Source organism: Equus asinus, unplaced genomic scaffold, assembly GCF_041296235.1.
Source record: "Equus asinus isolate D_3611 breed Donkey unplaced genomic scaffold, EquAss-T2T_v2 contig_804, whole genome shotgun sequence".
NCBI classification, from domain to species: Eukaryota; Metazoa; Chordata; class Mammalia; order Perissodactyla; family Equidae; genus Equus; species Equus asinus.
In genome coordinates, this window is record NW_027225521.1 from 37674 (window position 1) to 105437 (window position 67764).

Below are 67764 nucleotides of genomic sequence, written 5' to 3' on the forward strand. Positions count from 1 at the left end.
GTGCCGGCATGTCCGGCACGTGCTTCCAGTATGTTTGAGAGGTGGTTCCTACCTTCCCGGCGGGAGATTCCGGAGCGTCCGCCATGTGATTCTGGCCTACCTGGCAGGGGATTTTGGCGTCTCTGGCTGGTGGTTCCGGCGAGTCGAAGAGGAGGTTCCGGCGTGCTCGGCAGGTGCATCCGGTGTCTCTGGCACGTCATTCTGGCACGTTCGAGAGGTGGTTCCGGCATGCCTGACAGGTGATTCCGGAGTGTCCGACAAGGGGTTCTGGCACGTCTGAGAGGTGGTTCCGGCATACCCTGCAGGTGATTCTGGCTTGTCTGCCGAGTGGTGCTGGCGTAGCCATCAGGTGATTTTGGCGTGTCCAGCAGGTGGCTCCAGCGAGTAGAGCAGGTTGTTCCAGCGTACTCAGCAGGTGGTTCAGGCGGGTCTGGCAGGTGGTTCCGGTCTCTCTAGTAGGTGGTTCCGGCGTGTCCGGCACGTGCTTCTGGCACGTCTGAGAGCTGGTTCCGGCATGCCCGGCGGGTGATTCCATAGAGTCCGCCACGTGGTTCTGGCCTAGCTGACAGGTGACTTTGGCGTCCCCGGCAGGTGGTTACAGCGAGTTGAGCAGGAGGTTCCGGCATGCTCGGCAGTTGCATCCGGTGTCTCTGGCACGTGGTTCTGGCACGTCTGACATTTGGTTGCATCATGTCTGGCAGGTGATTCCGGAGTGTCCGGCAAGAGGTTCTGGTGTAGCCGGCAGGTGATTTTGGCATGTCCGGCAGGTGTTTCTGGCGAGCTGTTCAGGTGGTTCCGGTGTTCTTGGCAGGTGATTCTGGCGTGTCCAGCAGGTGGTTCCGGTCTGTCCGGTAATGGGTTCCGTCATGTGCCGCACGTGGTTCTGGCACGTCTGAGAGGTGGTTCCCGCATGCCCGGCAGGTGCTCCAGGAGAGTCCTACAAGTGGTTCTGGCCTAGCCCGCAGGTGATTTTGGCGTGTCCGGCAGGTGGTTCCGGCATGCTCGGCAGGTGGTTCAGGCATGTCTGGTAGGTGGTTCCGGTCTGTCCGCGAGGTGGTTCCGGCGTGTCAGGCACGTGGTTCCGGCATGTGTGACAGGTGGTTCTGGCATGTCCGGCAGGTGATTCTGGATTGTCCACCAAGTGGCTCTGGTGTAACCAGCAGGTGATTCCGGAGTGTACGGCAAGTGGTTCTGGCCTAGCTGGCTGGTGATTTTGGGGTGTCCAGCAGGTGGCTCCAGCGAGTCGAGCAAGTTGTTCCGGTGTGCTCAGCAGGTGGTTCAGGCAGGTCCGGCAGGTGTTTCTGGTCTGTCCAGTACGTGGTGCCGGCATGTCCGGCACGTGCTTCCAGTATGTTTGAGAGGTGGTTCCTACCTTCCCGGCGGGAGATTCCGGAGCGTCCGCCATGTGATTCTGGCCTACCTGGCAGGGGATTTTGGCGTCTCTGGCTGGTGGTTCCGGCGAGTCGAAGAGGAGGTTCCGGCGTGCTCGGCAGGTGCATCCGGTGTCTCTGGCACGTCATTCTGGCACGCTCGAGAGGTGGTTCCGGCATGCCTGACAGGTGATTCCGGAGTGTCCGACAAGGGGTTCTGGCACGTCTGAGAGGTGGTTCCGGCATACCCTGCAGGTGATTCTGGCTTGTCTGCCGAGTGGTGCTGGCGTAGCCATCAGGTGATTTTGGCGTGTCCAGCAGGTGGCTCCAGCGAGTAGAGCAGGTTGTTCCAGCGTACTCAGCAGGTGGTTCAGGCGGGTCTGGCAGGTGGTTCCGGTCTCTCTAGTAGGTGGTTCCGGCGTGTCCGGCACGTGCTTCTGGCACGTCTGAGAGCTGGTTCCGGCATGCCCGGCGGGTGATTCCATAGAGTCCGCCACGTGGTTCTGGCCTAGCTGACAGGTGACTTTGGCGTCCCCGGCAGGTGGTTACAGCGAGTTGAGCAGGAGGTTCCGGCATGCTCGGCAGTTGCATCCGGTGTCTCTGGCACGTGGTTCTGGCACGTCTGACATTTGGTTGCATCATGTCTGGCAGGTGATTCCGGAGTGTCCGGCAAGAGGTTCTGGTGTAGCCGGCAGGTGATTTTGGCATGTCCGGCAGGTGTTTCTGGCGAGCTGTTCAGGTGGTTCCGGTGTTCTTGGCAGGTGATTCTGGCGTGTCCAGCAGGTGGTTCCGGTCTGTCCGGTAATGGGTTCCGTCATGTGCCGCACGTGGTTCTGGCACGTCTGAGAGGTGGTTCCCGCATGCCCGGCAGGTGCTCCAGGAGAGTCCTACAAGTGGTTCTGGCCTAGCCCGCAGGTGATTTTGGCGTGTCCGGCAGGTGGTTCTGGCATGCTCGGCAGGTGGTTCAGGCATGTCTGGTAGGTGGTTCCGGTCTGTCCGCGAGGTGGTTCCGGCGTGTCAGGCACGTGGTTCCGGCATGTGTGACAGGTGGTTCTGGCATGTCCGGCAGGTGATTCTGGATTGTCCACCAAGTGGCTCTGGTGTAACCAGCAGGTGATTCCGGAGTGTACGGCAAGTGGTTCTGGCCTAGCTGGCTGGTGATTTTGGGGTGTCCAGCAGGTGGCTCCAGCGAGTCGAGCAAGTTGTTCCGGTGTGCTCAGCAGGTGGTTCAGGCAGGTCGGGCAGGTGTTTCTGGTCTGTCCAGTACGTGGTGCCGGCATGTCCGGCACGTGCTTCCAGTATGTTTGAGAGGTGGTTCCTACCTTCCCGGCGGGAGATTCCGGAGCGTCCGCCATGTGATTCTGGCCTACCTGGCAGGGGATTTTGGCGTCTCTGGCTGGTGGTTCCGGCGAGTCGAAGAGGAGGTTCCGGCGTGCTCGGCAGGTGCATCCGGTGTCTCTGGCACGTCATTCTGGCACGTTCGAGAGGTGGTTCCGGCATGCCTGACAGGTGATTCCGGAGTGTCCGACAAGGGGTTCTGGCACGTCTGAGAGGTGGTTCCGGCATACCCTGCAGGTGATTCTGGCTTGTCTGCCGAGTGGTGCTGGCGTAGCCATCAGGTGATTTTGGCGTGTCCAGCAGGTGGCTCCAGCGAGTAGAGCAGGTTGTTCCAGCGTACTCAGCAGGTGGTTCAGGCGGGTCTGGCAGGTGGTTCCGGTCTCTCTAGTAGGTGGTTCCGGCGTGTCCGGCACGTGCTTCTGGCACGTCTGAGAGCTGGTTCCGGCATGCCCGGCGGGTGATTCCATAGAGTCCGCCACGTGGTTCTGGCCTAGCTGACAGGTGACTTTGGCGTCCCCGGCAGGTGGTTACAGCGAGTTGAGCAGGAGGTTCCGGCATGCTCGGCAGTTGCATCCGGTGTCTCTGGCACGTGGTTCTGGCACGTCTGACATTTGGTTGCATCATGTCTGGCAGGTGATTCCGGAGTGTCCGGCAAGAGGTTCTGGTGTAGCCGGCAGGTGATTTTGGCATGTCCGGCAGGTGTTTCTGGCGAGCTGTTCAGGTGGTTCCGGTGTTCTTGGCAGGTGATTCTGGCGTGTCCAGCAGGTGGTTCCGGTCTGTCCGGTAATGGGTTCCGTCATGTGCCGCACGTGGTTCTGGCACGTCTGAGAGGTGGTTCCCGCATGCCCGGCAGGTGCTCCAGGAGAGTCCTACAAGTGGTTCTGGCCTAGCCCGCAGGTGATTTTGGCGTGTCCGGCAGGTGGTTCCGGCATGCTCGGCAGGTGGTTCAGGCATGTCTGGTAGGTGGTTCCGGTCTGTCCGCGAGGTGGTTCCGGCGTGTCAGGCACGTGGTTCCGGCATGTGTGACAGGTGGTTCTGGCATGTCCGGCAGGTGATTCTGGATTGTCCACCAAGTGGCTCTGGTGTAACCAGCAGGTGATTCCGGAGTGTACGGCAAGTGGTTCTGGCCTAGCTGGCTGGTGATTTTGGGGTGTCCAGCAGGTGGCTCCAGCGAGTCGAGCAAGTTGTTCCGGTGTGCTCAGCAGGTGGTTCAGGCAGGTCCGGCAGGTGTTTCTGGTCTGTCCAGTACGTGGTGCCGGCATGTCCGGCACGTGCTTCCAGTATGTTTGAGAGGTGGTTCCTACCTTCCCGGCGGGAGATTCCGGAGCGTCCGCCATGTGATTCTGGCCTACCTGGCAGGGGATTTTGGCGTCTCTGGCTGGTGGTTCCGGCGAGTCGAACAGGAGGTTCCGGCGTGCTCGGCAGGTGCATCCGGTGTCTCTGGCACGTCATTCTGGCACGTTCGAGAGGTGGTTCCGGCATGCCTGACAGGTGATTCCGGAGTGTCCGACAAGGGGTTCTGGCACGTCTGAGAGGTGGTTCCGGCATACCCTGCAGGTGATTCTGGCTTGTCTGCCGAGTGGTGCTGGCGTAGCCATCAGGTGATTTTGGCGTGTCCAGCAGGTGGCTCCAGCGAGTAGAGCAGGTTGTTCCAGCGTACTCAGCAGGTGGTTCAGGCGGGTCTGGCAGGTGGTTCCGGTCTCTCTAGTAGGTGGTTCCGGCGTGTCCGGCACGTGCTTCTGGCACGTCTGAGAGCTGGTTCCGGCATGCCCGGCGGGTGATTCCATAGAGTCCGCCACGTGGTTCTGGCCTAGCTGACAGGTGACTTTGGCGTCCCCGGCAGGTGGTTACAGCGAGTTGAGCAGGAGGTTCCGGCATGCTCGGCAGTTGCATCCGGTGTCTCTGGCACGTGGTTCTGGCACGTCTGACATTTGGTTGCATCATGTCTGGCAGGTGATTCCGGAGTGTCCGGCAAGAGGTTCTGGTGTAGCCGGCAGGTGATTTTGGCATGTCCGGCAGGTGTTTCTGGCGAGCTGTTCAGGTGGTTCCGGTGTTCTTGGCAGGTGATTCTGGCGTGTCCAGCAGGTGGTTCCGGTCTGTCCGGTAATGGGTTCCGTCATGTGCCGCACGTGGTTCTGGCACGTCTGAGAGGTGGTTCCCGCATGCCCGGCAGGTGCTCCAGGAGAGTCCTACAAGTGGTTCTGGCCTAGCCCGCAGGTGATTTTGGCGTGTCCGGCAGGTGGTTCCGGCATGCTCGGCAGGTGGTTCAGGCATGTCTGGTAGGTGGTTCCGGTCTGTCCGCGAGGTGGTTCCGGCGTGTCAGGCACGTGGTTCCGGCATGTGTGACAGGTGGTTCTGGCATGTCCGGCAGGTGATTCTGGATTGTCCACCAAGTGGCTCTGGTGTAACCAGCAGGTGATTCCGGAGTGTACGGCAAGTGGTTCTGGCCTAGCTGGCTGGTGATTTTGGGGTGTCCAGCAGGTGGCTCCAGCGAGTCGAGCAAGTTGTTCCGGTGTGCTCAGCAGGTGGTTCAGGCAGGTCCGGCAGGTGTTTCTGGTCTGTCCAGTACGTGGTGCCGGCATGTCCGGCACGTGCTTCCAGTATGTTTGAGAGGTGGTTCCTACCTTCCCGGCGGGAGATTCCGGAGCGTCCGCCATGTGATTCTGGCCTACCTGGCAGGGGATTTTGGCGTCTCTGGCTGGTGGTTCCGGCGAGTCGAAGAGGAGGTTCCGGCGTGCTCGGCAGGTGCATCCGGTGTCTCTGGCACGTCATTCTGGCACGTTCGAGAGGTGGTTCCGGCATGCCTGACAGGTGATTCCGGAGTGTCCGACAAGGGGTTCTGGCACGTCTGAGAGGTGGTTCCGGCATACCCTGCAGGTGATTCTGGCTTGTCTGCCGAGTGGTGCTGGCGTAGCCATCAGGTGATTTTGGCGTGTCCAGCAGGTGGCTCCAGCGAGTAGAGCAGGTTGTTCCAGCGTACTCAGCAGGTGGTTCAGGCGGGTCTGGCAGGTGGTTCCGGTCTCTCTAGTAGGTGGTTCCGGCGTGTCCGGCACGTGCTTCTGGCACGTCTGAGAGCTGGTTCCGGCATGCCCGGCGGGTGATTCCATAGAGTCCGCCACGTGGTTCTGGCCTAGCTGACAGGTGACTTTGGCGTCCCCGGCAGGTGGTTACAGCGAGTTGAGCAGGAGGTTCCGGCATGCTCGGCAGTTGCATCCGGTGTCTCTGGCACGTGGTTCTGGCACGTCTGACATTTGGTTGCATCATGTCTGGCAGGTGATTCCGGAGTGTCCGGCAAGAGGTTCTGGTGTAGCCGGCAGGTGATTTTGGCATGTCCGGCAGGTGTTTCTGGCGAGCTGTTCAGGTGGTTCCGGTGTTCTTGGCAGGTGATTCTGGCGTGTCCAGCAGGTGGTTCCGGTCTGTCCGGTAATGGGTTCCGTCATGTGCCGCACGTGGTTCTGGCACGTCTGAGAGGTGGTTCCCGCATGCCCGGCAGGTGCTCCAGGAGAGTCCTACAAGTGGTTCTGGCCTAGCCCGCAGGTGATTTTGGCGTGTCCGGCAGGTGGTTCCGGCATGCTCGGCAGGTGGTTCAGGCATGTCTGGTAGGTGGTTCCGGTCTTTCCGCGAGGTGGTTCCGGCGTGTCAGGCACGTGGTTCCGGCATGTGTGACAGGTGGTTCTGGCATGTCCGGCAGGTGATTCTGGATTGTCCACCAAGTGGCTCTGGTGTAACCAGCAGGTGATTCCGGAGTGTACGGCAAGTGGTTCTGGCCTAGCTGGCTGGTGATTTTGGGGTGTCCAGCAGGTGGCTCCAGCGAGTCGAGCAAGTTGTTCCGGTGTGCTCAGCAGGTGGTTCAGGCAGGTCCGGCAGGTGTTTCTGGTCTGTCCAGTACGTGGTGCCGGCATGTCCGGCACGTGCTTCCAGTATGTTTGAGAGGTGGTTCCTACCTTCCCGGCGGGAGATTCCGGAGCGTCCGCCATGTGATTCTGGCCTACCTGGCAGGGGATTTTGGCGTCTCTGGCTGGTGGTTCCGGCGAGTCGAAGAGGAGGTTCCGGCGTGCTCGGCAGGTGCATCCGGTGTCTCTGGCACGTCATTCTGGCACGTTCGAGAGGTGGTTCCGGCATGCCTGACAGGTGATTCCGGAGTGTCCGACAAGGGGTTCTGGCACGTCTGAGAGGTGGTTCCGGCATACCCTGCAGGTGATTCTGGCTTGTCTGCCGAGTGGTGCTGGCGTAGCCATCAGGTGATTTTGGCGTGTCCAGCAGGTGGCTCCAGCGAGTAGAGCAGGTTGTTCCAGCGTACTCAGCAGGTGGTTCAGGCGGGTCTGGCAGGTGGTTCCGGTCTCTCTAGTAGGTGGTTCCGGCGTGTCCGGCACGTGCTTCTGGCACGTCTGAGAGCTGGTTCCGGCATGCCCGACGGGTGATTCCATAGAGTCCGCCACGTGGTTTCTGGCCTAGCTGACAGGTGACTTTGGCGTCCCCGGCAGGTGGTTACAGCGAGTTGAGCAGGAGGTTCCGGCATGCTCGGCAGTTGCATCCGGTGTCTCTGGCACGTGGTTCTGGCACGTCTGACATTTGGTTGCATCATGTCTGGCAGGTGATTCCGGAGTGTCCGGCAAGAGGTTCTGGTGTAGCCGGCAGGTGATTTTGGCATGTCCGGCAGGTGTTTCTGGCGAGCTGTTCAGGTGGTTCCGTGTTCTTGGCAGGTGATTCTGGCGTGTCCAGCAGGTGGTTCCGGTCTGTCCGGTAATGGGTTCCGTCATGTGCCGCACGTGGTTCTGGCACGTCTGTGAGGTGGTTCCCGCATGCCCGGCAGGTGCTCCAGGAGAGTCCTACAAGTGGTTCTGGCCTAGCCCGCAGGTGATTTTGGCGTGTCCGGCAGGTGGTTCCGGCATGCTCGGCAGGTGGTTCAGGCATGTCTGGTAGGTGGTTCCGGTCTGTCCGCGAGGTGGTTCCGGCGTGTCAGGCACGTGGTTCCGGCATGTGTGACAGGCTTTCCACTCAAGTTCTGGGATCGTGGCAGTCGGCCCTTTGGTCTAGGCCATCAGGGGGGCCGGGCAGGGTGCTGGGTACAGCAGTCGTCCCTGTTCAAGCCGTGGTGTATTGTCGCATAAGCCCAAGTTATTCTCCATTCCCGGTGTCAGTGTTTCCTCGTGCCCCCCTGGCGGCTTGATGAGGCGGTGCAGCCCAGTCAAGGGCGGTCTCTCCTAGGCATCATGTGGCCAGTTGCTAGTGGCCCTTGCCGTCTCGCATATCGGTGGTGAGGTGGTTAGCTAGGGGGTGCGTGGTCTGTAAGTGAGTGTGTGCCGGGATGTGCCTTGCAGTGTGTGGTTGGCTTGTGCTGTGTGCAGCTACCCAAGCTTGCAATGTGCTAACGCATCACATGTCTTCGGAGGGTTCAGTGTGCAGTCGTGGGACCTGCAGCCCGTGCGGCAGTGCGAGGGTGTAGGGGAGGCTTCGCATGTTCGTGTGCAGGTGTGGGTGTTGAGGCTGTGTCCGTGGAGGCATGATAGGGTGTGTAGGGGCGCATCAAGGCAGCCGACCTCAGGTGATTGTGTCCATTGAGGTTGCGAGGCATGTGTGGGCCGCAGCAGGCTTGTTCGTTGTACCAAGGCCTTTTGGCGAGCCATGATCCCGTGTAGTCCAGGTCGTCTGGGAGAGGGTGGAGCACCAGCCGTCTCGTGTGGGCTAATGCTCCCGAGGGTTCAGTGTTGGAGCATCATTGATTGGTCCCCTGTTCAGTTCCACCTAGCAGATGTTTTTATCCCCGGCCAGTCTCGTTCGCACGTGTCGCGTTCGATGCCACCCGGCTGGGGTGCCATGGTGGGGCCAGGAAGGGTCCGTGCAGGCAGCGAACGCACGTGTGTTGTCCGTTCATCTGGAGGTTGCTCCAGTGCTGCAGTGTGGGTTTGTGGCTCTCGCAGTGGATGTCATTGCGAGTGGTTGCGCTGTCCATCATTCGGGCAACTCCGGGCGGTGCTGTTTGTCGATTTAGGCCAATTCCAGTTTCAGTTACCAGCATTCCCACCGTCCATCTCTTAGTGTGGGGGTTGTGTGGAGTCGTTGAGCCAGGGTCCCGAGATTTCCAGCGTCCCGGCTGGATCTCGAGTCTCTGAGTTACACTAGCTGTGTAGAGGTGTGTGCCGCGTTTTTGTGCGTGCATGGTGCTGTTGCCGCTAGCCAGGTTTAGTGCGTGCCAGTGCTCACAGGCAGGGTCCCACGAGTGCGGCCCAGTGTTGAGTGCCGCATCTCAGCCAGCGGTTGCTGAGTAGATGCCCGTGTCCTCAGACGGTCGGGGTTCGTTCTGGGTGTCAGGGGCTGGCAGGATGCGTGTGGTGCAGGCACGGTACAGGTGCTCATTGTCTCGATTCTCTTGGTATCGGCAGGTCACTGTCGTTTCGGTGGGGTGCCAGCCATGTGCGCCCCAGAGGATCGATCGCTGTTAGAGTCAGCGGGCGGATGTGGCAAGTGCTGCATGTGGTCGTGTTTCGCCGCGTGTGTCGCGGAGTTCGTGCCGGCAGGGGCGCGCTGCACAGTCGGATGCAGTTTTGTAGTGCGTCTGTTTCGGTGCCTCCCAGTCGGTTGTTGCTGAGTGGTGGTGTGGCGTTTTCACTATGGTTTCATCACTTTCAGGGACTACATCTGGATGTTGGTTGGAGTAGTGAGCTGGAGCCGGTGGCGGTTTGCAGTGTGGAGTGCTGTTGGTGTGGAGGCTCCTGGTGTGGTGGGCTGTGCAGGTCAGTCAGTTCGCCGTACTTTCTCCCGTGGGGTATCTGGCCCAGACTGGTGGGTGTCTGAGGATGCCGTGCCCAGTCCTGTCCACGCGGGCACCCGTCGGTCCTGTTTTAGCTGATGACATGGTGTCCCGATCCACGCAGGCAGTGCGTACTCATCCTTTCCCAGGGCACGCTGCTGTTCGGGTCGGGGCTTCACATCGTCGGTGTCGGCAGTTGAGCCACGACAGTCCCGTGGTTTTAGGGATCAGCCAGGGGCTCCAGGTCAGGTGATGAGTAGGGCTCTGTGTGACAGCATGAGCTGCAGTTCAGTCCCGAATAGCCGGCTCTAGGAGGGTTCCCAGCGGCTTCGTCTAGCGACTGCGTCCAACGTGTCTGGCGGGCAACAGTACAGTCAGTGTGGGGGGTGGTGGGGGCCCACGTTGGTGTGCTCAGCGGCTGAGCCTGGTGCGCATTCGTGAGTGTCAGGGGGCGAGTTTGAGTTGCACCAGGGTGGGCATGCTGCTTCTCATTGCTGTCGCAGATGCCCGAGTTAGGTTGTTGTAGCACATGGCATGGGGGGTCGGGTGTAGAGGCCTCAGCCCGCTAGCACGTTGTCGTATCAGGCCCCAGTACTTGTTGCAGCTGGTCGCTAGGGGGGCGGGCACAGGAGGGTGTTTCCAAGAGTCAGGGTGGTGGTCCTCGTTCTGGTGTGTCCTTCACTGTGAGCCGCTCAACGACTGGAGTCCTCAGCTGCTTGCGTTTGCTGTGAGTGGGGTGTGGTCCTGGGTTGGTCGCGCATCAGCTTCGGTGGCAAGCGCTATCCTGTGGAGGGTGGTAGTTCTGTGTGCATTGCTGAGTGCTGGTCAGCGTCTGTTGAGGTGGTGTCCAGGCACACCCCGAATCGGTGCCCAGTTGTGAGGGTGCAGAGGCTCCCGACTCCGAGTTGTGGTGTGGAGGCACACCCGCTTGGGTTGCTTTGGCCTGCAGTCAGTGGTTTCCGTGGGTTTCGGAGTGTGTTTGGGACGTTAGCCCATGCGATTTATTCTGCGGCGGGCAGAGAGGGAGCGGGTTTCTGGCGTCGGCATTATGGGGCGGTTGCAAGTGCGCTGCGTGGGTGGCGTCAGCCGTCGGCATTCCAGGTGGGGCTGTCTGCACTCGGTGGGAGGTTTTCGCGCGGATCCCCGGTGCCTCATGACCAGTGGGTCCAACAGCAGTGTCGGTCTTGTTGCCTCACGTTGCAGCAGTGGAGTGGCAGCAGCCAGACAGTCGGGGTTGGCAGGTGTCTGGGCCTTCGGCACCCGCGCGTGCTTCGCCAGTTGGGGGGTTTGCCCTGTTGCCGGTCGAGCGACCCTTCCCTCTTGCATGGGTTTGTCGACTGTCCGGTGGTGATTTCCCTAGCGCGTCCAGTCTTTCTCTTCACCTTGGTCGCCCAGGTCCCAGCCAGGTATCTCTCGGGGAGCGCTCACGCTCGCATCCAGTGCAGAGTGCTGTGAGAGGCAGTGTAGTACTTGGGAGTTTTACCGGGTTTGCAGCGGCAGCGATGTGGTGTGTTGTGGGGTCATGGGGCTGTGCCGTCGGTCCAGGCCCGTGGCATCTCTGGGGAGTCTTGCGCTGTGGGTAGTGTGGCGCATGCCTTCATTGTTGCTTCATTGTGCAACTGGGGCGGGGGGGTAGAAGTTGACAGTTCAGCCGTGTGCTAGCAGTCATTGCGCATTGTTCGTCAGGCGGCGTGGTTGCTATGCTGCGCTTGTGGCTCGTAGTCTTGCTGGGCTGCGCGGTGCGCCGGGCCTCCTTCCTCCCGGGGAGCCTGCATGGGTGTCCCGGCAGGGGCGTCCTGCCCGGTCTTGCCCTGGGCTGGGATCTAGTGTAGTCCGGCCATGGGTTGCGTTGTTCCACCGTTCTGCCCGAAGGGGGCGGCAGGTCGACAGCGGGGTGAGATAGCCGAGACTGTGGCTCTCAGCATGCAGTGTGCAGGGAGCGTCGGCCATTCTCAGTCAGTTCGGTCTTCATAGGTGTGAGGGGGATCAAGCATTGAGAGAGCTTCGGGGAATCTGTGGTCAGTGGGTTACTTTTCAGTAGTGGCGGCCAGTGTCGCGCTGTGGTTCGCAATGCGTGTTTGTGGGTGGGCATAGCAGCGCTGGGGAGCCCATCAACCAGCGGTGGGCCAGCTCGCGACTTGTCCGTAAGTGTTTACCTCACCTCAGCAATGTGAGCCAATTGAGCCACCCGTTGGAGATGCCCGGCAGGTGCTCCAGGAGAGTCCTACAAGTGGTTCTGGCCTAGCCCGCAGGTGATTTGGCGTGTCCGGCAGGTGGTTCCGGCATGCTCGGCAGGTGGTTCAGGCATGTCTGGTAGGTGGTTCCGGTCTGTCCGCGAGGTGGTTCCGGCGTGTCAGGCACGTGGTTCCGGCATGTGTGACAGGTGTTCTGCATGTCCGGCAGGTGATTCTGGATTGTCCACCAAGTGGCTCTGGTGTAACCAGCAGGTGATTCCGGAGTGTACGGCAAGTGGTTTCTGGCCTAGCTGGCTGGTGATTTTGGGGTGTCCAGCAGGTGGCTCCAGCGAGTCGAGCAAGTTGTTCCGGTGTGCTCAGCAGGTGGTTCAGGCAGGTCCGGCAGGTGTTTCTGGTCTGTCCAGTACGTGTGCCGGCATGTCCGGCACGTGCTTCCAGTATGTTTGAGAGGTGGTTCCTACCTTCCCGGCGGGAGATTCCGGAGCGTCCGCCATGTGATTCTGGCCTACCTGGCAGGGGATTTTGGCGTCTCTGGCTGGTGGTTCCGGCGAGTCGAAGAGGAGGTTCCGGCGTGCTCGGCAGGTGCATCCGGTGTCTCTGGCACGTCATTCTGGCACGTTCGAGAGGTGGTTCCGGCATGCCTGACAGGTGATTCCGGAGTGTCCGACAAGGGGTTCTGGCACGTCTGAGAGGTGGTTCCGGCATACCCTGCAGGTGATTCTGGCTTGTCTGCCGAGTGGTGCTGCGTAGCCATCAGGTGATTTTGGCGTGTCCAGCAGGTGGCTCCAGCGAGTAGAGCAGGTTGTTCCAGCGTACTCAGCAGGTGGTTCAGGCGGGTCTGGCAGGTGGTTCCGGTCTCTCTAGTAGGTGGTTCCGGCGTGTCCGGCACGTGCTTCTGGCACGTCTGAGAGCTGGTTCCGGCATGCCCGGCGGGTGATTCCATAGAGTCCGCCACGTGGTTCTGGCCTAGCTGACAGGTGACTTTGGCGTCCCCGGCAGGTGGTTACAGCGAGTTGAGCAGGAGGTTCCGGCATGCTCGGCAGTTGCATCCGGTGTCTCTGGCACGTGGTTCTGGCACGTCTGACATTTGGTTGCATCATGTCTGGCAGGTGATTCCGGAGTGTCCGGCAAGAGGTTCTGGTGTAGCCGGCAGGTGATTTTGGCATGTCCGGCAGGTGTTTCTGGCGAGCTGTTCAGGTGGTTCCGGTGTTCTTGGCAGGTGATTCTGGCGTGTCCAGCAGGTGGTTCCGGTCTGTCCGGTAATGGGTTCCGTCATGTGCCGCACGTGGTTCTGGCACGTCTGAGAGGTGGTTCCCGCATGCCCGGCAGGTGCTCCAGGAGAGTCCTACAAGTGGTTCTGGCCTAGCCCGCAGGTGATTTTGGCGTGTCCGGCAGGTGGTTCCGGCATGCTCGGCAGGTGGTTCAGGCATGTCTGGTAGGTGGTTCCGGTCTGTCCGCGAGGTGGTTCCGGCGTGTCAGGCACGTGGTTCCGGCATGTGTGACAGGTGGTTCTGGCATGTCCGGCAGGTGATTCTGGATTGTCCACCAAGTGGCTCTGGTGTAACCAGCAGGTGATTCCGGAGTGTACGGCAAGTGGTTCTGGCCTAGCTGGCTGGTGATTTTGGGGTGTCCAGCAGGTGGCTCCAGCGAGTCGAGCAAGTTGTTCGGTGTGCTCAGCAGGTGTTCAGGCAGGTCCGGCAGGTGTTTCTGGTCCTGTCCAGTACGTGGTGCCGGCATGTCCGGCACGTGCTTCCAGTATGTTTGAGAGGTGGTTCCTACCTTCCCGGCGGGAGATTCCGGAGCGTCCGCCATGTGATTCTGGCCTACCTGGCAGGGGATTTTGGCGTCTCTGGCTGGTGGTTCCGGCGAGTCGAAGAGGAGGTTCCGGCTGTGCTCGGCAGGTGCATCCGGTGTCTCTGGCACGTCATTCTGGCACGCTCGAGAGGTGGTTCCGGCATGCCTGACAGGTGATTCCGGAGTGTCCGACAAGGGGTTCTGGCACGTCTGAGAGGTGGTTCCCGGCATACCCTGCAGGTGATTCTGGCTTGTCTGCCGAGTGGTGCTGGCGTAGCCATCAGGTGATTTTGGCGTGTCCAGCAGGTGGCTCCAGCGAGTAGAGCAGGTTGTTCCAGCGTACTCAGCAGGTGGTTCAGGCGGGTCTGGCAGGTGGTTCCGGTCTCTCTAGTAGGTGGTTCCGGCGTGTCCGGCACGTGCTTCTGGCACGTCTGAGAGCTGGTTCCGGCATGCCCGGCGGGTGATTCCATAGAGTCCGCCACGTGGTTCTGGCCTAGCTGACAGGTGACTTTGGCGTCCCCGGCAGGTGGTTACAGCGAGTTGAGCAGGAGGTTCCGGCATGCTCGGCAGTTGCATCCGGTGTCTCTGGCACGTGGTTCTGGCACGTCTGACATTTGGTTGCATCATGTCTGGCAGGTGATTCCGGAGTGTCCGGCAAGAGTTCTGGTGTAGCCGGCAGGTGATTTTGGCATGTCCGGCAGGTGTTTCTGGCGAGCTGTTCAGGTGGTTCCGGTGTTCTTGGCAGGTGATTCTGGCGTGTCCAGCAGGTGGTTCGGTCTGTCCGGTAATGGTTCCGTCATGTGCCGCACGTGGTTCTGGCACGTCTGAGAGGTGGTTCCCGCATGCCCGGCAGGTGCTCCAGGAGAGTCCTACAAGTGGTCTGGCCTAGCCCGCAGGTGATTTTGGCGTGTCCGGCAGGTGGTTCCGGCATGCTCGGCAGGTGGTTCAGGCATGTCTGGTAGGTGGTTCCGGTCTGTCCGCGAGGTGGTTCCGGCGTGTCAGGCCGTGGTTCCGGCATGTGTGACAGGTGGTTCTGGCATGTCCGGCAGGTGATTCTGGATTGTCCACCAAGTGGCTCTGGTGTAACCAGCAGGTGATTCCGGAGTGTACGGCAAGTGGTTCTGGCCTAGCTGGCTGGTGATTTTGGGGTGTCCAGCAGGTGGCTCCAGCGAGTCGAGCAAGTTGTTCCGGTGTGCTCAGCAGGTGGTTCAGGCAGGTCGGCAGGTGTTTCTGGTCTGTCCAGTACGTGGTGCCGGCATGTCCGGCACGTGCTTCCAGTATGTTTGAGAGGTGGTTCCTACCTTCCCGGCGGGAGATTCCGGAGCGTCCGCCATGTGATTCTGGCCTACCTGGCAGGGGATTTGGCGTCTCTGCTGGTGGTTCCGGCGAGTCGAAGAGGAGGTTCCGGCTGTGCTCGGCAGGTGCATCCGGTGTCTCTGGCACGTCATTCTGGCACGCTCGAGAGGTGGTTCCGGCATGCCTGACAGGTGATTCCGGAGTGTCCGACAAGGGGTTCTGGCACGTCTGAGAGGTGGTTCCGGCATACCCTGCAGGTGATTCTGGCTTGTCTGCCGAGTGGTGCTGGCGTAGCCATCAGGTGATTTTGGCGTGTCCAGCAGGTGGCTCCAGCGAGTAGAGCAGGTTGTTCAGCGTACTCAGCAGGTGGTTCAGGCGGGTCTGGCAGGTGGTTCCGGTCTCTCTAGTAGGTGGTTCCGGCGTGTCCGGCACGTGCTTCTGGCACGTCTGAGAGCTGGTTCCGGCATGCCCGGCGGGTGATTCCATAGAGTCCGCCACGTGGTTCTGGCCTAGCTGACAGGTGACTTTGGCGTCCCCGGCAGGTGGTTACAGCGAGTTGAGCAGGAGGTTCCGGCATGCTCGGCAGTTGCATCCGGTGTCTCTGGCACGTGGTTCTGGCACGTCTGACATTTGGTTGCATCATGTCTGGCAGGTGATTCCGGAGTGTCCGGCAAGAGGTTCTGGTGTAGCCGGCAGGTGATTTTGGCATGTCCGGCAGGTGTTTCTGGCGAGCTGTTCAGGTGGTTCCGGTGTTCTTGGCAGGTGATTCTGGCGTGTCCAGCAGGTGGTTCCGGTCTGTCCGGTAATGGGTTCCGTCATGTGCCGCACGTGGTTCTGGCACGTCTGAGAGGTGGTTCCCGCATGCCCGGCAGGTGCTCCAGGAGAGTCCTACAAGTGGTTCTGGCCTAGCCCGCAGGTGATTTTGGCGTGTCCGGCAGGTGGTTCCGGCATGCTCGGCAGGTGGTTCAGGCATGTCTGGTAGGTGGTTCCGGTCTGTCCGCGAGGTGGTTCCGGCGTGTCAGGCACGTGGTTCCGGCATGTGTGACAGGTGGTTCTGGCATGTCCGGCAGGTGATTCTGGATTGTCCACCAAGTGGCTCTGGTGTAACCAGCAGGTGATTCCGGAGTGTACGGCAAGTGGTTCTGGCCTAGCTGGCTGGTGATTTTGGGGTGTCCAGCAGGTGGCTCCAGCGAGTCGAGCAAGTTGTTCCGGTGTGCTCAGCAGGTGGTTCAGGCAGGTCCGGCAGGTGTTTCTGGTCTGTCCAGTACGTGGTGCCGGCATGTCCGGCACGTGCTTCCAGTATGTTTGAGAGGTGGTTCCTACCTTCCCGGCGGGAGATTCCGGAGCGTCCGCCATGTGATTCTGGCCTACCTGGCAGGGGATTTTGGCGTCTCTGGCTGGTGGTTCCGGCGAGTCGAACAGGAGGTTCCGGCGTGCTCGGCAGGTGCATCCGGTGTCTCTGGCACGTCATTCTGGCACGTTCGAGAGGTGGTTCCGGCATGCCTGACAGGTGATTCCGGAGTGTCCGACAAGGGGTTCTGGCACGTCTGAGAGGTGGTTCCGGCATACCCTGCAGGTGATTCTGGCTTGTCTGCCGAGTGGTGCTGGCGTAGCCATCAGGTGATTTTGGCGTGTCCAGCAGGTGGCTCCAGCGAGTAGAGCAGGTTGTTCCAGCGTACTCAGCAGGTGGTTCAGGCGGGTCTGGCAGGTGGTTCCGGTCTCTCTAGTAGGTGGTTCCGGCGTGTCCGGCACGTGCTTCTGGCACGTCTGAGAGCTGGTTCCGGCATGCCCGGCGGGTGATTCCATAGAGTCCGCCACGTGGTTCTGGCCTAGCTGACAGGTGACTTTGGCGTCCCCGGCAGGTGGTTACAGCGAGTTGAGCAGGAGGTTCCGGCATGCTCGGCAGTTGCATCCGGTGTCTCTGGCACGTGGTTCTGGCACGTCTGACATTTGGTTGCATCATGTCTGGCAGGTGATTCCGGAGTGTCCGGCAAGAGGTTCTGGTGTAGCCGGCAGGTGATTTTGGCATGTCCGGCAGGTGTTTCTGGCGAGCTGTTCAGGTGGTTCCGGTGTTCTTGGCAGGTGATTCTGGCGTGTCCAGCAGGTGGTTCCGGTCTGTCCGGTAATGGGTTCCGTCATGTGCCGCACGTGGTTCTGGCACGTCTGAGAGGTGGTTCCCGCATGCCCGGCAGGTGCTCCAGGAGAGTCCTACAAGTGGTTCTGGCCTAGCCCGCAGGTGATTTTGGCGTGTCCGGCAGGTGGTTCCGGCATGCTCGGCAGGTGGTTCAGGCATGTCTGGTAGGTGGTTCCGGTCTGTCCGCGAGGTGGTTCCGGCGTGTCAGGCACGTGGTTCCGGCATGTGTGACAGGTGGTTCTGGCATGTCCGGCAGGTGATTCTGGATTGTCCACCAAGTGGCTCTGGTGTAACCAGCAGGTGATTCCGGAGTGTACGGCAAGTGGTTCTGGCCTAGCTGGCTGGTGATTTTGGGGTGTCCAGCAGGTGGCTCCAGCGAGTCGAGCAAGTTGTTCCGGTGTGCTCAGCAGGTGGTTCAGGCAGGTCCGGCAGGTGTTTCTGGTCTGTCCAGTACGTGGTGCCGGCATGTCCGGCACGTGCTTCCAGTATGTTTGAGAGGTGGTTCCTACCTTCCCGGCGGGAGATTCCGGAGCGTCCGCCATGTGATTCTGGCCTACCTGGCAGGGGATTTTGGCGTCTCTGGCTGGTGGTTCCGGCGAGTCGAACAGGAGGTTCCGGCGTGCTCGGCAGGTGCATCCGGTGTCTCTGGCACGTCATTCTGGCACGTTCGAGAGGTGGTTCCGGCATGCCTGACAGGTGATTCCGGAGTGTCCGACAAGGGGTTCTGGCACGTCTGAGAGGTGGTTCCGGCATACCCTGCAGGTGATTCTGGCTTGTCTGCCGAGTGGTGCTGGCGTAGCCATCAGGTGATTTTGGCGTGTCCAGCAGGTGGCTCCAGCGAGTAGAGCAGGTTGTTCCAGCGTACTCAGCAGGTGGTTCAGGCGGGTCTGGCAGGTGGTTCCGGTCTCTCTAGTAGGTGGTTCCGGCGTGTCCGGCACGTGCTTCTGGCACGTCTGAGAGCTGGTTCCGGCATGCCCGGCGGGTGATTCCATAGAGTCCGCCACGTGGTTCTGGCCTAGCTGACAGGTGACTTTGGCGTCCCCGGCAGGTGGTTACAGCGAGTTGAGCAGGAGGTTCCGGCATGCTCGGCAGTTGCATCCGGTGTCTCTGGCACGTGGTTCTGGCACGTCTGACATTTGGTTGCATCATGTCTGGCAGGTGATTCCGGAGTGTCCGGCAAGAGGTTCTGGTGTAGCCGGCAGGTGATTTTGGCATGTCCGGCAGGTGTTTCTGGCGAGCTGTTCAGGTGGTTCCGGTGTTCTTGGCAGGTGATTCTGGCGTGTCCAGCAGGTGGTTCCGGTCTGTCCGGTAATGGGTTCCGTCATGTGCCGCACGTGGTTCTGGCACGTCTGAGAGGTGGTTCCCGCATGCCCGGCAGGTGCTCCAGGAGAGTCCTACAAGTGGTTCTGGCCTAGCCCGCAGGTGATTTTGGCGTGTCCGGCAGGTGGTTCCGGCATGCTCGGCAGGTGGTTCAGGCATGTCTGGTAGGTGGTTCCGGTCTGTCCGCGAGGTGGTTCCGGCGTGTCAGGCACGTGGTTCCGGCATGTGTGACAGGTGGTTCTGGCATGTCCGGCAGGTGATTCTGGATTGTCCACCAAGTGGCTCTGGTGTAACCAGCAGGTGATTCCGGAGTGTACGGCAAGTGGTTCTGGCCTAGCTGGCTGGTGATTTTGGGGTGTCCAGCAGGTGGCTCCAGCGAGTCGAGCAAGTTGTTCCGGTGTGCTCAGCAGGTGGTTCAGGCAGGTCCGGCAGGTGTTTCTGGTCTGTCCAGTACGTGGTGCCGGCATGTCCGGCACGTGCTTCCAGTATGTTTGAGAGGTGGTTCCTACCTTCCCGGCGGGAGATTCCGGAGCGTCCGCCATGTGATTCTGGCCTACCTGGCAGGGGATTTTGGCGTCTCTGGCTGGTGGTTCCGGCGAGTCGAAGAGGAGGTTCCGGCGTGCTCGGCAGGTGCATCCGGTGTCTCTGGCACGTCATTCTGGCACGTTCGAGAGGTGGTTCCGGCATGCCTGACAGGTGATTCCGGAGTGTCCGACAAGGGGTTCTGGCACGTCTGAGAGGTGGTTCCGGCATACCCTGCAGGTGATTCTGGCTTGTCTGCCGAGTGGTGCTGGCGTAGCCATCAGGTGATTTTGGCGTGTCCAGCAGGTGGCTCCAGCGAGTAGAGCAGGTTGTTCCAGCGTACTCAGCAGGTGGTTCAGGCGGGTCTGGCAGGTGGTTCCGGTCTCTCTAGTAGGTGGTTCCGGCGTGTCCGGCACGTGCTTCTGGCACGTCTGAGAGCTGGTTCCGGCATGCCCGGCGGGTGATTCCATAGAGTCCGCCACGTGGTTCTGGCCTAGCTGACAGGTGACTTTGGCGTCCCCGGCAGGTGGTTACAGCGAGTTGAGCAGGAGGTTCCGGCATGCTCGGCAGTTGCATCCGGTGTCTCTGGCACGTGGTTCTGGCACGTCTGACATTTGGTTGCATCATGTCTGGCAGGTGATTCCGGAGTGTCCGGCAAGAGGTTCTGGTGTAGCCGGCAGGTGATTTTGGCATGTCCGGCAGGTGTTTCTGGCGAGCTGTTCAGGTGGTTCCGGTGTTCTTGGCAGGTGATTCTGGCGTGTCCAGCAGGTGGTTCCGGTCTGTCCGGTAATGGGTTCCGTCATGTGCCGCACGTGGTTCTGGCACGTCTGAGAGGTGGTTCCCGCATGCCCGGCAGGTGCTCCAGGAGAGTCCTACAAGTGGTTCTGGCCTAGCCCGCAGGTGATTTTGGCGTGTCCGGCAGGTGGTTCCGGCATGCTCGGCAGGTGGTTCAGGCATGTCTGGTAGGTGGTTCCGGTCTGTCCGCGAGGTGGTTCCGGCGTGTCAGGCACGTGGTTCCGGCATGTGTGACAGGTGGTTCTGGCATGTCCGGCAGGTGATTCTGGATTGTCCACCAAGTGGCTCTGGTGTAACCAGCAGGTGATTCCGGAGTGTACGGCAAGTGGTTCTGGCCTAGCTGGCTGGTGATTTTGGGGTGTCCAGCAGGTGGCTCCAGCGAGTCGAGCAAGTTGTTCCGGTGTGCTCAGCAGGTGGTTCAGGCAGGTCCGGCAGGTGTTTCTGGTCTGTCCAGTACGTGGTGCCGGCATGTCCGGCACGTGCTTCCAGTATGTTTGAGAGGTGGTTCCTACCTTCCCGGCGGGAGATTCCGGAGCGTCCGCCATGTGATTCTGGCCTACCTGGCAGGGGATTTTGGCGTCTCTGGCTGGTGGTTCCGGCGAGTCGAAGAGGAGGTTCCGGCGTGCTCGGCAGGTGCATCCGGTGTCTCTGGCACGTCATTCTGGCACGCTCGAGAGGTGGTTCCGGCATGCCTGACAGGTGATTCCGGAGTGTCCGACAAGGGGTTCTGGCACGTCTGAGAGGTGGTTCCGGCATACCCTGCAGGTGATTCTGGCTTGTCTGCCGAGTGGTGCTGGCGTAGCCATCAGGTGATTTTGGCGTGTCCAGCAGGTGGCTCCAGCGAGTAGAGCAGGTTGTTCCAGCGTACTCAGCAGGTGGTTCAGGCGGGTCTGGCAGGTGGTTCCGGTCTCTCTAGTAGGTGGTTCCGGCGTGTCCGGCACGTGCTTCTGGCACGTCTGAGAGCTGGTTCCGGCATGCCCGGCGGGTGATTCCATAGAGTCCGCCACGTGGTTCTGGCCTAGCTGACAGGTGACTTTGGCGTCCCCGGCAGGTGGTTACAGCGAGTTGAGCAGGAGGTTCCGGCATGCTCGGCAGTTGCATCCGGTGTCTCTGGCACGTGGTTCTGGCACGTCTGACATTTGGTTGCATCATGTCTGGCAGGTGATTCCGGAGTGTCCGGCAAGAGGTTCTGGTGTAGCCGGCAGGTGATTTTGGCATGTCCGGCAGGTGTTTCTGGCGAGCTGTTCAGGTGGTTCCGGTGTTCTTGGCAGGTGATTCTGGCGTGTCCAGCAGGTGGTTCCGGTCTGTCCGGTAATGGGTTCCGTCATGTGCCGCACGTGGTTCTGGCACGTCTGAGAGGTGGTTCCCGCATGCCCGGCAGGTGCTCCAGGAGAGTCCTACAAGTGGTTCTGGCCTAGCCCGCAGGTGATTTTGGCGTGTCCGGCAGGTGGTTCTGGCATGCTCGGCAGGTGGTTCAGGCATGTCTGGTAGGTGGTTCCGGTCTGTCCGCGAGGTGGTTCCGGCGTGTCAGGCACGTGGTTCCGGCATGTGTGACAGGTGGTTCTGGCATGTCCGGCAGGTGATTCTGGATTGTCCACCAAGTGGCTCTGGTGTAACCAGCAGGTGATTCCGGAGTGTACGGCAAGTGGTTCTGGCCTAGCTGGCTGGTGATTTTGGGGTGTCCAGCAGGTGGCTCCAGCGAGTCGAGCAAGTTGTTCCGGTGTGCTCAGCAGGTGGTTCAGGCAGGTCGGGCAGGTGTTTCTGGTCTGTCCAGTACGTGGTGCCGGCATGTCCGGCACGTGCTTCCAGTATGTTTGAGAGGTGGTTCCTACCTTCCCGGCGGGAGATTCCGGAGCGTCCGCCATGTGATTCTGGCCTACCTGGCAGGGGATTTTGGCGTCTCTGGCTGGTGGTTCCGGCGAGTCGAAGAGGAGGTTCCGGCGTGCTCGGCAGGTGCATCCGGTGTCTCTGGCACGTCATTCTGGCACGTTCGAGAGGTGGTTCCGGCATGCCTGACAGGTGATTCCGGAGTGTCCGACAAGGGGTTCTGGCACGTCTGAGAGGTGGTTCCGGCATACCCTGCAGGTGATTCTGGCTTGTCTGCCGAGTGGTGCTGGCGTAGCCATCAGGTGATTTTGGCGTGTCCAGCAGGTGGCTCCAGCGAGTAGAGCAGGTTGTTCCAGCGTACTCAGCAGGTGGTTCAGGCGGGTCTGGCAGGTGGTTCCGGTCTCTCTAGTAGGTGGTTCCGGCGTGTCCGGCACGTGCTTCTGGCACGTCTGAGAGCTGGTTCCGGCATGCCCGGCGGGTGATTCCATAGAGTCCGCCACGTGGTTCTGGCCTAGCTGACAGGTGACTTTGGCGTCCCCGGCAGGTGGTTACAGCGAGTTGAGCAGGAGGTTCCGGCATGCTCGGCAGTTGCATCCGGTGTCTCTGGCACGTGGTTCTGGCACGTCTGACATTTGGTTGCATCATGTCTGGCAGGTGATTCCGGAGTGTCCGGCAAGAGGTTCTGGTGTAGCCGGCAGGTGATTTTGGCATGTCCGGCAGGTGTTTCTGGCGAGCTGTTCAGGTGGTTCCGGTGTTCTTGGCAGGTGATTCTGGCGTGTCCAGCAGGTGGTTCCGGTCTGTCCGGTAATGGGTTCCGTCATGTGCCGCACGTGGTTCTGGCACGTCTGAGAGGTGGTTCCCGCATGCCCGGCAGGTGCTCCAGGAGAGTCCTACAAGTGGTTCTGGCCTAGCCCGCAGGTGATTTTGGCGTGTCCGGCAGGTGGTTCCGGCATGCTCGGCAGGTGGTTCAGGCATGTCTGGTAGGTGGTTCCGGTCTGTCCGCGAGGTGGTTCCGGCGTGTCAGGCACGTGGTTCCGGCATGTGTGACAGGTGGTTCTGGCATGTCCGGCAGGTGATTCTGGATTGTCCACCAAGTGGCTCTGGTGTAACCAGCAGGTGATTCCGGAGTGTACGGCAAGTGGTTCTGGCCTAGCTGGCTGGTGATTTTGGGGTGTCCAGCAGGTGGCTCCAGCGAGTCGAGCAAGTTGTTCCGGTGTGCTCAGCAGGTGGTTCAGGCAGGTCCGGCAGGTGTTTCTGGTCTGTCCAGTACGTGGTGCCGGCATGTCCGGCACGTGCTTCCAGTATGTTTGAGAGGTGGTTCCTACCTTCCCGGCGGGAGATTCCGGAGCGTCCGCCATGTGATTCTGGCCTACCTGGCAGGGGATTTTGGCGTCTCTGGCTGGTGGTTCCGGCGAGTCGAACAGGAGGTTCCGGCGTGCTCGGCAGGTGCATCCGGTGTCTCTGGCACGTCATTCTGGCACGTTCGAGAGGTGGTTCCGGCATGCCTGACAGGTGATTCCGGAGTGTCCGACAAGGGGTTCTGGCACGTCTGAGAGGTGGTTCCGGCATACCCTGCAGGTGATTCTGGCTTGTCTGCCGAGTGGTGCTGGCGTAGCCATCAGGTGATTTTGGCGTGTCCAGCAGGTGGCTCCAGCGAGTAGAGCAGGTTGTTCCAGCGTACTCAGCAGGTGGTTCAGGCGGGTCTGGCAGGTGGTTCCGGTCTCTCTAGTAGGTGGTTCCGGCGTGTCCGGCACGTGCTTCTGGCACGTCTGAGAGCTGGTTCCGGCATGCCCGGCGGGTGATTCCATAGAGTCCGCCACGTGGTTCTGGCCTAGCTGACAGGTGACTTTGGCGTCCCCGGCAGGTGGTTACAGCGAGTTGAGCAGGAGGTTCCGGCATGCTCGGCAGTTGCATCCGGTGTCTCTGGCACGTGGTTCTGGCACGTCTGACATTTGGTTGCATCATGTCTGGCAGGTGATTCCGGAGTGTCCGGCAAGAGGTTCTGGTGTAGCCGGCAGGTGATTTTGGCATGTCCGGCAGGTGTTTCTGGCGAGCTGTTCAGGTGGTTCCGGTGTTCTTGGCAGGTGATTCTGGCGTGTCCAGCAGGTGGTTCCGGTCTGTCCGGTAATGGGTTCCGTCATGTGCCGCACGTGGTTCTGGCACGTCTGAGAGGTGGTTCCCGCATGCCCGGCAGGTGCTCCAGGAGAGTCCTACAAGTGGTTCTGGCCTAGCCCGCAGGTGATTTTGGCGTGTCCGGCAGGTGGTTCCGGCATGCTCGGCAGGTGGTTCAGGCATGTCTGGTAGGTGGTTCCGGTCTGTCCGCGAGGTGGTTCCGGCGTGTCAGGCACGTGGTTCCGGCATGTGTGACAGGTGGTTCTGGCATGTCCGGCAGGTGATTCTGGATTGTCCACCAAGTGGCTCTGGTGTAACCAGCAGGTGATTCCGGAGTGTACGGCAAGTGGTTCTGGCCTAGCTGGCTGGTGATTTTGGGGTGTCCAGCAGGTGGCTCCAGCGAGTCGAGCAAGTTGTTCCGGTGTGCTCAGCAGGTGGTTCAGGCAGGTCCGGCAGGTGTTTCTGGTCTGTCCAGTACGTGGTGCCGGCATGTCCGGCACGTGCTTCCAGTATGTTTGAGAGGTGGTTCCTACCTTCCCGGCGGGAGATTCCGGAGCGTCCGCCATGTGATTCTGGCCTACCTGGCAGGGGATTTTGGCGTCTCTGGCTGGTGGTTCCGGCGAGTCGAAGAGGAGGTTCCGGCGTGCTCGGCAGGTGCATCCGGTGTCTCTGGCACGTCATTCTGGCACGTTCGAGAGGTGGTTCCGGCATGCCTGACAGGTGATTCCGGAGTGTCCGACAAGGGGTTCTGGCACGTCTGAGAGGTGGTTCCGGCATACCCTGCAGGTGATTCTGGCTTGTCTGCCGAGTGGTGCTGGCGTAGCCATCAGGTGATTTTGGCGTGTCCAGCAGGTGGCTCCAGCGAGTAGAGCAGGTTGTTCCAGCGTACTCAGCAGGTGGTTCAGGCGGGTCTGGCAGGTGGTTCCGGTCTCTCTAGTAGGTGGTTCCGGCGTGTCCGGCACGTGCTTCTGGCACGTCTGAGAGCTGGTTCCGGCATGCCCGGCGGGTGATTCCATAGAGTCCGCCACGTGGTTCTGGCCTAGCTGACAGGTGACTTTGGCGTCCCCGGCAGGTGGTTACAGCGAGTTGAGCAGGAGGTTCCGGCATGCTCGGCAGTTGCATCCGGTGTCTCTGGCACGTGGTTCTGGCACGTCTGACATTTGGTTGCATCATGTCTGGCAGGTGATTCCGGAGTGTCCGGCAAGAGGTTCTGGTGTAGCCGGCAGGTGATTTTGGCATGTCCGGCAGGTGTTTCTGGCGAGCTGTTCAGGTGGTTCCGGTGTTCTTGGCAGGTGATTCTGGCGTGTCCAGCAGGTGGTTCCGGTCTGTCCGGTAATGGGTTCCGTCATGTGCCGCACGTGGTTCTGGCACGTCTGAGAGGTGGTTCCCGCATGCCCGGCAGGTGCTCCAGGAGAGTCCTACAAGTGGTTCTGGCCTAGCCCGCAGGTGATTTTGGCGTGTCCGGCAGGTGGTTCCGGCATGCTCGGCAGGTGGTTCAGGCATGTCTGGTAGGTGGTTCCGGTCTTTCCGCGAGGTGGTTCCGGCGTGTCAGGCACGTGGTTCCGGCATGTGTGACAGGTGGTTCTGGCATGTCCGGCAGGTGATTCTGGATTGTCCACCAAGTGGCTCTGGTGTAACCAGCAGGTGATTCCGGAGTGTACGGCAAGTGGTTCTGGCCTAGCTGGCTGGTGATTTTGGGGTGTCCAGCAGGTGGCTCCAGCGAGTCGAGCAAGTTGTTCCGGTGTGCTCAGCAGGTGGTTCAGGCAGGTCCGGCAGGTGTTTCTGGTCTGTCCAGTACGTGGTGCCGGCATGTCCGGCACGTGCTTCCAGTATGTTTGAGAGGTGGTTCCTACCTTCCCGGCGGGAGATTCCGGAGCGTCCGCCATGTGATTCTGGCCTACCTGGCAGGGGATTTTGGCGTCTCTGGCTGGTGGTTCCGGCGAGTCGAAGAGGAGGTTCCGGCGTGCTCGGCAGGTGCATCCGGTGTCTCTGGCACGTCATTCTGGCACGTTCGAGAGGTGGTTCCGGCATGCCTGACAGGTGATTCCGGAGTGTCCGACAAGGGGTTCTGGCACGTCTGAGAGGTGGTTCCGGCATACCCTGCAGGTGATTCTGGCTTGTCTGCCGAGTGGTGCTGGCGTAGCCATCAGGTGATTTTGGCGTGTCCAGCAGGTGGCTCCAGCGAGTAGAGCAGGTTGTTCCAGCGTACTCAGCAGGTGGTTCAGGCGGGTCTGGCAGGTGGTTCCGGTCTCTCTAGTAGGTGGTTCCGGCGTGTCCGGCACGTGCTTCTGGCACGTCTGAGAGCTGGTTCCGGCATGCCCGACGGGTGATTCCATAGAGTCCGCCACGTGGTTCTGGCCTAGCTGACAGGTGACTTTGGCGTCCCCGGCAGGTGGTTACAGCGAGTTGAGCAGGAGGTTCCGGCATGCTCGGCAGTTGCATCCGGTGTCTCTGGCACGTGGTTCTGGCACGTCTGACATTTGGTTGCATCATGTCTGGCAGGTGATTCCGGAGTGTCCGGCAAGAGGTTCTGGTGTAGCCGGCAGGTGATTTTGGCATGTCCGGCAGGTGTTTCTGGCGAGCTGTTCAGGTGGTTCCGGTGTTCTTGGCAGGTGATTCTGGCGTGTCCAGCAGGTGGTTCCGGTCTGTCCGGTAATGGGTTCCGTCATGTGCCGCACGTGGTTCTGGCACGTCTGTGAGGTGGTTCCCGCATGCCCGGCAGGTGCTCCAGGAGAGTCCTACAAGTGGTTCTGGCCTAGCCCGCAGGTGATTTTGGCGTGTCCGGCAGGTGGTTCCGGCATGCTCGGCAGGTGGTTCAGGCATGTCTGGTAGGTGGTTCCGGTCTGTCCGCGAGGTGGTTCCGGCGTGTCAGGCACGTGGTTCCGGCATGTGTGACAGGTGGTTCTGGCATGTCCGGCAGGTGATTCTGGATTGTCCACCAAGTGGCTCTGGTGTAACCAGCAGGTGATTCCGGAGTGTACGGCAAGTGGTTCTGGCCTAGCTGGCTGGTGATTTTGGGGTGTCCAGCAGGTGGCTCCAGCGAGTCGAGCAAGTTGTTCCGGTGTGCTCAGCAGGTGGTTCAGGCAGGTCCGGCAGGTGTTTCTGGTCTGTCCAGTACGTGGTGCCGGCATGTCCGGCACGTGCTTCCAGTATGTTTGAGAGGTGGTTCCTACCTTCCCGGCGGGAGATTCCGGAGCGTCCGCCATGTGATTCTGGCCTACCTGGCAGGGGATTTTGGCGTCTCTGGCTGGTGGTTCCGGCGAGTCGAAGAGGAGGTTCCGGCGTGCTCGGCAGGTGCATCCGGTGTCTCTGGCACGTCATTCTGGCACGCTCGAGAGGTGGTTCCGGCATGCCTGACAGGTGATTCCGGAGTGTCCGACAAGGGGTTCTGGCACGTCTGAGAGGTGGTTCCGGCATACCCTGCAGGTGATTCTGGCTTGTCTGCCGAGTGGTGCTGGCGTAGCCATCAGGTGATTTTGGCGTGTCCAGCAGGTGGCTCCAGCGAGTAGAGCAGGTTGTTCCAGCGTACTCAGCAGGTGGTTCAGGCGGGTCTGGCAGGTGGTTCCGGTCTCTCTAGTAGGTGGTTCCGGCGTGTCCGGCACGTGCTTCTGGCACGTCTGAGAGCTGGTTCCGGCATGCCCGGCGGGTGATTCCATAGAGTCCGCCACGTGGTTCTGGCCTAGCTGACAGGTGATTTTGGCGTCCCCGGCAGGTGGTTACAGCGAGTTGAGCAGGAGGTTCCGGCATGCTCGGCAGTTGCATCCGGTGTCTCTGGCACGTGGTTCTGGCACGTCTGACATTTGGTTGCATCATGTCTGGCAGGTGATTCCGGAGTGTCCGGCAAGAGGTTCTGGTGTAGCCGGCAGGTGATTTTGGCATGTCCGGCAGGTGTTTCTGGCGAGCTGTTCAGGTGGTTCCGGTGTTCTTGGCAGGTGATTCTGGCGTGTCCAGCAGGTGGTTCCGGTCTGTCCGGTAATGGGTTCCGTCATGTGCCGCACGTGGTTCTGGCACGTCTGAGAGGTGGTTCCCGCATGCCCGGCAGGTGCTCCAGGAGAGTCCTACAAGTGGTTCTGGCCTAGCCCGCAGGTGATTTTGGCGTGTCCGGCAGGTGGTTCCGGCATGCTCGGCAGGTGGTTCAGGCATGTCTGGTAGGTGGTTCCGGTCTGTCCGCGAGGTGGTTCCGGCGTGTCAGGCACGTGGTTCCGGCATGTGTGACAGGTGGTTCTGGCATGTCCGGCAGGTGATTCTGGATTGTCCACCAAGTGGCTCTGGTGTAACCAGCAGGTGATTCCGGAGTGTACGGCAAGTGGTTCTGGCATAGCTGGCTGGTGATTTTGGGGTGTCCAGCAGGTGGCTCCAGCGAGTCGAGCAAGTTGTTCCGGTGTGCTCAGCAGGTGGTTCAGGCAGGTCCGGCAGGTGTTTCTGGTCTGTCCAGTACGTGGTGCCGGCATGTCCGGCACGTGCTTCCAGTATGTTTGAGAGGTGGTTCCTACCTTCCCGGCGGGAGATTCCGGAGCGTCCGCCATGTGATTCTGGCCTACCTGGCAGGGGATTTTGGCGTCTCTGGCTGGTGGTTCCGGCGAGTCGAAGAGGAGGTTCCGGCGTGCTCGGCAGGTGCATCCGGTGTCTCTGGCACGTCATTCTGGCACGTTCGAGAGGTGGTTCCGGCATGCCTGACAGGTGATTCCGGAGTGTCCGACAAGGGGTTCTGGCACGTCTGAGAGGTGGTTCCGGCATACCCTGCAGGTGATTCTGGCTTGTCTGCCGAGTGGTGCTGGCGTAGCCATCAGGTGATTTTGGCGTGTCCAGCAGGTGGCTCCAGCGAGTAGAGCAGGTTGTTCCAGCGTACTCAGCAGGTGGTTCAGGCGGGTCTGGCAGGTGGTTCCGGTCTCTCTAGTAGGTGGTTCCGGCGTGTCCGGCACGTGCTTCTGGCACGTCTGAGAGCTGGTTCCGGCATGCCCGGCGGGTGATTCCATAGAGTCCGCCACGTGGTTCTGGCCTAGCTGACAGGTGACTTTGGCGTCCCCGGCAGGTGGTTACAGCGAGTTGAGCAGGAGGTTCCGGCATGCTCGGCAGTTGCATCCGGTGTCTCTGGCACGTGGTTCTGGCACGTCTGACATTTGGTTGCATCATGTCTGGCAGGTGATTCCGGAGTGTCCGGCAAGAGGTTCTGGTGTAGCCGGCAGGTGATTTTGGCATGTCCGGCAGGTGTTTCTGGCGAGCTGTTCAGGTGGTTCCGGTGTTCTTGGCAGGTGATTCTGGCGTGTCCAGCAGGTGGTTCCGGTCTGTCCGGTAATGGGTTCCGTCATGTGCCGCACGTGGTTCTGGCACGTCTGAGAGGTGGTTCCCGCATGCCCGGCAGGTGCTCCAGGAGAGTCCTACAAGTGGTTCTGGCCTAGCCCGCAGGTGATTTTGGCGTGTCCGGCAGGTGGTTCCGGCATGCTCGGCAGGTGGTTCAGGCATGTCTGGTAGGTGGTTCCGGTCTGTCCGCGAGGTGGTTCCGGCGTGTCAGGCACGTGGTTCCGGCATGTGTGACAGGTGGTTCTGGCATGTCCGGCAGGTGATTCTGGATTGTCCACCAAGTGGCTCTGGTGTAACCAGCAGGTGATTCCGGAGTGTACGGCAAGTGGTTCTGGCATAGCTGGCTGGTGATTTTGGGGTGTCCAGCAGGTGGCTCCAGCGAGTCGAGCAAGTTGTTCCGGTGTGCTCAGCAGGTGGTTCAGGCAGGTCCGGCAGGTGTTTCTGGTCTGTCCAGTACGTGGTGCCGGCATGTCCGGCACGTGCTTCCAGTATGTTTGAGAGGTGGTTCCTACCTTCCCGGCGGGAGATTCCGGAGCGTCCGCCATGTGATTCTGGCCTACCTGGCAGGGGATTTTGGCGTCTCTGGCTGGTGGTTCCGGCGAGTCGAAGAGGAGGTTCCGGCGTGCTTGGCAGGTGCATCCGGTGTCTCTGGCACGTCATTCTGGCACGTTCGAGAGGTGGTTCCGGCATGCCTGACAGGTGATTCCGGAGTGTCCGACAAGGGGTTCTGGCACGTCTGAGAGGTGGTTCCGGCATACCCTGCAGGTGATTCTGGCTTGTCTGCCGAGTGGTGCTGGCGTAGCCATCAGGTGATTTTGGCGTGTCCAGCAGGTGGCTCCAGCGAGTAGAGCAGGTTGTTCCAGCGTACTCAGCAGGTGGTTCAGGCGGGTCTGGCAGGTGGTTCCGGTCTCTCTAGTAGGTGGTTCCGGCGTGTCCGGCACGTGCTTCTGGCACGTCTGAGAGCTGGTTCCGGCATGCCCGGCGGGTGATTCCATAGAGTCCGCCACGTGGTTCTGGCCTAGCTGACAGGTGACTTTGGCGTCCCCGGCAGGTGGTTACAGCGAGTTGAGCAGGAGGTTCCGGCATGCTCGGCAGTTGCATCCGGTGTCTCTGGCACGTGGTTCTGGCACGTCTGACATTTGGTTGCATCATGTCTGGCAGGTGATTCCGGAGTGTCCGGCAAGAGGTTCTGGTGTAGCCGGCAGGTGATTTTGGCATGTCCGGCAGGTGTTTCTGGCGAGCTGTTCAGGTGGTTCCGGTGTTCTTGGCAGGTGATTCTGGCGTGTCCAGCAGGTGGTTCCGGTCTGTCCGGTAATGGGTTCCGTCATGTGCCGCACGTGGTTCTGGCACGTCTGAGAGGTGGTTCCCGCATGCCCGGCAGGTGCTCCAGGAGAGTCCTACAAGTGGTTCTGGCCTAGCCCGCAGGTGATTTTGGCGTGTCCGGCAGGTGGTTCCGGCATGCTCGGCAGGTGGTTCAGGCATGTCTGGTAGGTGGTTCCGGTCTGTCCGCGAGGTGGTTCCGGCGTGTCAGGCACGTGGTTCCGGCATGTGTGACAGGTGGTTCTGGCATGTCCGGCAGGTGATTCTGGATTGTCCACCAAGTGGCTCTGGTGTAACCAGCAGGTGATTCCGGAGTGTACGGCAAGTGGTTCTGGCATAGCTGGCTGGTGATTTTGGGGTGTCCAGCAGGTGGCTCCAGCGAGTCGAGCAAGTTGTTCCGGTGTGCTCAGCAGGTGGTTCAGGCAGGTCCGGCAGGTGTTTCTGGTCTGTCCAGTACGTGGTGCCGGCATGTCCGGCACGTGCTTCCAGTATGTTTGAGAGGTGGTTCCTACCTTCCCGGCGGGAGATTCCGGAGCGTCCGCCATGTGATTCTGGCCTACCTGGCAGGGGATTTTGGCGTCTCTGGCTGGTGGTTCCGGCGAGTCGAAGAGGAGGTTCCGGCGTGCTCGGCAGGTGCATCCGGTGTCTCTGGCACGTCATTCTGGCACGTTCGAGAGGTGGTTCCGGCATGCCTGACAGGTGATTCCGGAGTGTCCGACAAGGGGTTCTGGCACGTCTGAGAGGTGGTTCCGGCATACCCTGCAGGTGATTCTGGCTTGTCTGCCGAGTGGTGCTGGCGTAGCCATCAGGTGATTTTGGCGTGTCCAGCAGGTGGCTCCAGCGAGTAGAGCAGGTTGTTCCAGCGTACTCAGCAGGTGGTTCAGGCGGGTCTGGCAGGTGGTTCCGGTCTCTCTAGTAGGTGGTTCCGGCGTGTCCGGCACGTGCTTCTGGCACGTCTGAGAGCTGGTTCCGGCATGCCCGGCGGGTGATTCCATAGAGTCCGCCACGTGGTTCTGGCCTAGCTGACAGGTGACTTTGGCGTCCCCGGCAGGTGGTTACAGCGAGTTGAGCAGGAGGTTCCGGCATGCTCGGCAGTTGCATCCGGTGTCTCTGGCACGTGGTTCTGGCACGTCTGACATTTGGTTGCATCATGTCTGGCAGGTGATTCCGGAGTGTCCGGCAAGAGGTTCTGGTGTAGCCGGCAGGTGATTTTGGCATGTCCGGCAGGTGTTTCTGGCGAGCTGTTCAGGTGGTTCCGGTGTTCTTGGCAGGTGATTCTGGCGTGTCCAGCAGGTGGTTCCGGTCTGTCCGGTAATGGGTTCCGTCATGTGCCGCACGTGGTTCTGGCACGTCTGAGAGGTGGTTCCCGCATGCCCGGCAGGTGCTCCAGGAGAGTCCTACAAGTGGTTCTGGCCTAGCCCGCAGGTGATTTTGGCGTGTCCGGCAGGTGGTTCCGGCATGCTCGGCAGGTGGTTCAGGCATGTCTGGTAGGTGGTTCCGGTCTGTCCGCGAGGTGGTTCCGGCGTGTCAGGCACGTGGTTCCGGCATGTGTGACAGGTGGTTCTGGCATGTCCGGCAGGTGATTCTGGATTGTCCACCAAGTGGCTCTGGTGTAACCAGCAGGTGATTCCGGAGTGTACGGCAAGTGGTTCTGGCATAGCTGGCTGGTGATTTTGGGGTGTCCAGCAGGTGGCTCCAGCGAGTCGAGCAAGTTGTTCCGGTGTGCTCAGCAGGTGGTTCAGGCAGGTCCGGCAGGTGTTTCTGGTCTGTCCAGTACGTGGTGCCGGCATGTCCGGCACGTGCTTCCAGTATGTTTGAGAGGTGGTTCCTACCTTCCCGGCGGGAGATTCCGGAGCGTCCGCCATGTGATTCTGGCCTACCTGGCAGGGGATTTTGGCGTCTCTGGCTGGTGGTTCCGGCGAGTCGAACAGGAGGTTCCGGCGTGCTCGGCAGGTGCATCCGGTGTCTCTGGCACGTCATTCTGGCACGTTCGAGAGGTGGTTCCGGCATGCCTGACAGGTGATTCCGGAGTGTCCGACAAGGGGTTCTGGCACGTCTGAGAGGTGGTTCCGGCATACCCTGCAGGTGATTCTGGCTTGTCTGCCGAGTGGTGCTGGCGTAGCCATCAGGTGATTTTGGCGTGTCCAGCAGGTGGCTCCAGCGAGTAGAGCAGGTTGTTCCAGCGTACTCAGCAGGTGGTTCAGGCGGGTCTGGCAGGTGGTTCCGGTCTCTCTAGTAGGTGGTTCCGGCGTGTCCGGCACGTGCTTCTGGCACGTCTGAGAGCTGGTTCCGGCATGCCCGGCGGGTGATTCCATAGAGTCCGCCACGTGGTTCTGGCCTAGCTGACAGGTGACTTTGGCGTCCCCGGCAGGTGGTTACAGCGAGTTGAGCAGGAGGTTCCGGCATGCTCGGCAGTTGCATCCGGTGTCTCTGGCACGTGGTTCTGGCACGTCTGACATTTGGTTGCATCATGTCTGGCAGGTGATTCCGGAGTGTCCGGCAAGAGGTTCTGGTGTAGCCGGCAGGTGATTTTGGCATGTCCGGCAGGTGTTTCTGGCGAGCTGTTCAGGTGGTTCCGGTGTTCTTGGCAGGTGATTCTGGCGTGTCCAGCAGGTGGTTCCGGTCTGTCCGGTAATGGGTTCCGTCATGTGCCGCACGTGGTTCTGGCACGTCTGAGAGGTGGTTCCCGCATGCCCGGCAGGTGCTCCAGGAGAGTCCTACAAGTGGTTCTGGCCTAGCCCGCAGGTGATTTTGGCGTGTCCGGCAGGTGGTTCCGGCATGCTCGGCAGGTGGTTCAGGCATGTCTGGTAGGTGGTTCCGGTCTGTCCGCGAGGTGGTTCCGGCGTGTCAGGCACGTGGTTCCGGCATGTGTGACAGGTGGTTCTGGCATGTCCGGCAGGTGATTCTGGATTGTCCACCAAGTGGCTCTGGTGTAACCAGCAGGTGATTCCGGAGTGTACGGCAAGTGGTTCTGGCATAGCTGGCTGGTGATTTTGGGGTGTCCAGCAGGTGGCTCCAGCGAGTCGAGCAAGTTGTTCCGGTGTGCTCAGCAGGTGGTTCAGGCAGGTCCGGCAGGTGTTTCTGGTCTGTCCAGTACGTGGTGCCGGCATGTCCGGCACGTGCTTCCAGTATGTTTGAGAGGTGGTTCCTACCTTCCCGGCGGGAGATTCCGGAGCGTCCGCCATGTGATTCTGGCCTACCTGGCAGGGGATTTTGGCGTCTCTGGCTGGTGGTTCCGGCGAGTCGAAGAGGAGGTTCCGGCGTGCTCGGCAGGTGCATCCGGTGTCTCTGGCACGTCATTCTGGCACGTTCGAGAGGTGGTTCCGGCATGCCTGACAGGTGATTCCGGAGTGTCCGACAAGGGGTTCTGGCACGTCTGAGAGGTGGTTCCGGCATACCCTGCAGGTGATTCTGGCTTGTCTGCCGAGTGGTGCTGGCGTAGCCATCAGGTGATTTTGGCGTGTCCAGCAGGTGGCTCCAGCGAGTAGAGCAGGTTGTTCCAGCGTACTCAGCAGGTGGTTCAGGCGGGTCTGGCAGGTGGTTCCGGTCTCTCTAGTAGGTGGTTCCGGCGTGTCCGGCACGTGCTTCTGGCACGTCTGAGAGCTGGTTCCGGCATGCCCGGCGGGTGATTCCATAGAGTCCGCCACGTGGTTCTGGCCTAGCTGACAGGTGACTTTGGCGTCCCCGGCAGGTGGTTACAGCGAGTTGAGCAGGAGGTTCCGGCATGCTCGGCAGTTGCATCCGGTGTCTCTGGCACGTGGTTCTGGCACGTCTGACATTTGGTTGCATCATGTCTGGCAGGTGATTCCGGAGTGTCCGGCAAGAGGTTCTGGTGTAGCCGGCAGGTGATTTTGGCATGTCCGGCAGGTGTTTCTGGCGAGCTGTTCAGGTGGTTCCGGTGTTCTTGGCAGGTGATTCTGGCGTGTCCAGCAGGTGGTTCCGGTCTGTCCGGTAATGGGTTCCGTCATGTGCCGCACGTGGTTCTGGCACGTCTGAGAGGTGGTTCCCGCATGCCCGGCAGGTGCTCCAGGAGAGTCCTACAAGTGGTTCTGGCCTAGCCCGCAGGTGATTTTGGCGTGTCCGGCAGGTGGTTCCGGCATGCTCGGCAGGTGGTTCAGGCATGTCTGGTAGGTGGTTCCGGTCTGTCCGCGAGGTGGTTCCGGCGTGTCAGGCACGTGGTTCCGGCATGTGTGACAGGTGGTTCTGGCATGTCCGGCAGGTGATTCTGGATTGTCCACCAAGTGGCTCTGGTGTAACCAGCAGGTGATTCCGGAGTGTACGGCAAGTGGTTCTGGCATAGCTGGCTGGTGATTTTGGGGTGTCCAGCAGGTGGCTCCAGCGAGTCGAGCAAGTTGTTCCGGTGTGCTCAGCAGGTGGTTCAGGCAGGTCCGGCAGGTGTTTCTGGTCTGTCCAGTACGTGGTGCCGGCATGTCCGGCACGTGCTTCCAGTATGTTTGAGAGGTGGTTCCTACCTTCCCGGCGGGAGATTCCGGAGCGTCCGCCATGTGATTCTGGCCTACCTGGCAGGGGATTTTGGCGTCTCTGGCTGGTGGTTCCGGCGAGTCGAAGAGGAGGTTCCGGCGTGCTCGGCAGGTGCATCCGGTGTCTCTGGCACGTCATTCTGGCACGTTCGAGAGGTGGTTCCGGCATGCCTGACAGGTGATTCCGGAGTGTCCGACAAGGGGTTCTGGCACGTCTGAGAGGTGGTTCCGGCATACCCTGCAGGTGATTCTGGCTTGTCTGCCGAGTGGTGCTGGCGTAGCCATCAGGTGATTTTGGCGTGTCCAGCAGGTGGCTCCAGCGAGTAGAGCAGGTTGTTCCAGCGTACTCAGCAGGTGGTTCAGGCGGGTCTGGCAGGTGGTTCCGGTCTCTCTAGTAGGTGGTTCCGGCGTGTCCGGCACGTGCTTCTGGCACGTCTGAGAGCTGGTTCCGGCATGCCCGGCGGGTGATTCCATAGAGTCCGCCACGTGGTTCTGGCCTAGCTGACAGGTGACTTTGGCGTCCCCGGCAGGTGGTTACAGCGAGTTGAGCAGGAGGTTCCGGCATGCTCGGCAGTTGCATCCGGTGTCTCTGGCACGTGGTTCTGGCACGTCTGACATTTGGTTGCATCATGTCTGGCAGGTGATTCCGGAGTGTCCGGCAAGAGGTTCTGGTGTAGCCGGCAGGTGATTTTGGCATGTCCGGCAGGTGTTTCTGGCGAGCTGTTCAGGTGGTTCCGGTGTTCTTGGCAGGTGATTCTGGCGTGTCCAGCAGGTGGTTCCGGTCTGTCCGGTAATGGGTTCCGTCATGTGCCGCACGTGGTTCTGGCACGTCTGAGAGGTGGTTCCCGCATGCCCGGCAGGTGCTCCAGGAGAGTCCTACAAGTGGTTCTGGCCTAGCCCGCAGGTGATTTTGGCGTGTCCGGCAGGTGGTTCCGGCATGCTCGGCAGGTGGTTCAGGCATGTCTGGTAGGTGGTTCCGGTCTGTCCGCGAGGTGGTTCCGGCGTGTCAGGCACGTGGTTCCGGCATGTGTGACAGGTGGTTCTGGCATGTCCGGCAGGTGATTCTGGATTGTCCACCAAGTGGCTCTGGTGTAACCAGCAGGTGATTCCGGAGTGTACGGCAAGTGGTTCTGGCATAGCTGGCTGGTGATTTTGGGGTGTCCAGCAGGTGGCTCCAGCGAGTCGAGCAAGTTGTTCCGGTGTGCTCAGCAGGTGGTTCAGGCAGGTCCGGCAGGTGTTTCTGGTCTGTCCAGTACGTGGTGCCGGCATGTCCGGCACGTGCTTCCAGTATGTTTGAGAGGTGGTTCCTACCTTCCCGGCGGGAGATTCCGGAGCGTCCGCCATGTGATTCTGGCCTACCTGGCAGGGGATTTTGGCGTCTCTGGCTGGTGGTTCCGGCGAGTCGAAGAGGAGGTTCCGGCGTGCTCGGCAGGTGCATCCGGTGTCTCTGGCACGTCATTCTGGCACGTTCGAGAGGTGGTTCCGGCATGCCTGACAGGTGATTCCGGAGTGTCCGACAAGGGGTTCTGGCACGTCTGAGAGGTGGTTCCGGCATACCCTGCAGGTGATTCTGGCTTGTCTGCCGAGGGGTGCTGGCGTAGCCATCAGGTGATTTTGGCGTGTCCAGCAGGTGGCTCCAGCGAGTAGAGCAGGTTGTTCCAGCGTACTCAGCAGGTGGTTCAGGCGGGTCTGGCAGGTGGTTCCGGTCTCTCTAGTAGGTGGTTCCGGCGTGTCCGGCACGTGCTTCTGGCACGTCTGAGAGCTGGTTCCGGCATGCCCGGCGGGTGATTCCATAGAGTCCGCCACGTGGTTCTGGCCTAGCTGACAGGTGACTTTGGCGTCCCCGGCAGGTGGTTACAGCGAGTTGAGCAGGAGGTTCCGGCATGCTCGGCAGTTGCATCCGGTGTCTCTGGCACGTGGTTCTGGCACGTCTGACATTTGGTTGCATCATGTCTGGCAGGTGATTCCGGAGTGTCCGGCAAGAGGTTCTGGTGTAGCCGGCAGGTGATTTTGGCATGTCCGGCAGGTGTTTCTGGCGAGCTGTTCAGGTGGTTCCGGTGTTCTTGGCAGGTGATTCTGGCGTGTCCAGCAGGTGGTTCCGGTCTGTCCGGTAATGGGTTCCGTCATGTGCCGCACGTGGTTCTGGCACGTCTGAGAGGTGGTTCCCGCATGCCCGGCAGGTGCTCCAGGAGAGTCCTACAAGTGGTTCTGGCCTAGCCCGCAGGTGATTTTGGCGTGTCCGGCAGGTGGTTCCGGCATGCTCGGCAGGTGGTTCAGGCATGTCTGGTAGGTGGTTCCGGTCTGTCCGCGAGGTGGTTCCGGCGTGTCAGGCACGTGGTTCCGGCATGTGTGACAGGTGGTTCTGGCATGTCCGGCAGGTGATTCTGGATTGTCCACCAAGTGGCTCTGGTGTAACCAGCAGGTGATTCCGGAGTGTACGGCAAGTGGTTCTGGCATAGCTGGCTGGTGATTTTGGGGTGTCCAGCAGGTGGCTCCAGCGAGTCGAGCAAGTTGTTCCGGTGTGCTCAGCAGGTGGTTCAGGCAGGTCCGGCAGGTGTTTCTGGTCTGTCCAGTACGTGGTGCCGGCATGTCCGGCACGTGCTTCCAGTATGTTTGAGAGGTGGTTCCTACCTTCCCGGCGGGAGATTCCGGAGCGTCCGCCATGTGATTCTGGCCTACCTGGCAGGGGATTTTGGCGTCTCTGGCTGGTGGTTCCGGCGAGTCGAAGAGGAGGTTCCGGCGTGCTCGGCAGGTGCATCCGGTGTCTCTGGCACGTCATTCTGGCACGTTCGAGAGGTGGTTCCGGCATGCCTGACAGGTGATTCCGGAGTGTCCGACAAGGGGTTCTGGCACGTCTGAGAGGTGGTTCCGGCATACCCTGCAGGTGATTCTGGCTTGTCTGCCGAGGGGTGCTGGCGTAGCCATCAGGTGATTTTGGCGTGTCCAGCAGGTGGCTCCAGCGAGTAGAGCAGGTTGTTCCAGCGTACTCAGCAGGTGGTTCAGGCGGGTCTGGCAGGTGGTTCCGGTCTCTCTAGTAGGTGGTTCCGGCGTGTCCGGCACGTGCTTCTGGCACGTCTGAGAGCTGGTTCCGGCATGCCCGGCGGGTGATTCCATAGAGTCCGCCACGTGGTTCTGGCCTAGCTGACAGGTGACTTTGGCGTCCCCGGCAGGTGGTTACAGCGAGTTGAGCAGGAGGTTCCGGCATGCTCGGCAGTTGCATCCGGTGTCTCTGGCACGTGGTTCTGGCACGTCTGACATTTGGTTGCATCATGTCTGGCAGGTGATTCCGGAGTGTCCGGCAAGAGGTTCTGGTGTAGCCGGCAGGTGATTTTGGCATGTCCGGCAGGTGTTTCTGGCGAGCTGTTCAGGTGGTTCCGGTGTTCTTGGCAGGTGATTCTGGCGTGTCCAGCAGGTGGTTCCGGTCTGTCCGGTAATGGGTTCCGTCATGTGCCGCACGTGGTTCTGGCACGTCTGAGAGGTGGTTCCCGCATGCCCGGCAGGTGCTCCAGGAGAGTCCTACAAGTGGTTCTGGCCTAGCCCGCAGGTGATTTTGGCGTGTCCGGCAGGTGGTTCCGGCATGCTCGGCAGGTGGTTCAGGCATGTCTGGTAGGTGGTTCCGGTCTGTCCGCGAGGTGGTTCCGGCGTGTCAGGCACGTGGTTCCGGCATGTGTGACAGGTGGTTCTGGCATGTCCGGCAGGTGATTCTGGATTGTCCACCAAGTGGCTCTGGTGTAACCAGCAGGTGATTCCGGAGTGTACGGCAAGTGGTTCTGGCATAGCTGGCTGGTGATTTTGGGGTGTCCAGCAGGTGGCTCCAGCGAGTCGAGCAAGTTGTTCCGGTGTGCTCAGCAGGTGGTTCAGGCAGGTCCGGCAGGTGTTTCTGGTCTGTCCAGTACGTGGTGCCGGCATGTCCGGCACGTGCTTCCAGTATGTTTGAGAGGTGGTTCCTACCTTCCCGGCGGGAGATTCCGGAGCGTCCGCCATGTGATTCTGGCCTACCTGGCAGGGGATTTTGGCGTCTCTGGCTGGTGGTTCCGGCGAGTCGAAGAGGAGGTTCCGGCGTGCTCGGCAGGTGCATCCGGTGTCTCTGGCACGTCATTCTGGCACGTTCGAGAGGTGGTTCCGGCATGCCTGACAGGTGATTCCGGAGTGTCCGACAAGGGGTTCTGGCACGTCTGAGAGGTGGTTCCGGCATACCCTGCAGGTGATTCTGGCTTGTCTGCCGAGTGGTGCTGGCGTAGCCATCAGGTGATTTTGGCGTGTCCAGCAGGTGGCTCCAGCGAGTAGAGCAGGTTGTTCCAGCGTACTCAGCAGGTGGTTCAGGCGGGTCTGGCAGGTGGTTCCGGTCTCTCTAGTAGGTGGTTCCGGCGTGTCCGGCACGTGCTTCTGGCACGTCTGAGAGCTGGTTCCGGCATGCCCGGCGGGTGATTCCATAGAGTCCGCCACGTGGTTCTGGCCTAGCTGACAGGTGACTTTGGCGTCCCCGGCAGGTGGTTACAGCGAGTTGAGCAGGAGGTTCCGGCATGCTCGGCAGTTGCATCCGGTGTCTCTGGCACGTGGTTCTGGCACGTCTGACATTTGGTTGCATCATGTCTGGCAGGTGATTCCGGAGTGTCCGGCAAGAGGTTCTGGTGTAGCCGGCAGGTGATTTTGGCATGTCCGGCAGGTGTTTCTGGCGAGCTGTTCAGGTGGTTCCGGTGTTCTTGGCAGGTGATTCTGGCGTGTCCAGCAGGTGGTTCCGGTCTGTCCGGTAATGGGTTCCGTCATGTGCCGCACGTGGTTCTGGCACGTCTGAGAGGTGGTTCCCGCATGCCCGGCAGGTGCTCCAGGAGAGTCCTACAAGTGGTTCTGGCCTAGCCCGCAGGTGATTTTGGCGTGTCCGGCAGGTGGTTCCGGCATGCTCGGCAGGTGGTTCAGGCATGTCTGGTAGGTGGTTCCGGTCTGTCCGCGAGGTGGTTCCGGCGTGTCAGGCACGTGGTTCCGGCATGTGTGACAGGTGGTTCTGGCATGTCCGGCAGGTGATTCTGGATTGTCCACCAAGTGGCTCTGGTGTAACCAGCAGGTGATTCCGGAGTGTACGGCAAGTGGTTCTGGCATAGCTGGCTGGTGATTTTGGGGTGTCCAGCAGGTGGCTCCAGCGAGTCGAGCAAGTTGTTCCGGTGTGCTCAGCAGGTGGTTCAGGCAGGTCCGGCAGGTGTTTCTGGTCTGTCCAGTACGTGGTGCCGGCATGTCCGGCACGTGCTTCCAGTATGTTTGAGAGGTGGTTCCTACCTTCCCGGCGGGAGATTCCGGAGCGTCCGCCATGTGATTCTGGCCTACCTGGCAGGGGATTTTGGCGTCTCTGGCTGGTGGTTCCGGCGAGTCGAAGAGGAGGTTCCGGCGTGCTCGGCAGGTGCATCCGGTGTCTCTGGCACGTCATTCTGGCACGTTCGAGAGGTGGTTCCGGCATGCCTGACAGGTGATTCCGGAGTGTCCGACAAGGGGTTCTGGCACGTCTGAGAGGTGGTTCCGGCATACCCTGCAGGTGATTCTGGCTTGTCTGCCGAGTGGTGCTGGCGTAGCCATCAGGTGATTTTGGCGTGTCCAGCAGGTGGCTCCAGCGAGTAGAGCAGGTTGTTCCAGCGTACTCAGCAGGTGGTTCAGGCGGGTCTGGCAGGTGGTTCCGGTCTCTCTAGTAGGTGGTTCCGGCGTGTCCGGCACGTGCTTCTGGCACGTCTGAGAGCTGGTTCCGGCATGCCCGGCGGGTGATTCCATAGAGTCCGCCACGTGGTTCTGGCCTAGCTGACAGGTGACTTTGGCGTCCCCGGCAGGTGGTTACAGCGAGTTGAGCAGGAGGTTCCGGCATGCTCGGCAGTTGCATCCGGTGTCTCTGGCACGTGGTTCTGGCACGTCTGACATTTGGTTGCATCATGTCTGGCAGGTGATTCCGGAGTGTCCGGCAAGAGGTTCTGGTGTAGCCGGCAGGTGATTTTGGCATGTCCGGCAGGTGTTTCTGGCGAGCTGTTCAGGTGGTTCCGGTGTTCTTGGCAGGTGATTCTGGCGTGTCCAGCAGGTGGTTCCGGTCTGTCCGGTAATGGGTTCCGTCATGTGCCGCACGTGGTTCTGGCACGTCTGAGAGGTGGTTCCCGCATGCCCGGCAGGTGCTCCAGGAGAGTCCTACAAGTGGTTCTGGCCTAGCCCGCAGGTGATTTTGGCGTGTCCGGCAGGTGGTTCCGGCATGCTCGGCAGGTGGTTCAGGCATGTCTGGTAGGTGGTTCCGGTCTGTCCGCGAGGTGGTTCCGGCGTGTCAGGCACGTGGTTCCGGCATGTGTGACAGGTGGTTCTGGCATGTCCGGCAGGTGATTCTGGATTGTCCACCAAGTGGCTCTGGTGTAACCAGCAGGTGATTCCGGAGTGTACGGCAAGTGGTTCTGGCCTAGCTGGCTGGTGATTTTGGGGTGTCCAGCAGGTGGCTCCAGCGAGTCGAGCAAGTTGTTCCGGTGTGCTCAGCAGGTGGTTCAGGCAGGTCGGGCAGGTGTTTCTGGTCTGTCCAGTACGTGGTGCCGGCATGTCCGGCACGTGCTTCCAGTATGTTTGAGAGGTGGTTCCTACCTTCCCGGCGGGAGATTCCGGAGCGTCCGCCATGTGATTCTGGCCTACCTGGCAGGGGATTTTGGCGTCTCTGGCTGGTGGTTCCGGCGAGTCGAAGAGGAGGTTCCGGCGTGCTCGGCAGGTGCATCCGGTGTCTCTGGCACGTCATTCTGGCACGCTCGAGAGGTGGTTCCGGCATGCCTGACAGGTGATTCCGGAGTGTCCGACAAGGGGTTCTGGCACGTCTGAGAGGTGGTTCCGGCATACCCTGCAGGTGATTCTGGCTTGTCTGCCGAGTGGTGCTGGCGTAGCCATCAGGTGATTTTGGCGTGTCCAGCAGGTGGCTCCAGCGAGTAGAGCAGGTTGTTCCAGCGTACTCAGCAGGTGGTTCAGGCGGGTCTGGCAGGTGGTTCCGGTCTCTCTAGTAGGTGGTTCCGGCGTGTCCGGCACGTGCTTCTGGCACGTCTGAGAGCTGGTTCCGGCATGCCCGGCGGGTGATTCCATAGAGTCCGCCACGTGGTTCTGGCCTAGCTGACAGGTGACTTTGGCGTCCCCGGCAGGTGGTTACAGCGAGTTGAGCAGGAGGTTCCGGCATGCTCGGCAGTTGCATCCGGTGTCTCTGGCACGTGGTTCTGGCACGTCTGACATTTGGTTGCATCATGTCTGGCAGGTGATTCCGGAGTGTCCGGCAAGAGGTTCTGGTGTAGCCGGCAGGTGATTTTGGCATGTCCGGCAGGTGTTTCTGGCGAGCTGTTCAGGTGGTTCCGGTGTTCTTGGCAGGTGATTCTGGCGTGTCCAGCAGGTGGTTCCGGTCTGTCCGGTAATGGGTTCCGTCATGTGCCGCACGTGGTTCTGGCACGTCTGAGAGGTGGTTCCCGCATGCCCGGCAGGTGCTCCAGGAGAGTCCTACAAGTGGTTCTGGCCTAGCCCGCAGGTGATTTTGGCGTGTCCGGCAGGTGGTTCCGGCATGCTCGGCAGGTGGTTCAGGCATGTCTGGTAGGTGGTTCCGGTCTGTCCGCGAGGTGGTTCCGGCGTGTCAGGCACGTGGTTCCGGCATGTGTGACAGGTGGTTCTGGCATGTCCGGCAGGTGATTCTGGATTGTCCACCAAGTGGCTCTGGTGTAACCAGCAGGTGATTCCGGAGTGTACGGCAAGTGGTTCTGGCATAGCTGGCTGGTGATTTTGGGGTGTCCAGCAGGTGGCTCCAGCGAGTCGAGCAAGTTGTTCCGGTGTGCTCAGCAGGTGGTTCAGGCAGGTCCGGCAGGTGTTTCTGGTCTGTCCAGTACGTGGTGCCGGCATGTCCGGCACGTGCTTCCAGTATGTTTGAGAGGTGGTTCCTACCTTCCCGGCGGGAGATTCCGGAGCGTCCGCCATGTGATTCTGGCCTACCTGGCAGGGGATTTTGGCGTCTCTGGCTGGTGGTTCCGGCGAGTCGAAGAGGAGGTTCCGGCGTGCTCGGCAGGTGCATCCGGTGTCTCTGGCACGTCATTCTGGCACGTTCGAGAGGTGGTTCCGGCATGCCTGACAGGTGATTCCGGAGTGTCCGACAAGGGGTTCTGGCACGTCTGAGAGGTGGTTCCGGCATACCCTGCAGGTGATTCTGGCTTGTCTGCCGAGGGGTGCTGGCGTAGCCATCAGGTGATTTTGGCGTGTCCAGCAGGTGGCTCCAGCGAGTAGAGCAGGTTGTTCCAGCGTACTCAGCAGGTGGTTCAGGCGGGTCTGGCAGGTGGTTCCGGTCTCTCTAGTAGGTGGTTCCGGCGTGTCCGGCACGTGCTTCTGGCACGTCTGAGAGCTGGTTCCGGCATGCCCGGCGGGTGATTCCATAGAGTCCGCCACGTGGTTCTGGCCTAGCTGACAGGTGACTTTGGCGTCCCCGGCAGGTGGTTACAGCGAGTTGAGCAGGAGGTTCCGGCATGCTCGGCAGTTGCATCCGGTGTCTCTGGCACGTGGTTCTGGCACGTCTGACATTTGGTTGCATCATGTCTGGCAGGTGATTCCGGAGTGTCCGGCAAGAGGTTCTGGTGTAGCCGGCAGGTGATTTTGGCATGTCCGGCAGGTGTTTCTGGCGAGCTGTTCAGGTGGTTCCGGTGTTCTTGGCAGGTGATTCTGGCGTGTCCAGCAGGTGGTTCCGGTCTGTCCGGTAATGGGTTCCGTCATGTGCCGCACGTGGTTCTGGCACGTCTGAGAGGTGGTTCCCGCATGCCCGGCAGGTGCTCCAGGAGAGTCCTACAAGTGGTTCTGGCCTAGCCCGCAGGTGATTTTGGCGTGTCCGGCAGGTGGTTCCGGCATGCTCGGCAGGTGGTTCAGGCATGTCTGGTAGGTGGTTCCGGTCTGTCCGCGAGGTGGTTCCGGCGTGTCAGGCACGTGGTTCCGGCATGTGTGACAGGTGGTTCTGGCATGTCCGGCAGGTGATTCTGGATTGTCCACCAAGTGGCTCTGGTGTAACCAGCAGGTGATTCCGGAGTGTACGGCAAGTGGTTCTGGCCTAGCTGGCTGGTGATTTTGGGGTGTCCAGCAGGTGGCTCCAGCGAGTCGAGCAAGTTGTTCCGGTGTGCTCAGCAGGTGGTTCAGGCAGGTCGGGCAGGTGTTTCTGGTCTGTCCAGTACGTGGTGCCGGCATGTCCGGCACGTGCTTCCAGTATGTTTGAGAGGTGGTTCCTACCTTCCCGGCGGGAGATTCCGGAGCGTCCGCCATGTGATTCTGGCCTACCTGGCAGGGGATTTTGGCGTCTCTGGCTGGTGGTTCCGGCGAGTCGAAGAGGAGGTTCCGGCGTGCTCGGCAGGTGCATCCGGTGTCTCTGGCACGTCATTCTGGCACGCTCGAGAGGTGGTTCCGGCATGCCTGACAGGTGATTCCGGAGTGTCCGACAAGGGGTTCTGGCACGTCTGAGAGGTGGTTCCGGCATACCCTGCAGGTGATTCTGGCTTGTCTGCCGAGTGGTGCTGGCGTAGCCATCAGGTGATTTTGGCGTGTCCAGCAGGTGGCTCCAGCGAGTAGAGCAGGTTGTTCCAGCGTACTCAGCAGGTGGTTCAGGCGGGTCTGGCAGGTGGTTCCGGTCTCTCTAGTAGGTGGTTCCGGCGTGTCCGGCACGTGCTTCTGGCACGTCTGAGAGCTGGTTCCGGCATGCCCGGCGGGTGATTCCATAGAGTCCGCCACGTGGTTCTGGCCTAGCTGACAGGTGACTTTGGCGTCCCCGGCAGGTGGTTACAGCGAGTTGAGCAGGAGGTTCCGGCATGCTCGGCAGTTGCATCCGGTGTCTCTGGCACGTGGTTCTGGCACGTCTGACATTTGGTTGCATCATGTCTGGCAGGTGATTCCGGAGTGTCCGGCAAGAGGTTCTGGTGTAGCCGGCAGGTGATTTTGGCATGTCCGGCAGGTGTTTCTGGCGAGCTGTTCAGGTGGTTCCGGTGTTCTTGGCAGGTGATTCTGGCGTGTCCAGCAGGTGGTTCCGGTCTGTCCGGTAATGGGTTCCGTCATGTGCCGCACGTGGTTCTGGCACGTCTGAGAGGTGGTTCCCGCATGCCCGGCAGGTGCTCCAGGAGAGTCCTACAAGTGGTTCTGGCCTAGCCCGCAGGTGATTTTGGCGTGTCCGGCAGGTGGTTCCGGCATGCTCGGCAGGTGGTTCAGGCATGTCTGGTAGGTGGTTCCGGTCTGTCCGCGAGGTGGTTCCGGCGTGTCAGGCACGTGGTTCCGGCATGTGTGACAGGTGGTTCTGGCATGTCCGGCAGGTGATTCTGGATTGTCCACCAAGTGGCTCTGGTGTAACCAGCAGGTGATTCCGGAGTGTACGGCAAGTGGTTCTGGCATAGCTGGCTGGTGATTTTGGGGTGTCCAGCAGGTGGCTCCAGCGAGTCGAGCAAGTTGTTCCGGTGTGCTCAGCAGGTGGTTCAGGCAGGTCCGGCAGGTGTTTCTGGTCTGTCCAGTACGTGGTGCCGGCATGTCCGGCACGTGCTTCCAGTATGTTTGAGAGGTGGTTCCTACCTTCCCGGCGGGAGATTCCGGAGCGTCCGCCATGTGATTCTGGCCTACCTGGCAGGGGATTTTGGCGTCTCTGGCTGGTGGTTCCGGCGAGTCGAAGAGGAGGTTCCGGCGTGCTCGGCAGGTGCATCCGGTGTCTCTGGCACGTCATTCTGGCACGTTCGAGAGGTGGTTCCGGCATGCCTGACAGGTGATTCCGGAGTGTCCGACAAGGGGTTCTGGCACGTCTGAGAGGTGGTTCCGGCATACCCTGCAGGTGATTCTGGCTTGTCTGCCGAGGGGTGCTGGCGTAGCCATCAGGTGATTTTGGCGTGTCCAGCAGGTGGCTCCAGCGAGTAGAGCAGGTTGTTCCAGCGTACTCAGCAGGTGGTTCAGGCGGGTCTGGCAGGTGGTTCCGGTCTCTCTAGTAGGTGGTTCCGGCGTGTCCGGCACGTGCTTCTGGCACGTCTGAGAGCTGGTTCCGGCATGCCCGGCGGGTGATTCCATAGAGTCCGCCACGTGGTTCTGGCCTAGCTGACAGGTGACTTTGGCGTCCCCGGCAGGTGGTTACAGCGAGTTGAGCAGGAGGTTCCGGCATGCTCGGCAGTTGCATCCGGTGTCTCTGGCACGTGGTTCTGGCACGTCTGACATTTGGTTGCATCATGTCTGGCAGGTGATTCCGGAGTGTCCGGCAAGAGGTTCTGGTGTAGCCGGCAGGTGATTTTGGCATGTCCGGCAGGTGTTTCTGGCGAGCTGTTCAGGTGGTTCCGGTGTTCTTGGCAGGTGATTCTGGCGTGTCCAGCAGGTGGTTCCGGTCTGTCCGGTAATGGGTTCCGTCATGTGCCGCACGTGGTTCTGGCACGTCTGAGAGGTGGTTCCCGCATGCCCGGCAGGTGCTCCAGGAGAGTCCTACAAGTGGTTCTGGCCTAGCCCGCAGGTGATTTTGGCGTGTCCGGCAGGTGGTTCCGGCATGCTCGGCAGGTGGTTCAGGCATGTCTGGTAGGTGGTTCCGGTCTGTCCGCGAGGTGGTTCCGGCGTGTCAGGCACGTGGTTCCGGCATGTGTGACAGGTGGTTCTGGCATGTCCGGCAGGTGATTCTGGATTGTCCACCAAGTGGCTCTGGTGTAACCAGCAGGTGATTCCGGAGTGTACGGCAAGTGGTTCTGGCATAGCTGGCTGGTGATTTTGGGGTGTCCAGCAGGTGGCTCCAGCGAGTCGAGCAAGTTGTTCCGGTGTGCTCAGCAGGTGGTTCAGGCAGGTCCGGCAGGTGTTTCTGGTCTGTCCAGTACGTGGTGCCGGCATGTCCGGCACGTGCTTCCAGTATGTTTGAGAGGTGGTTCCTACCTTCCCGGCGGGAGATTCCGGAGCGTCCGCCATGTGATTCTGGCCTACCTGGCAGGGGATTTTGGCGTCTCTGGCTGGTGGTTCCGGCGAGTCGAAGAGGAGGTTCCGGCGTGCTCGGCAGGTGCATCCGGTGTCTCTGGCACGTCATTCTGGCACGTTCGAGAGGTGGTTCCGGCATGCCTGACAGGTGATTCCGGAGTGTCCGACAAGGGGTTCTGGCACGTCTGAGAGGTGGTTCCGGCATACCCTGCAGGTGATTCTGGCTTGTCTGCCGAGTGGTGCTGGCGTAGCCATCAGGTGATTTTGGCGTGTCCAGCAGGTGGCTCCAGCGAGTAGAGCAGGTTGTTCCAGCGTACTCAGCAGGTGGTTCAGGCGGGTCTGGCAGGTGGTTCCGGTCTCTCTAGTAGGTGGTTCCGGCGTGTCCGGCACGTGCTTCTGGCACGTCTGAGAGCTGGTTCCGGCATGCCCGGCGGGTGATTCCATAGAGTCCGCCACGTGGTTCTGGCCTAGCTGACAGGTGACTTTGGCGTCCCCGGCAGGTGGTTACAGCGAGTTGAGCAGGAGGTTCCGGCATGCTCGGCAGTTGCATCCGGTGTCTCTGGCACGTGGTTCTGGCACGTCTGACATTTGGTTGCATCATGTCTGGCAGGTGATTCCGGAGTGTCCGGCAAGAGGTTCTGGTGTAGCCGGCAGGTGATTTTGGCATGTCCGGCAGGTGTTTCTGGCGAGCTGTTCAGGTGGTTCCGGTGTTCTTGGCAGGTGATTCTGGCGTGTCCAGCAGGTGGTTCCGGTCTGTCCGGTAATGGGTTCCGTCATGTGCCGCACGTGGTTCTGGCACGTCTGAGAGGTGGTTCCCGCATGCCCGGCAGGTGCTCCAGGAGAGTCCTACAAGTGGTTCTGGCCTAGCCCGCAGGTGATTTTGGCGTGTCCGGCAGGTGGTTCCGGCATGCTCGGCAGGTGGTTCAGGCATGTCTGGTAGGTGGTTCCGGTCTGTCCGCGAGGTGGTTCCGGCGTGTCAGGCACGTGGTTCCGGCATGTGTGACAGGTGGTTCTGGCATGTCCGGCAGGTGATTCTGGATTGTCCACCAAGTGGCTCTGGTGTAACCAGCAGGTGATTCCGGAGTGTACGGCAAGTGGTTCTGGCATAGCTGGCTGGTGATTTTGGGGTGTCCAGCAGGTGGCTCCAGCGAGTCGAGCAAGTTGTTCCGGTGTGCTCAGCAGGTGGTTCAGGCAGGTCCGGCAGGTGTTTCTGGTCTGTCCAGTACGTGGTGCCGGCATGTCCGGCACGTGCTTCCAGTATGTTTGAGAGGTGGTTCCTACCTTCCCGGCGGGAGATTCCGGAGCGTCCGCCATGTGATTCTGGCCTACCTGGCAGGGGATTTTGGCGTCTCTGGCTGGTGGTTCCGGCGAGTCGAAGAGGAGGTTCCGGCGTGCTCGGCAGGTGCATCCGGTGTCTCTGGCACGTCATTCTGGCACGTTCGAGAGGTGGTTCCGGCATGCCTGACAGGTGATTCCGGAGTGTCCGACAAGGGGTTCTGGCACGTCTGAGAGGTGGTTCCGGCATACCCTGCAGGTGATTCTGGCTTGTCTGCCGAGTGGTGCTGGCGTAGCCATCAGGTGATTTTGGCGTGTCCAGCAGGTGGCTCCAGCGAGTAGAGCAGGTTGTTCCAGCGTACTCAGCAGGTGGTTCAGGCGGGTCTGGCAGGTGGTTCCGGTCTCTCTAGTAGGTGGTTCCGGCGTGTCCGGCACGTGCTTCTGGCACGTCTGAGAGCTGGTTCCGGCATGCCCGGCGGGTGATTCCATAGAGTCCGCCACGTGGTTCTGGCCTAGCTGACAGGTGACTTTGGCGTCCCCGGCAGGTGGTTACAGCGAGTTGAGCAGGAGGTTCCGGCATGCTCGGCAGTTGCATCCGGTGTCTCTGGCACGTGGTTCTGGCACGTCTGACATTTGGTTGCATCATGTCTGGCAGGTGATTCCGGAGTGTCCGGCAAGAGGTTCTGGTGTAGCCGGCAGGTGATTTTGGCATGTCCGGCAGGTGTTTCTGGCGAGCTGTTCAGGTGGTTCCGGTGTTCTTGGCAGGTGATTCTGGCGTGTCCAGCAGGTGGTTCCGGTCTGTCCGGTAATGGGTTCCGTCATGTGCCGCACGTGGTTCTGGCACGTCTGAGAGGTGGTTCCCGCATGCCCGGCAGGTGCTCCAGGAGAGTCCTACAAGTGGTTCTGGCCTAGCCCGCAGGTGATTTTGGCGTGTCCGGCAGGTGGTTCCGGCATGCTCGGCAGGTGGTTCAGGCATGTCTGGTAGGTGGTTCCGGTCTGTCCGCGAGGTGGTTCCGGCGTGTCAGGCACGTGGTTCCGGCATGTGTGACAGGTGGTTCTGGCATGTCCGGCAGGTGATTCTGGATTGTCCACCAAGTGGCTCTGGTGTAACCAGCAGGTGATTCCGGAGTGTACGGCAAGTGGTTCTGGCATAGCTGGCTGGTGATTTTGGGGTGTCCAGCAGGTGGCTCCAGCGAGTCGAGCAAGTTGTTCCGGTGTGCTCAGCAGGTGGTTCAGGCAGGTCCGGCAGGTGTTTCTGGTCTGTCCAGTACGTGGTGCCGGCATGTCCGGCACGTGCTTCCAGTATGTTTGAGAGGTGGTTCCTACCTTCCCGGCGGGAGATTCCGGAGCGTCCGCCATGTGATTCTGGCCTACCTGGCAGGGGATTTTGGCGTCTCTGGCTGGTGGTTCCGGCGAGTCGAAGAGGAGGTTCCGGCGTGCTCGGCAGGTGCATCCGGTGTCTCTGGCACGTCATTCTGGCACGCTCGAGAGGTGGTTCCGGCATGCCTGACAGGTGATTCCGGAGTGTCCGACAAGGGGTTCTGGCACGTCTGAGAGGTGGTTCCGGCATACCCTGCAGGTGATTCTGGCTTGTCTGCCGAGTGGTGCTGGCGTAGCCATCAGGTGATTTTGGCGTGTCCAGCAGGTGGCTCCAGCGAGTAGAGCAGGTTGTTCCAGCGTACTCAGCAGGTGGTTCAGGCGGGTCTGGCAGGTGGTTCCGGTCTCTCTAGTAGGTGGTTCCGGCGTGTCCGGCACGTGCTTCTGGCACGTCTGAGAGCTGGTTCCGGCATGCCCGGCGGGTGATTCCATAGAGTCCGCCACGTGGTTCTGGCCTAGCTGACAGGTGACTTTGGCGTCCCCGGCAGGTGGTTACAGCGAGTTGAGCAGGAGGTTCCGGCATGCTCGGCAGTTGCATCCGGTGTCTCTGGCACGTGGTTCTGGCACGTCTGACATTTGGTTGCATCATGTCTGGCAGGTGATTCCGGAGTGTCCGGCAAGAGGTTCTGGTGTAGCCGGCAGGTGATTTTGGCATGTCCGGCAGGTGTTTCTGGCGAGCTGTTCAGGTGGTTCCGGTGTTCTTGGCAGGTGATTCTGGCGTGTCCAGCAGGTGGTTCCGGTCTGTCCGGTAATGGGTTCCGTCATGTGCCGCACGTGGTTCTGGCACGTCTGAGAGGTGGTTCCCGCATGCCCGGCAGGTGCTCCAGGAGAGTCCTACAAGTGGTTCTGGCCTAGCCCGCAGGTGATTTTGGCGTGTCCGGCAGGTGGTTCCGGCATGCTCGGCAGGTGGTTCAGGCATGTCTGGTAGGTGGTTCCGGTCTGTCCGCGAGGTGGTTCCGGCGTGTCAGGCACGTGGTTCCGGCATGTGTGACAGGTGGTTCTGGCATGTCCGGCAGGTGATTCTGGATTGTCCACCAAGTGGCTCTGGTGTAACCAGCAGGTGATTCCGGAGTGTACGGCAAGTGGTTCTGGCATAGCTGGCTGGTGATTTTGGGGTGTCCAGCAGGTGGCTCCAGCGAGTCGAGCAAGTTGTTCCGGTGTGCTCAGCAGGTGGTTCAGGCAGGTCCGGCAGGTGTTTCTGGTCTGTCCAGTACGTGGTGCCGGCATGTCCGGCACGTGCTTCCAGTATGTTTGAGAGGTGGTTCCTACCTTCCCGGCGGGAGATTCCGGAGCGTCCGCCATGTGATTCTGGCCTACCTGGCAGGGGATTTTGGCGTCTCTGGCTGGTGGTTCCGGCGAGTCGAAGAGGAGGTTCCGGCGTGCTCGGCAGGTGCATCCGGTGTCTCTGGCACGTCATTCTGGCACGCTCGAGAGGTGGTTCCGGCATGCCTGACAGGTGATTCCGGAGTGTCCGACAAGGGGTTCTGGCACGTCTGAGAGGTGGTTCCGGCATACCCTGCAGGTGATTCTGGCTTGTCTGCCGAGTGGTGCTGGCGTAGCCATCAGGTGATTTTGGCGTGTCCAGCAGGTGGCTCCAGCGAGTAGAGCAGGTTGTTCCAGCGTACTCAGCAGGTGGTTCAGGCGGGTCTGGCAGGTGGTTCCGGTCTCTCTAGTAGGTGGTTCCGGCGTGTCCGGCACGTGCTTCTGGCACGTCTGAGAGCTGGTTCCGGCATGCCCGGCGGGTGATTCCATAGAGTCCGCCACGTGGTTCTGGCCTAGCTGACAGGTGACTTTGGCGTCCCCGGCAGGTGGTTACAGCGAGTTGAGCAGGAGGTTCCGGCATGCTCGGCAGTTGCATCCGGTGTCTCTGGCACGTGGTTCTGGCACGTCTGACATTTGGTTGCATCATGTCTGGCAGGTGATTCCGGAGTGTCCGGCAAGAGGTTCTGGTGTAGCCGGCAGGTGATTTTGGCATGTCCGGCAGGTGTTTCTGGCGAGCTGTTCAGGTGGTTCCGGTGTTCTTGGCAGGTGATTCTGGCGTGTCCAGCAGGTGGTTCCGGTCTGTCCGGTAATGGGTTCCGTCATGTGCCGCACGTGGTTCTGGCACGTCTGAGAGGTGGTTCCCGCATGCCCGGCAGGTGCTCCAGGAGAGTCCTACAAGTGGTTCTGGCCTAGCCCGCAGGTGATTTTGGCGTGTCCGGCAGGTGGTTCCGGCATGCTCGGCAGGTGGTTCAGGCATGTCTGGTAGGTGGTTCCGGTCTGTCCGCGAGGTGGTTCCGGCGTGTCAGGCACGTGGTTCCGGCATGTGTGACAGGTGGTTCTGGCATGTCCGGCAGGTGATTCTGGATTGTCCACCAAGTGGCTCTGGTGTAACCAGCAGGTGATTCCGGAGTGTACGGCAAGTGGTTCTGGCATAGCTGGCTGGTGATTTTGGGGTGTCCAGCAGGTGGCTCCAGCGAGTCGAGCAAGTTGTTCCGGTGTGCTCAGCAGGTGGTTCAGGCAGGTCCGGCAGGTGTTTCTGGTCTGTCCAGTACGTGGTGCCGGCATGTCCGGCACGTGCTTCCAGTATGTTTGAGAGGTGGTTCCTACCTTCCCGGCGGGAGATTCCGGAGCGTCCGCCATGTGATTCTGGCCTACCTGGCAGGGGATTTTGGCGTCTCTGGCTGGTGGTTCCGGCGAGTCGAAGAGGAGGTTCCGGCGTGCTCGGCAGGTGCATCCGGTGTCTCTGGCACGTCATTCTGGCACGCTCGAGAGGTGGTTCCGGCATGCCTGACAGGTGATTCCGGAGTGTCCGACAAGGGGTTCTGGCACGTCTGAGAGGTGGTTCCGGCATACCCTGCAGGTGATTCTGGCTTGTCTGCCGAGTGGTGCTGGCGTAGCCATCAGGTGATTTTGGCGTGTCCAGCAGGTGGCTCCAGCGAGTAGAGCAGGTTGTTCCAGCGTACTCAGCAGGTGGTTCAGGCGGGTCTGGCAGGTGGTTCCGGTCTCTCTAGTAGGTGGTTCCGGCGTGTCCGGCACGTGCTTCTGGCACGTCTGAGAGCTGGTTCCGGCATGCCCGGCGGGTGATTCCATAGAGTCCGCCACGTGGTTCTGGCCTAGCTGACAGGTGATTTTGGCGTCCCCGGCAGGTGGTTACAGCGAGTTGAGCAGGAGGTTCCGGCATGCTCGGCAGTTGCATCCGGTGTCTCTGGCACGTGGTTCTGGCACGTCTGACATTTGGTTGCATCATGTCTGGCAGGTGATTCCGGAGTGTCCGGCAAGAGGTTCTGGTGTAGCCGGCAGGTGATTTTGGCATGTCCGGCAGGTGTTTCTGGCGAGCTGTTCAGGTGGTTCCGGTGTTCTTGGCAGGTGATTCTGGCGTGTCCAGCAGGTGGTTCCGGTCTGTCCGGTAATGGGTTCCGTCATGTGCCGCACGTGGTTCTGGCACGTCTGAGAGGTGGTTCCCGCATGCCCGGCAGGTGCTCCAGGAGAGTCCTACAAGTGGTTCTGGCCTAGCCCGCAGGTGATTTTGGCGTGTCCGGCAGGTGGTTCCGGCATGCTCGGCAGGTGGTTCAGGCATGTCTGGTAGGTGGTTCCGGTCTGTCCGCGAGGTGGTTCCGGCGTGTCAGGCACGTGGTTCCGGCATGTGTGACAGGTGGTTCTGGCATGTCCGGCAGGTGATTCTGGATTGTCCACCAAGTGGCTCTGGTGTAACCAGCAGGTGATTCCGGAGTGTACGGCAAGTGGTTCTGGCATAGCTGGCTGGTGATTTTGGGGTGTCCAGCAGGTGGCTCCAGCGAGTCGAGCAAGTTGTTCCGGTGTGCTCAGCAGGTGGTTCAGGCAGGTCCGGCAGGTGTTTCTGGTCTGTCCAGTACGTGGTGCCGGCATGTCCGGCACGTGCTTCCAGTATGTTTGAGAGGTGGTTCCTACCTTCCCGGCGGGAGATTCCGGAGCGTCCGCCATGTGATTCTGGCCTACCTGGCAGGGGATTTTGGCGTCTCTGGCTGGTGGTTCCGGCGAGTCCAAGAGGAGGTTCCGGCGTGCTCGGCAGGTGCATCCGGTGTCTCTGGCACGTCATTCTGGCACGTTCGAGAGGTGGTTCCGGCATGCCTGACAGGTGATTCCGGAGTGTCCGACAAGGGGTTCTGGCACGTCTGAGAGGTGGTTCCGGCATACCCTGCAGGTGATTCTGGCTTGTCTGCCGAGTGGTGCTGGCGTAGCCATCAGGTGATTTTGGCGTGTCCAGCAGGTGGCTCCAGCGAGTAGAGCAGGTTGTTCCAGCGTACTCAGCAGGTGGTTCAGGCGGGTCTGGCAGGTGGTTCCGGTCTCTCTAGTAGGTGGTTCCGGCGTGTCCGGCACGTGCTTCTGGCACGTCTGAGAGCTGGTTCCGGCATGCCCGGCGGGTGATTCCATAGAGTCCGCCACGTGGTTCTGGCCTAGCTGACAGGTGACTTTGGCGTCCCCGGCAGGTGGTTACAGCGAGTTGAGCAGGAGGTTCCGGCATGCTCGGCAGTTGCATCCGGTGTCTCTGGCACGTGGTTCTGGCACGTCTGACATTTGGTTGCATCATGTCTGGCAGGTGATTCCGGAGTGTCCGGCAAGAGGTTCTGGTGTAGCCGGCAGGTGATTTTGGCATGTCCGGCAGGTGTTTCTGGCGAGCTGTTCAGGTGGTTCCGGTGTTCTTGGCAGGTGATTCTGGCGTGTCCAGCAGGTGGTTCCGGTCTGTCCGGTAATGGGTTCCGTCATGTGCCGCACGTGGTTCTGGCACGTCTGAGAGGTGGTTCCCGCATGCCCGGCAGGTGCTCCAGGAGAGTCCTACAAGTGGTTCTGGCCTAGCCCGCAGGTGATTTTGGCGTGTCCGGCAGGTGGTTCCGGCATGCTCGGCAGGTGGTTCAGGCATGTCTGGTAGGTGGTTCCGGTCTGTCCGCGAGGTGGTTCCGGCGTGTCAGGCACGTGGTTCGGCATGTGTGACAGGTGGTTCTGGCATGTCCGGCAGGTGATTCTGGATTGTCCACCAAGTGGCTCTGGTGTAACCAGCAGGTGATTCCGGAGTGTACGGCAAGTGGTTCTGGCATAGCTGGCTGGTGATTTTGGGGTGTCCAGCAGGTGGCTCCAGCGAGTCGAGCAAGTTGTTCCGGTGTGCTCAGCAGGTGGTTCAGGCAGGTCCGGCAGGTGTTTCTGGTCTGTCCAGTACGTGGTGCCGGCATGTCCGGCACGTGCTTCCAGTATGTTTGAGAGGTGGTTCCTACCTTCCCGGCGGGAGATTCCGGAGCGTCCGCCATGTGATTCTGGCCTACCTGGCAGGGGATTTTGGCGTCTCTGGCTGGTGGTTCCGGCGAGTCGAAGAGGAGGTTCCGGCGTGCTCGGCAGGTGCATCCGGTGTCTCTGGCACGTCATTCTGGCACGTTCGAGAGGTGGTTCCGGCATGCCTGACAGGTGATTCCGGAGTGTCCGACAAGGGGTTCTGGCACGTCTGAGAGGTGGTTCCGGCATACCCTGCAGGTGATTCTGGCTTGTCTGCCGAGTGGTGCTGGCGTAGCCATCAGGTGATTTTGGCGTGTCCAGCAGGTGGCTCCAGCGAGTAGAGCAGGTTGTTCCAGCGTACTCAGCAGGTGGTTCAGGCGGGTCTGGCAGGTGGTTCCGGTCTCTCTAGTAGGTGGTTCCGGCGTGTCCGGCACGTGCTTCTGGCACGTCTGAGAGCTGGTTCCGGCATGCCCGGCGGGTGATTCCATAGAGTCCGCCACGTGGTTCTGGCCTAGCTGACAGGTGATTTTGGCGTCCCCGGCAGGTGGTTACAGCGAGTTGAGCAGGAGGTTCCGGCATGCTCGGCAGTTGCATCCGGTGTCTCTGGCACGTGGTTCTGGCACGTCTGACATTTGGTTGCATCATGTCTGGCAGGTGATTCCGGAGTGTCCGGCAAGAGGTTCTGGTGTAGCCGGCAGGTGATTTTGGCATGTCCGGCAGGTGTTTCTGGCGAGCTGTTCAGGTGGTTCCGGTGTTCTTGGCAGGTGATTCTGGCGTGTCCAGCAGGTGGTTCCGGTCTGTCCGGTAATGGGTTCCGTCATGTGCCGCACGTGGTTCTGGCACGTCTGAGAGGTGGTTCCCGCATGCCCGGCAGGTGCTCCAGGAGAGTCCTACAAGTGGTTCTGGCCTAGCCCGCAGGTGATTTTGGCGTGTCCGGCAGGTGGTTCCGGCATGCTCGGCAGGTGGTTCAGGCATGTCTGGTAGGTGGTTCCGGTCTGTCCGCGAGGTGGTTCCGGCGTGTCAGGCACGTGTTTCCGGCATGTGTGACAGGTGGTTCTGGCATGTCCGGCAGGTGATTCTGGATTGTCCACCAAGTGGCTCTGGTGTAACCAGCAGGTGATTCCGGAGTGTACGGCAAGTGGTTCTGGCATAGCTGGCTGGTGATTTTGGGGTGTCCAGCAGGTGGCTCCAGCGAGTCGAGCAAGTTGTTCCGGTGTGCTCAGCAGGTGGTTCAGGCAGGTCCGGCAGGTGTTTCTGGTCTGTCCAGTACGTGGTGCCGGCATGTCCGGCACGTGCTTCCAGTATGTTTGAGAGGTGGTTCCTACCTTCCCGGCGGGAGATTCCGGAGCGTCCGCCATGTGATTCTGGCCTACCTGGCAGGGGATTTTGGCGTCTCTGGCTGGTGGTTCCGGCGAGTCGAAGAGGAGGTTCCGGCGTGCTCGGCAGGTGCATCCGGTGTCTCTGGCACGTCATTCTGGCACGCTCGAGAGGTGGTTCCGGCATGCCTGACAGGTGATTCCGGAGTGTCCGACAAGGGGTTCTGGCACGTCTGAGAGGTGGTTCCGGCATACCCTGCAGGTGATTCTGGCTTGTCTGCCGAGTGGTGCTGGCGTAGCCATCAGGTGATTTTGGCGTGTCCAGCAGGTGGCTCCAGCGAGTAGAGCAGGTTGTTCCAGCGTACTCAGCAGGTGGTTCAGGCGGGTCTGGCAGGTGGTTCCGGTCTCTCTAGTAGGTGGTTCCGGCGTGTCCGGCACGTGCTTCTGGCACGTCTGAGAGCTGGTTCCGGCATGCCCGGCGGGTGATTCCATAGAGTCCGCCACGTGGTTCTGGCCTAGCTGACAGGTGATTTTGGCGTCCCCGGCAGGTGGTTACAGCGAGTTGAGCAGGAGGTTCCGGCATGCTCGGCAGTTGCATCCGGTGTCTCTGGCACGTGGTTCTGGCACGTCTGACATTTGGTTGCATCATGTCTGGCAGGTGATTCCGGAGTGTCCGGCAAGAGGTTCTGGTGTAGCCGGCAGGTGATTTTGGCATGTCCGGCAGGTGTTTCTGGCGAGCTGTTCAGGTGGTTCCGGTGTTCTTGGCAGGTGATTCTGGCGTGTCCAGCAGGTGGTTCCGGTCTGTCCGGTAATGGGTTCCGTCATGTGCCGCACGTGGTTCTGGCACGTCTGAGAGGTGGTTCCCGCATGCCCGGCAGGTGCTCCAGGAGAGTCCTACAAGTGGTTCTGGCCTAGCCCGCAGGTGATTTTGGCGTGTCCGGCAGGTGGTTCCGGCATGCTCGGCAGGTGGTTCAGGCATGTCTGGTAGGTGGTTCCGGTCTGTCCGCGAGGTGGTTCCGGCGTGTCAGGCACGTGGTTCCGGCATGTGTGACAGGTGGTTCTGGCATGTCCGGCAGGTGATTCTGGATTGTCCACCAAGTGGCTCTGGTGTAACCAGCAGGTGATTCCGGAGTGTACGGCAAGTGGTTCTGGCATAGCTGGCTGGTGATTTTGGGGTGTCCAGCAGGTGGCTCCAGCGAGTCGAGCAAGTTGTTCCGGTGTGCTCAGCAGGTGGTTCAGGCAGGTCCGGCAGGTGTTTCTGGTCTGTCCAGTACGTGGTGCCGGCATGTCCGGCACGTGCTTCCAGTATGTTTGAGAGGTGGTTCCTACCTTCCCGGCGGGAGATTCCGGAGCGTCCGCCATGTGATTCTGGCCTACCTGGCAGGGGATTTTGGCGTCTCTGGCTGGTGGTTCCGGCGAGTCCAAGAGGAGGTTCCGGCGTGCTCGGCAGGTGCATCCGGTGTCTCTGGCACGTCATTCTGGCACGTTCGAGAGGTGGTTCCGGCATGCCTGACAGGTGATTCCGGAGTGTCCGACAAGGGGTTCTGGCACGTCTGAGAGGTGGTTCCGGCATACCCTGCAGGTGATTCTGGCTTGTCTGCCGAGTGGTGCTGGCGTAGCCATCAGGTGATTTTGGCGTGTCCAGCAGGTGGCTCCAGCGAGTAGAGCAGGTTGTTCCAGCGTACTCAGCAGGTGGTTCAGGCGGGTCTGGCAGGTGGTTCCGGTCTCTCTAGTAGGTGGTTCCGGCGTGTCCGGCACGTGCTTCTGGCACGTCTGAGAGCTGGTTCCGGCATGCCCGGCGGGTGATTCCATAGAGTCCGCCACGTGGTTCTGGCCTAGCTGACAGGTGATTTTGGCGTCCCCGGCAGGTGGTTACAGCGAGTTGAGCAGGAGGTTCCGGCATGCTCGGCAGTTGCATCCGGTGTCTCTGGCACGTGGTTCTGGCACGTCTGACATTTGGTTGCATCATGTCTGGCAGGTGATTCCGGAGTGTCCGGCAAGAGGTTCTGGTGTAGCCGGCAGGTGATTTTGGCATGTCCGGCAGGTGTTTCTGGCGAGCTGTTCAGGTGGTTCCGGTGTTCTTGGCAGGTGATTCTGGCGTGTCCAGCAGGTGGTTCCGGTCTGTCCGGTAATGGGTTCCGTCATGTGCCGCACGTGGTTCTGGCACGTCTGAGAGGTGGTTCCCGCATGCCCGGCAGGTGCTCCAGGAGAGTCCTACAAGTGGTTCTGGCCTAGCCCGCAGGTGATTTTGGCGTGTCCGGCAGGTGGTTCCGGCATGCTCGGCAGGTGGTTCAGGCATGTCTGGTAGGTGGTTCCGGTCTGTCCGCGAGGTGGTTCCGGCGTGTCAGGCACGTGGTTCGGCATGTGTGACAGGTGGTTCTGGCATGTCCGGCAGGTGATTCTGGATTGTCCACCAAGTGGCTCTGGTGTAACCAGCAGGTGATTCCGGAGTGTACGGCAAGTGGTTCTGGCATAGCTGGCTGGTGATTTTGGGGTGTCCAGCAGGTGGCTCCAGCGAGTCGAGCAAGTTGTTCCGGTGTGCTCAGCAGGTGGTTCAGGCAGGTCCGGCAGGTGTTTCTGGTCTGTCCAGTACGTGGTGCCGGCATGTCCGGCACGTGCTTCCAGTATGTTTGAGAGGTGGTTCCTACCTTCCCGGCGGGAGATTCCGGAGCGTCCGCCATGTGATTCTGGCCTACCTGGCAGGGGATTTTGGCGTCTCTGGCTGGTGGTTCCGGCGAGTCGAAGAGGAGGTTCCGGCGTGCTCGGCAGGTGCATCCGGTGTCTCTGGCACGTCATTCTGGCACGTTCGAGAGGTGGTTCCGGCATGCCTGACAGGTGATTCCGGAGTGTCCGACAAGGGGTTCTGGCACGTCTGAGAGGTGGTTCCGGCATACCCTGCAGGTGATTCTGGCTTGTCTGCCGAGTGGTGCTGGCGTAGCCATCAGGTGATTTTGGCGTGTCCAGCAGGTGGCTCCAGCGAGTAGAGCAGGTTGTTCCAGCGTACTCAGCAGGTGGTTCAGGCGGGTCTGGCAGGTGGTTCCGGTCTCTCTAGTAGGTGGTTCCGGCGTGTCCGGCACGTGCTTCTGGCACGTCTGAGAGCTGGTTCCGGCATGCCCGGCGGGTGATTCCATAGAGTCCGCCACGTGGTTCTGGCCTAGCTGACAGGTGATTTTGGCGTCCCCGGCAGGTGGTTACAGCGAGTTGAGCAGGAGGTTCCGGCATGCTCGGCAGTTGCATCCGGTGTCTCTGGCACGTGGTTCTGGCACGTCTGACATTTGGTTGCATCATGTCTGGCAGGTGATTCCGGAGTGTCCGGCAAGAGGTTCTGGTGTAGCCGGCAGGTGATTTTGGCATGTCCGGCAGGTGTTTCTGGCGAGCTGTTCAGGTGGTTCCGGTGTTCTTGGCAGGTGATTCTGGCGTGTCCAGCAGGTGGTTCCGGTCTGTCCGGTAATGGGTTCCGTCATGTGCCGCACGTGGTTCTGGCACGTCTGAGAGGTGGTTCCCGCATGCCCGGCAGGTGCTCCAGGAGAGTCCTACAAGTGGTTCTGGCCTAGCCCGCAGGTGATTTTGGCGTGTCCGGCAGGTGGTTCCGGCATGCTCGGCAGGTGGTTCAGGCATGTCTGGTAGGTGGTTCCGGTCTGTCCGCGAGGTGGTTCCGGCGTGTCAGGCACGTGTTTCCGGCATGTGTGACAGGTGGTTCTGGCATGTCCGGCAGGTGATTCTGGATTGTCCACCAAGTGGCTCTGGTGTAACCAGCAGGTGATTCCGGAGTGTACGGCAAGTGGTTCTGGCATAGCTGGCTGGTGATTTTGGGGTGTCCAGCAGGTGGCTCCAGCGAGTCGAGCAAGTTGTTCCGGTGTGCTCAGCAGGTGGTTCAGGCAGGTCCGGCAGGTGTTTCTGGTCTGTCCAGTACGTGGTGCCGGCATGTCCGGCACGTGCTTCCAGTATGTTTGAGAGGTGGTTCCTACCTTCCCGGCGGGAGATTCCGGAGCGTCCGCCATGTGATTCTGGCCTACCTGGCAGGGGATTTTGGCGTCTCTGGCTGGTGGTTCCGGCGAGTCGAAGAGGAGGTTCCGGCGTGCTCGGCAGGTGCATCCGGTGTCTCTGGCACGTCATTCTGGCACGTTCGAGAGGTGGTTCCGGCATGCCTGACAGGTGATTCCGGAGTGTCCGACAAGGGGTTCTGGCACGTCTGAGAGGTGGTTCCGGCATACCCTGCAGGTGATTCTGGCTTGTCTGCCGAGTGGTGCTGGCGTAGCCATCAGGTGATTTTGGCGTGTCCAGCAGGTGGCTCCAGCGAGTAGAGCAGGTTGTTCCAGCGTACTCAGCAGGTGGTTCAGGCGGGTCTGGCAGGTGGTTCCGGTCTCTCTAGTAGGTGGTTCCGGCGTGTCCGGCACGTGCTTCTGGCACGTCTGAGAGCTGGTTCCGGCATGCCCGGCGGGTGATTCCATAGAGTCCGCCACGTGGTTCTGGCCTAGCTGACAGGTGATTTTGGCGTCCCCGGCAGGTGGTTACAGCGAGTTGAGCAGGAGGTTCCGGCATGCTCGGCAGTTGCATCCGGTGTCTCTGGCACGTGGTTCTGGCACGTCTGACATTTGGTTGCATCATGTCTGGCAGGTGATTCCGGAGTGTCCGGCAAGAGGTTCTGGTGTAGCCGGCAGGTGATTTTGGCATGTCCGGCAGGTGTTTCTGGCGAGCTGTTCAGGTGGTTCCGGTGTTCTTGGCAGGTGATTCTGGCGTGTCCAGCAGGTGGTTCCGGTCTGTCCGGTAATGGGTTCCGTCATGTGCCGCACGTGGTTCTGGCACGTCTGAGAGGTGGTTCCCGCATGCCCGGCAGGTGCTCCAGGAGAGTCCTACAAGTGGTTCTGGCCTAGCCCGCAGGTGATTTTGGCGTGTCCGGCAGGTGGTTCCGGCATGCTCGGCAGGTGGTTCAGGCATGTCTGGTAGGTGGTTCCGGTCTGTCCGCGAGGTGGTTCCGGCGTGTCAGGCACGTGTTTCCGGCATGTGTGACAGGTGGTTCTGGCATGTCCGGCAGGTGATTCTGGATTGTCCACCAAGTGGCTCTGGTGTAACCAGCAGGTGATTCCGGAGTGTACGGCAAGTGGTTCTGGCATAGCTGGCTGGTGATTTTGGGGTGTCCAGCAGGTGGCTCCAGCGAGTCGAGCAAGTTGTTCCGGTGTGCTCAGCAGGTGGTTCAGGCAGGTCCGGCAGGTGTTTCTGGTCTGTCCAGTACGTGGTGCCGGCATGTCCGGCACGTGCTTCCAGTATGTTTGAGAGGTGGTTCCTACCTTCCCGGCGGGAGATTCCGGAGCGTCCGCCATGTGATTCTGGCCTACCTGGCAGGGGATTTTGGCGTCTCTGGCTGGTGGTTCCGGCGAGTCGAAGAGGAGGTTCCGGCGTGCTCGGCAGGTGCATCCGGTGTCTCTGGCACGTCATTCTGGCACGTTCGAGAGGTGGTTCCGGCATGCCTGACAGGTGATTCCGGAGTGTCCGACAAGGGGTTCTGGCACGTCTGAGAGGTGGTTCCGGCATACCCTGCAGGTGATTCTGGCTTGTCTGCCGAGTGGTGCTGGCGTAGCCATCAGGTGATTTTGGCGTGTCCAGCAGGTGGCTCCAGCGAGTAGAGCAGGTTGTTCCAGCGTACTCAGCAGGTGGTTCAGGCGGGTCTGGCAGGTGGTTCCGGTCTCTCTAGTAGGTGGTTCCGGCGTGTCCGGCACGTGCTTCTGGCACGTCTGAGAGCTGGTTCCGGCATGCCCGGCGGGTGATTCCATAGAGTCCGCCACGTGGTTCTGGCCTAGCTGACAGGTGATTTTGGCGTCCCCGGCAGGTGGTTACAGCGAGTTGAGCAGGAGGTTCCGGCATGCTCGGCAGTTGCATCCGGTGTCTCTGGCACGTGGTTCTGGCACGTCTGACATTTGGTTGCATCATGTCTGGCAGGTGATTCCGGAGTGTCCGGCAAGAGGTTCTGGTGTAGCCGGCAGGTGATTTTGGCATGTCCGGCAGGTGTTTCTGGCGAGCTGTTCAGGTGGTTCCGGTGTTCTTGGCAGGTGATTCTGGCGTGTCCAGCAGGTGGTTCCGGTCTGTCCGGTAATGGGTTCCGTCATGTGCCGCACGTGGTTCTGGCACGTCTGAGAGGTGGTTCCCGCATGCCCGGCAGGTGCTCCAGGAGAGTCCTACAAGTGGTTCTGGCCTAGCCCGCAGGTGATTTTGGCGTGTCCGGCAGGTGGTTCCGGCATGCTCGGCAGGTGGTTCAGGCATGTCTGGTAGGTGGTTCCGGTCTGTCCGCGAGGTGGTTCCGGCGTGTCAGGCACGTGGTTCCGGCATGTGTGACAGGTGGTTCTGGCATGTCCGGCAGGTGATTCTGGATTGTCCACCAAGTGGCTCTGGTGTAACCAGCAGGTGATTCCGGAGTGTACGGCAAGTGGTTCTGGCATAGCTGGCTGGTGATTTTGGGGTGTCCAGCAGGTGGCTCCAGCGAGTCGAGCAAGTTGTTCCGGTGTGCTCAGCAGGTGGTTCAGGCAGGTCCGGCAGGTGTTTCTGGTCTGTCCAGTACGTGGTGCCGGCATGTCCGGCACGTGCTTCCAGTATGTTTGAGAGGTGGTTCCTACCTTCCCGGCGGGAGATTCCAGAGCGTCCGCCATGTGATTCTGGCCTACCTGGCAGGGGATTTTGGCGTCTCTGGCTGGTGGTTCCGGCGAGTCGAAGAGGAGGTTCCGGCGTGCTCGGCAGGTGCATCCGGTGTCTCTGGCACGTCATTCTGGCACGTTCGAGAGGTGGTTCCGGCATGCCTGACAGGTGATTCCGGAGTGTCCGACAAGGGGTTCTGGCACGTCTGAGAGGTGGTTCCGGCATACCCTGCAGGTGATTCTGGCTTGTCTGCCGAGTGGTGCTGGCGTAGCCATCAGGTGATTTTGGCGTGTCCAGCAGGTGGCTCCAGCGAGTAGAGCAGGTTGTTCCAGCGTACTCAGCAGGTGGTTCAGGCGGGTCTGGCAGGTGGTTCCGGTCTCTCTAGTAGGTGGTTCCGGCGTGTCCGGCACGTGCTTCTGGCACGTCTGAGAGCTGGTTCCGGCATGCCCGGCGGGTGATTCCATAGAGTCCGCCACGTGGTTCTGGCCTAGCTGACAGGTGATTTTGGCGTCCCCGGCAGGTGGTTACAGCGAGTTGAGCAGGAGGTTCCGGCATGCTCGGCAGTTGCATCCGGTGTCTCTGGCACGTGGTTCTGGCACGTCTGACATTTGGTTGCATCATGTCTGGCAGGTGATTCCGGAGTGTCCGGCAAGAGGTTCTGGTGTAGCCGGCAGGTGATTTTGGCATGTCCGGCAGGTGTTTCTGGCGAGCTGTTCAGGTGGTTCCGGTGTTCTTGGCAGGTGATTCTGGCGTGTCCAGCAGGTGGTTCCGGTCTGTCCGGTAATGGGTTCCGTCATGTGCCGCACGTGGTTCTGGCACGTCTGAGAGGTGGTTCCCGCATGCCCGGCAGGTGCTCCAGGAGAGTCCTACAAGTGGTTCTGGCCTAGCCCGCAGGTGATTTTGGCGTGTCCGGCAGGTGGTTCCGGCATGCTCGGCAGGTGGTTCAGGCATGTCTGGTAGGTGGTTCCGGTCTGTCCGCGAGGTGGTTCCGGCGTGTCAGGCACGTGGTTCCGGCATGTGTGACAGGTGGTTCTGGCATGTCCGGCAGGTGATTCTGGATTGTCCACCAAGTGGCTCTGGTGTAACCAGCAGGTGATTCCGGAGTGTACGGCAAGTGGTTCTGGCATAGCTGGCTGGTGATTTTGGGGTGTCCAGCAGGTGGCTCCAGCGAGTCGAGCAAGTTGTTCCGGTGTGCTCAGCAGGTGGTTCAGGCAGGTCGGGCAGGTGTTTCTGGTCTGTCCAGTACGTGGTGCCGGCATGTCCGGCACGTGCTTCCAGTATGTTTGAGAGGTGGTTCCTACCTTCCCGGCGGGAGATTCCGGAGCGTCCGCCATGTGATTCTGGCCTACCTGGCAGGGGATTTTGGCGTCTCTGGCTGGTGGTTCCGGCGAGTCCAAGAGGAGGTTCCGGCGTGCTCGGCAGGTGCATCCGGTGTCTCTGGCACGTCATTCTGGCACGTTCGAGAGGTGGTTCCGGCATGCCTGACAGGTGATTCCGGAGTGTCCGACAAGGGGTTCTGGCACGTCTGAGAGGTGGTTCCGGCATACCCTGCAGGTGATTCTGGCTTGTCTGCCGAGTGGTGCTGGCGTAGCCATCAGGTGATTTTGGCGTGTCCAGCAGGTGGCTCCAGCGAGTAGAGCAGGTTGTTCCAGCGTACTCAGCAGGTGGTTCAGGCGGGTCTGGCAGGTGGTTCCGGTCTCTCTAGTAGGTGGTTCCGGCGTGTCCGGCACGTGCTTCTGGCACGTCTGAGAGCTGGTTCCGGCATGCCCGGCGGGTGATTCCATAGAGTCCGCCACGTGGTTCTGGCCTAGCTGACAGGTGATTTTGGCGTCCCCGGCAGGTGGTTACAGCGAGTTGAGCAGGAGGTTCCGGCATGCTCGGCAGTTGCATCCGGTGTCTCTGGCACGTGGTTCTGGCACGTCTGACATTTGGTTGCATCATGTCTGGCAGGTGATTCCGGAGTGTCCGGCAAGAGGTTCTGGTGTAGCCGGCAGGTGATTTTGGCATGTCCGGCAGGTGTTTCTGGCGAGCTGTTCAGGTGGTTCCGGTGTTCTTGGCAGGTGATTCTGGCGTGTCCAGCAGGTGGTTCCGGTCTGTCCGGTAATGGGTTCCGTCATGTGCCGCACGTGGTTCTGGGACGTCTGAGAGGTGGTTCCCGCATGCCCGGCAGGTGCTCCAGGAGAGTCCTACAAGTGGTTCTGGCCTAGCCCGCAGGTGATTTTGGCGTGTCCGGCAGGTGGTTCCGGCATGCTCGGCAGGTGGTTCAGGCATGTCTGGTAGGTGGTTCCGGTCTGTCCGCGAGGTGGTTCCGGCGTGTCAGGCACGTGGTTCCGGCATGTGTGACAGGTGGTTCTGGCATGTCCGGCAGGTGATTCTGGATTGTCCACCAAGTGGCTCTGGTGTAACCAGCAGGTGATTCCGGAGTGTCCGGCAAGTGGTTCTGGCATAGCTGGCTGGTGATTTTGGGGTGTCCAGCAGGTGGCTCCAGCGAGTCGAGCAAGTTGTTCCGGTGTGCTCAGCAGGTGGTTCAGGCAGGTCCGGCAGGTGTTTCTGGTCTGTCCAGTACGTGGTGCCGGCATGTCCGGCACGTGCTTCCAGTATGTTTGAGAGGTGGTTCCTACCTTCCCGGCGGGAGATTCCGGAGCGTCCGCCATGTGATTCTGGCCTACCTGGCAGGGGATTTTGGCGTCTCTGGCTGGTGGTTCCGGCGAGTCGAACAGGAGGTTCCGGCGTGCTCGGCAGGTGCATCCGGTGTCTCTGGCACGTCATTCTGGCACGTTCGAGAGGTGGTTCCGGCATGCCTGACAGGTGATTCCGGAGTGTCCGACAAGGGGTTCTGGCACGTCTGAGAGGTGGTTCCGGCATACCCTGCAGGTGATTCTGGCTTGTCTGCCGAGTGGTGCTGGCGTAGCCATCAGGTGATTTTGGCGTGTCCAGCAGGTGGCTCCAGCGAGTAGAGCAGGTTGTTCCAGCGTACTCAGCAGGTGGTTCAGGCGGGTCTGGCAGGTGGTTCCGGTCTCTCTAGTAGGTGGTTCCGGCGTGTCCGGCACGTGCTTCTGGCACGTCTGAGAGCTGGTTCCGGCATGCCCGGCGGGTGATTCCATAGAGTCCGCCACGTGGTTCTGGCCTAGCTGACAGGTGATTTTGGCGTCCCCGGCAGGTGGTTACAGCGAGTTGAGCAGGAGGTTCCGGCATGCTCGGCAGTTGCATCCGGTGTCTCTGGCACGTGGTTCTGGCACGTCTGACATTTGGTTGCATCATGTCTGGCAGGTGATTCCGGAGTGTCCGGCAAGAGGTTCTGGTGTAGCCGGCAGGTGATTTTGGCATGTCCGGCAGGTGTTTCTGGCGAGCTGTTCAGGTGGTTCCGGTGTTCTTGGCAGGTGATTCTGGCGTGTCCAGCAGGTGGTTCCGGTCTGTCCGGTAATGGGTTCCGTCATGTGCCGCACGTGGTTCTGGGACGTCTGAGAGGTGGTTCCCGCATGCCCGGCAGGTGTTCCAGGAGAGTCCTACAAGTGGTTCTGGCCTAGCCCGCAGGTGATTTTGGCGTGTCCGGCAGGTGGTTCCGGCATGCTCGGCAGGTGGTTCAGGCATGTCTGGTAGGTGGTTCCGGTCTGTCCGCGAGGTGGTTCCGGCGTGTCAGGCACGTGGTTCCGGCATGTGTGACAGGTGGTTCTGGCATGTCCGGCAGGTGATTCTGGATTGTCCACCAAGTGGCTCTGGTGTAACCAGCAGGTGATTCCGGAGTTTACGGCAAGTGGTTCTGGCCTAGCTGGCTGGTGATTTTGGGGTGTCCAGCAGGTGGCTCCAGCGAGTCGAGCAAGTTGTTCCGGTGTGCTCAGCAGGTGGTTCAGGCAGGTCCGGCAGGTGTTTCTGGTCTGTCCAGTACGTGGTGCCGGCATGTCCGGCACGTGCTTCCAGTATGTTTGAGAGGTGGTTCCTACCTTCCCGGCGGGAGATTCCGGAGCGTCCGCCATGTGATTCTGGCCTACCTGGCAGGGGATTTTGGCGTCTCTGGCTGGTGGTTCCGGCGAGTCGAACAGGAGGTTCCGGCGTGCTCGGCAGGTGCATCCGGTGTCTCTGGCACGTCATTCTGGCACGTTCGAGAGGTGGTTCCGGCATGCCTGACAGGTGATTCCGGAGTGTCCGACAAGGGGTTCTGGCACGTCTGAGAGGTGGTTCCGGCATACCCTGCAGGTGATTCTGGCTTGTCTGCCGAGTGGTGCTGGCGTAGCCATCAGGTGATTTTGGCGTGTCCAGCAGGTGGCTCCAGCGAGTAGAGCAGGTTGTTCCAGCGTACTCAGCAGGTGGTTCAGGCGGGTCTGGCAGGTGGTTCCGGTCTCTCTAGTAGGTGGTTCCGGCGTGTCCGGCACGTGCTTCTGGCACGTCTGAGAGCTGGTTCCGGCATGCCCGGCGGGTGATTCCATAGAGTCCGCCACGTGGTTCTGGCCTAGCTGACAGGTGATTTTGGCGTCCCCGGCAGGTGGTTACAGCGAGTTGAGCAGGAGGTTCCGGCATGCTCGGCAGTTGCATCCGGTGTCTCTGGCACGTGGTTCTGGCACGTCTGACATTTGGTTGCATCATGTCTGGCAGGTGATTCCGGAGTGTCCGGCAAGAGGTTCTGGTGTAGCCGGCAGGTGATTTTGGCATGTCCGGCAGGTGTTTCTGGCGAGCTGTTCAGGTGGTTCCGGTGTTCTTGGCAGGTGATTCTGGCGTGTCCAGCAGGTGGTTCCGGTCTGTCCGGTAATGGGTTCCGTCATGTGCCGCACGTGGTTCTGGCACGTCTGAGAGGTGGTTCCCGCATGCCCGGCAGGTGCTCCAGGAGAGTCCTACAAGTGGTTCTGGCCTAGCCCGCAGGTGATTTTGGCGTGTCCGGCAGGTGGTTCCGGCATGCTCGGCAGGTGGTTCAGGCATGTCTGGTAGGTGGTTCCGGTCTGTCCGCGAGGTGGTTCCGGCGTGTCAGGCACGTGGTTCCGGCATGTGTGACAGGTGGTTCTGGCATGTCCGGCAGGTGATTCTGGATTGTCCACCAAGTGGCTCTGGTGTAACCAGCAGGTGATTCCGGAGTGTACGGCAAGTGGTTCTGGCATAGCTGGCTGGTGATTTTGGGGTGTCCAGCAGGTGGCTCCAGCGAGTCGAGCAAGTTGTTCCGGTGTGCTCAGCAGGTGGTTCAGGCAGGTCCGGCAGGTGTTTCTGGTCTGTCCAGTACGTGGTGCCGGCATGTCCGGCACGTGCTTCCAGTATGTTTGAGAGGTGGTTCCTACCTTCCCGGCGGGAGATTCCGGAGCGTCCGCCATGTGATTCTGGCCTACCTGGCAGGGGATTTTGGCGTCTCTGGCTGGTGGTTCCGGCGAGTCGAACAGGAGGTTCCGGCGTGCTCGGCAGGTGCATCCGGTGTCTCTGGCACGTCATTCTGGCACGTTCGAGAGGTGGTTCCGGCATGCCTGACAGGTGATTCCGGAGTGTCCGACAAGGGGTTCTGG